Below are 72089 nucleotides of genomic sequence, written 5' to 3'. Positions count from 1 at the left end.
TAAGTTTGCGGAAAGCTTCACAAAGCTCTGGTTGGTAAGGCTTGATAATTAGACTATTGCAGTAAGCCTTCCTGCTCAATGCGTCAGCAATTACATTGTCCTTGCCTGGAGTATATTCGATACTCGGATTATACTCTTGAATCATTTCGACCCAACGAGTCTACCTGAGGTTGAGGTCTGGCTGAGTGAAGATGTACTTGAGACTCTTATGATCATCGAAGATGTCCACTTTTCTTCCCAATAAGAGATGTCTCCATGTTAAAAGAGCATGGACAACTGCCGCCAACTCGAGGTCATGAGTGGGGTAGTTCTTTTCGTTGAGCTTCAACTGGTGAGAGGTATAGGCCACAACTTTCTTCTCTTGCATCAACACTGCACCGAGACCTAGAAGGGAAGCATCACAGAAGACCTCGAACGGTTTGGATTTGTCAGGAGGAGTCAGAACTAGAGCAATGACTAACTTCTCTTTGAGGGTGTTGAAAGCGATGTCACATTCAGGCGACCAGACATACTTCACATGCTTCTGGAGAAGGTTGGAAGGAGGCTTCATGATCTTTGAGAAGTTCTCAACGAATCTTCGACAATAGCTTGCGAGCCCAAGGAAGCTACGGAGTTGCTTCACGTTCAGAGGTGGTTTCCAATTCACAATTGCAGACACCTTCTCAGGATTAACAGCTATGCCCTTGGCGGAGATGATATGCCCAAGGTAGAGAACCTCATCGAGCCAAAACTCGCACTTTGAAAACTTCGCATAGAACTGATGTTCTCTGAGTTTATCCAGCACCAATCTCAAATGCTTGGCATGATCCTCCTTGTTCTTGGGAAAGACCAAAATGTCATCGAGGTAGACCAAGACGAAGTCATTTGTGTAGGCATTGAAGATGAAGTTCATCATGCGAGAGAATGTTGGAGGAGCATTGACGAGGCCGAAAGACATGATAGTGTATTCATATGAACCATAGCTTGTTCTGGATGTTGTCTTGGGGATGTCTTCTTCACGAATGCGAATCTGATGATAACCCATACGGAGATCAAGCTTGGAGAATACTTGAGCACCTTTGAGTTGTTCGAAAAGCTCATTGATGTTGGGAAGTGGGTACTTGTTCTTTATGGTCTTCTTGTTCCATGGACGGTAGTCACCACAAAGTCGGTCCGTTCCATCCTTCTTCTTGACAAAAATAATGCCACAACCCCAAGGAGAAGAACTTGGTCGGATGAGACCCATACGCTCTTGAATATCGAGTTGCTTCTTCAGCTCCTTCAACTCTTCAGGTCCAAGCTTGTAAGGACGTTTGCAAACAGGTTCCGTGCCAGACTCAAGATCGATGACGAATTCAACTGGCCGGTGCGGAGGCATTCCTAGAAGCTCTTCTGGAAAGATGTCTTGATATTCACAAATGACTGGAATTTGAGAAATGGCATCCAGCTCGCCCTTCTCATTGAGAGAAAACAGTCAAATGATATCATCATGAGCGGCAAAGACGATTACATCCTCAGACGAATGTGTCAATTGAATCTGCCTGGCAGCACAATCAAGGTGAGCCTTGTGCTTAGAAAGCCAATCCATTCCGAGAATAAGATCAATATCCGAGTTACCAAGGACCACTGGAGAGGACAGAAATTTATAGTCGCCCAACATGATAGAAACATCTGGAGCAACCAAACTAGAAGTCATAAGCTTTCCGGGAGAATCAACTTGCATGACTTTAGGCAAAACCTCAGTGTCAACATTGTGCTTAGATGCAAATGGGAATGACAAGAAAAAATGTGATGCACCAGTGTCCAAAAAGTACTTTTGCAGGAACATCGTTAATAGGAAGGTTACCCATAATCACATCTGACGAGTCCTCTGCCTGAGCTGCGTTCATCAAGTTGACCTTGGCGTGCTTGGGATTATGCTTGACCACTGCGGTGCTTGCAGATCTCACAGGAGGAGGAGGAAGACGCCTTTGATTGAAGCATTTGTTGGCATAGTGACCCTTCTGCTGACACTTGTTGCACGTGACCTCTGAAAGCGGACGGTGATACGGAGCACTTGATCTTGGAGCATGAGACGAAGTCTTGTTCTGAAAGCTTGGGTTGGGAGTGTGGGAAGATCCATTGCCACCTTTGCTCTTCTGCTGATAAGGCTGGCGGAATGGAGGAGGAGGAGGCAACCAATACTTTTGCTGCTTAGTTGCCACTTGAGTTGAGGAAGAAGGAGTTGCATCCCTGACTCGTTTCTTGGAAGCATCGCACTTGAGTTGAGCAGTCTCTTGTTTCAGTGCCATGTTGTAGAACTCATCGTACTTCTGCGGCTCAAAAAGGACGAGAGCTAGTTGGAGATCTTCTCTGAGGCCACCTCTGAACTAATAAATCATGCTCTTCTCGTCAGGGATGTCCTTCTTAGCAAAACGAGCGAGCTTCTGGAACATGATGTTATATTGGTAAACAAACAAGCTGCCTTACTTTAGATTGCGGAACTCCTCACGCTTGTTCTCAACAACACTCTGAGGAATGTGGTGAGCTCTGAAGTCTTGACGGAATTCATCCCAGGTAATCACACGACCTCCTCTAGAATCTTTGTATTGCTGAAACCATTCTGCAGCTTAGTCTTTGAGTTGGAACGAGGCAAACTTGACAAAGTCCTCAGGCATGACGTTGCTGCACTCGAAATGCTTGCAGAAATCCACGATCCAATCATCAGCGCCTGTTTCCTCAACACAGTTGTTGAAGGTCTTTGGCTGGTTAGCGAGAAACTGGTTGAGTGAAGCAAACTGATTCTGATTGTTGCCATGGCCTTGATTCCCTTGGTTCCGCTCTTGCAAAAGTTGCATGATCAGCTGCGTGTTGGCATTGGTAGCGGCCATCACAGCTTGTCATGCCTCCGGATGTGGAGGTGGTGGTGGCAGTTCAGGATTCGAACGCGTAGGAGGAGCCATCCTGAAGAGGGTGACATCCGTTAGAATCTTGACAGACATATATTCAAGCTGAAACAAATGGATCTAAATTGCAACATATAATCTTACATCCGAACAAAATGAATGAATGCATTCCGATTGAAATGGTCACACTTCCATCAATTGAGAAGCCACTTAGATAGAGGTGGAAGAATAAAACAACAAGGTACGGACAAGAACAAATACTTGGTGAGGATTACCCAATCATAAACCAAATATTCGCGGAAGAAATACTAGAGCTACATGAATTTCCACCTATGAAACTCCCGAAATTTCCCCGGTTATGCAATCAGGTGTTGGGGATACAGGAGAAGCATAATATCTCACCCAAAGCTAGCAATTCCTACATCCAGCTGTATCCATCCTTCAACACATAACCAAGAAACCTTCGGAAATCATTTACCTCAACCTTTGAAAAGCATCCGTTATACGAGTTATGGCAATACTCCCGAACTCCCGCCCCAGTACTGGGTGGTGTCGAGGTTATCTCACCAACAACTGCATAAAGGAGATTTTTGATGTCGTCCAAAACTCAGGTAATCCAGAATTGCAACGATAAAATTGTGATGACACACCTTGGAACTCAACTCCCCGGGACACTGCCACAACCCCTAAATGTCAGGAGGCACCAAGAACAATGTTCTCGTCACAAAACCATTGGAACGATTCCAAGATACCCGCGTGATCCTAATTTTTTTTTGAAATTTGAGAAGAGAAGAGTCAAAACTCTACGTCAGGATGCCTCACCAGAGCGACGAAGGGACTGAGGAGTAAAAAGAATCCTACTCTCCGATAGATATAATCCTAAATGACTCAAAACATTTTTCTAGACTCAACAACGCCAGCGATTTGATCAAGCAGGGGGCTCCTAAGGTCGGGGATGGCTCTGATTACCAACTTGTAACGCCCACGATGCGGCTATATCTCCCACGTGTCGAAGCATGACTTAGAGGCATAACCGCATTGTAAGCAATGTTGCAAGTGAGGTAATCTTCACAACAACCCATGTAATGAATAAGGAAATGAGATACATAGTTGGCTTACACTCGCCACATCACACAATAGCATAAATAACATTACATTCATCCAGATACAATCAAGGTCCGACTACGGAACCAAAATCAAGAACAACCCCAAATGCGACAAAGTCCCCGATCGCCCCAACTGGGCACCACTACTGATCGTCTGGAAAGGAAACGTAGTATCGTCCTGAGTCCTCATCGAACTCCCACTTGAGCTCAGTCAAATCTCCTCGAGCGGTATCATCGGTCCTTGCATCTCGTTTTGGAAGGAATCTGTGAGTCACGGGGACTCAGCAATCTCACACCCTCGCGATCAAGACTATTTAAGCTTATAGGAAGGGTAAAAGGTATGAGGTGGAGCTGTAGCAAGCGACTAGCATATATGGTGGCTAACATATGCAAAAGAGAGCGAGAAGAGAAGGCAAAGGCACGGTCGAGAAACTATGATCAAGAAGTGATCCTAGAACAACCTACGTTCAAACATAACTCAAGACCGTGTTCTCTTCCCGGACTCCGCCGAAAAGAGACCATCACGGCCACACACTCTGTTGATTCATTTTAATTAAGATAAGTTTAAGGCTATCTACAACCGGACATTAACAAATTCCCATCTACCCATAACCGCAGGCACGGCTTTCGAAAGTTCAAATCCCTGCAGGGGAGTCCCAACTTAGCCCATCACAAGCTCTCATGGTCAACTAAGGATATTCCTTCTCCCAAGACAATCCGATCAGACTCGAAATCCCGGTTACAAGACATCTCGACAATCTAAAACTAAACCAGCAAAGCCGCCCGAATGTGCCGACAAATCCCGATAGGAGGTGCACATATCTCGTTCTCAGGGCACACTCAGATGAGACATCCTACGAGTAAAACCAACTCTCAAGTTGCCCCGAGGTGGCCCGCAGTCTACTCGGTTTGGACCAACACTCAGAGGAGCACTGGCCCGGGGGGGGGGGGTTAAATAAAGATGACCCTCGGGCTCCAGAAACCCAAGGGAAAAAGAGGCTAGGTGGCAAATAGTAAAACCAAGGTTGGGCATTGCTGGAGGAGTTTTATTCAAGGCGAACTGTCAAGGGGTTCCCATTATAACCCAACCGTGTAAGGAACGCAAAATCAAGGAACATAATACCGGTATGACAGAAACTAGGGCGGCAAGAGTGGAACAAAACACCAGGCATAAGGCCGAGCCTTCCACCCTTTACCAAGTGTATAGATGCATTAAAGTAGACAAGATATAATAATGATATCCCAACAATAAACATGTTGCAACAAGGAACAACCTCCAATCTTCACCTGCAACTAGCAACGCTATAAGAGGGGCTGAGCAAAGCGGTAACATAGCCAATACAACGGTTTGCTAGGACAAGGTGGGTTAGTGGTTTGACATGGCAATGTGGGAGGCATGATAAGCAAGTGGTAGGTATCGTAGCATAGGCATAGCAAAAGAGCGAGCATCTAGCAAGCAAAGATAGAAGTGATTTCGAGGGTATGGTCATCTTGCCTGCAAAGTTCTCCGAGTTGATGTTAGCTTGATCCTCGTAAGCGTACTCAATGGGCTCCTCGATCACGTACTCGTCTCCTGGCTCTACCCAAAGCAAGAACACAAGCAAAGGGAGACACAATCAACCACGTGCAATGCACAAACAACATGATGCGAAACATGTCATGATATGCGGGATGTGATATGCGATGCATATGCATGCTTCCGAAAGGAAAGATTGAACCCGGCCTCAACTTGGAAAACCAAGAGTGCCACTGAAAAGAGGAGTTGATTTCGGTCGAAATTGATATAAAGATCACCGGAACCGGATGCACGGTTTGCAAATGGCAAGCAAAACAAATATGGCACCGATCTGCGATTAACAGCACAAGGCCATCTAAATGCATAAAGAACAACATGCTACAGCACTCTAACATAGCAACAAAATACATGGCAGGGATCCACGCAGGATGCTTGACAAAAGATGAACACTAAGCTATGGCTAATTCACTCAATAGCAGGTTCTAACAAGCATGGCAAAAGTGCAAAAGATATCAAGTTACAGACTTGGTGAAAATAACATGTCAGGAATTTAACATTAGGAAGCAATGTTTAGAGCAAGATAACAACATGCTACAGGAACATATCATGGCAAAGCAAGGCATGGCATGAAGCTACTCAAAGCATACAACAAAAGTCCCTTACTGACCATAAGCCAAAAGGGATCAGAAAATACAATGGCAACCATGTGAACATAGCAATTATCGTTAACAGATTCAGACTTAGCAGAAAACTGGAGCATGGCAAAACAGATATTAAGTAGGCATGTTTACGAGCCCGATGCCCTCACCACAAGGCATGGCATGACAAACTAAGCATACACCAAGCAAGTAGACATGGCATAGAAGCTAAACATGGCAAGAACAACAACATAGCATGCATGGACCAACTACAACAACCTCGGCAAAAATGCTTAACACGTAAACAAGCTGCCAGGAACATTTTATAGCAAAAGTAGATCTCGATTGAGTCAAGCTAGGGTGCTCCATAATTGCAAACAAAGACATGGATGGATAGAGCACCAAAATATCTACAAAACATCCTTACTGATCATGCTCAAAAAAGGCATGGATCACTCTGTAGCAACATGGATACATGGCATAAAAATATAATTAGGGCAAAGGCTTAGAATATTTCTAAGTCCCTGAAATCAGCAACATTATAAGAGCTACTTTGCATGCTTGTGCTAGTCACCACAGAGATCACAAAAATACATGGCATACACCCCTGTAAAGATGGCATGGCATACATCAAAACACATGTAGGGTTCAAGTTCGTAGGAGGCACACATCAATCATGGCAAAAATGACAAATGAGCAATTGCTGATAAGAATCTGAAACTAACAGAAACTAGCACTCTTGCAACAGCATTTATGGCATCAAGATGAGCTCAAATGAACATGATGCAATGAGATGAAATGAAGTACTCGTCGAGATGAACAATTCGATATGCTACACGCCCGAAACGGAGCCACAGATGCAGAGTTATGATGCGATGAAAAATGCACAAAATTATTGAGAGTAAGAAATATCTCGGGGTCAACCTCGAAAACGGATCTGGATCTGGAACTCGCAGAGTTCGTGGTTCGCCGGAGTTGTACCCGAGGTCGCCGGAGATGGAGGGATCCGAGGGAGGAGAGGCCGGGGACGCCGGATCCGGGTCGGAGGAGGACGGGAGCGGCGCCGGCGGTGGTGGAGCGGGGCGGAGCGGCGTGGTGCGGGCGGTGGTCACCGGCGCGGTGCGGGCACCGGTCGCCGGCAAGCTTGTGGCGAGGCAGGGGCGGGCGGTGAGGGCGAAGCAGCGGCGCGGCGGTAGAGGGAGGCTCGGGCGGCGCGGGGCGCGATGGGCCGCGGGGGCCGGCTATGGGCTTCACGGGCCCGCGGTCGGCGGCGAAGTGGGGCTGCGCGGCAACAAATCAGACGACGCCATGTGGCGCTGGCGGGCGGACCAGACACGTCCGTCTGGCGAACTTTCATCCGGCGGTGCGATGGGATGGGGAGGTTAGGGTTTCGTCCGGATTTCGGGGGAGAGGGGCCTTTTTATAGGTAGGAGGAGCTAGGAGGCTCCAAATTGAGCACGGTTTTCGGCCATGCGACCATGATCGAATGATATAGAAGATGGAGGAGGTTTAGGTGGGTTTTGGTCCACTTTGGAGTGGTGTTGGGCTGCAACACACACAAGGCCTTCTCGGCTCCTCGGTTAACCGTTGGAGTATCAAACGAAGTCCAAATGGCACGAAACTTGACAGGCGGTCTACCGGTAGTAAACCAAGGCTGCTTGGCAAGTCTCGGTCCAATCCGAGAACATTTAATACCCGCACACGAAAAGAGGTAGAAAGGGGCACCGGAGGACATAGGAGCCCCGGAATGCAAAACGGGCAACGGGGAAAATGCTCAGATGCATGAGACGAACACGTATGCAAATGTGATGCACATGATGACATGATATGAGATGCATGACAAAGACAAAATAACACGAAGACAAAAACCCGACAACGAGGAAATAACATAACTTAGTGCCGGAAATGGCAAGAGTGCATGCTACGGGAATCACAAACTTCAACACAAGTATTTCTCAGATTCACAACTACTCAACTAGCGTGACTCTAATATCACCATCTCCATATCTCAAAACAATTATCAAGTATCAAACTTCTCATAGTATTCAATGCACTTCTATGAAAGTTTTTATATTAAAGCAAATTTCCATGTTGTTCTAAAGGACTCTCAAAATAATATAAGTGAAGCATGAGAGATCAATTATTTCTATAAAATAAAACCACCGCCGTGCTCTAAAAGATATAAGTGAAGCACTAGAGCAAAAACTATATAGCTCAAAAGATATAAGTGAAGCACATAGAGTATTCTAATAAATTTCAAATCATGTGAGTCTCTCTCAAAAGGTGTGTACAGCAAGGATGATTGTGGTAAACTAAAAATAAAATAATCAAATCATACAAGACGCTCCAAGCAAAACACATACCATGAATTTTACCTTGGGGTGCCATGGGCATCCCCAAGCTTAGGCTGTTGCCACTCTTTGTTCCATATCTTTACCCAAAACTTGAAAACTTCACAACACAAAACTCAAAATAGAAAATCTCGTGAGCTCCGTTAGCGAAAGAAAACAAAAACACCACTTCAAGGTGCTATAATGAATTCATTATTTATTTATATTGGTGTTAAACCTACTGTATTCCAACTTATCTACGGTTTATAAACTCTTTTACTAGCCATAGATTCATCAAAATAAGCAAACAACACACGAAAAACAGAATCTGTCAAAAACAGAACAGTCTGTAGTAATCTGTAGCTAACGCAAACTCTGGAACCCCAAAAATTCTAAAATAAATTTCTGGACGTGAGGAATTTATCTATTAATCATCTGCAAAAAGAATTGACTAAATAGAACCTTCCAAAAAAATGGCAGCAATTCTCGTGAGCGCTAAAGTTTCTGTTTTTTACAGCAAGATCAAAAAGACTTTTCCCAAGTCTTCCCAACGGTTCTACTTGGCACAAACACTAATTAAACACAAAAAACACAACCAAAACAGAGGCTAGATAAATTATTTATTACTAAACAGGAGCAAAAAGCAAGAAATAAAAATAAAATTGGGTTGCCTCCCAACAAGCGCTATCGTTTAACGCCCCTAGCTAGGCATAAAAGCGAAGATAGATCTAGGTATTGCCATCTTTGGTTTTAGGGAAGAAAAGAGCAAGCTTATTATCTATGGAATTAATATTTCTATTTTGATAAAGCACATGGTTGTTAATGGTAGAATAAATATTAAGCATTTTACAAAAAATTGCATCTAAGCTAGCTTTCATCTCTTTGATAGATTCGTTTTGGAAGGAGAGCAAAAGAGATGTGGATTCAACCTTCTCATTCATGGGATGCCCAAATATGGTCTTCATCTTTTCATAAGTATCTACGGCATCCCCTTCAAGAAAACCTTCTTCAAAAATTGAATCTAGGACATGCTTAAACGAAGAAGGTAGGGCAACATAAAAGCTCTTTAAGTAAATTTCAATTTGGTATTGGGGAACATAGCCGGCCCGGATCCTTAATAGTCTATACCAAGCATCTTTCAAAGATTCATTGAGTAAATAATGAAAAATTCCGGAATCATCTTCATCAAAATTGTTAAGATTCTCATTGATAACTTCAATAGGTCTTTCCATAGCATCGTTTTTTATGAGTTTAGAGAGAATAGAAGGATTGTCAAAAGTACTAAAACTCGGGAGAGAAACCCCAACCCTTTTTGATTCCGACATGGTGAAATAAAGGAGAGCGGAAAAGAGATGGTGAATAAATCGGCAAGGGTGAAGTGGGGGAGAGGAAAACGAGAGGCAAATGGCAAATAATGTAATGCGAGGGATAAGGGTTTATGATGGGTACTTGGTATGTCTTGACTTAGCAACGGTACCTGAAATGACTCGTTGTTGGGAGTCAAATCTTGACTTGACTTGGCGCGAATCTCCCCAGCAACGGCGCTAGAAATCCTTCTTGCTACCTCTTGAGCACTGCGTTGGTTTTCCCTTGAAGAGTAAAGGGTGATGCAGCAAAGTAGCGTAAATATTTCCCTCAGTTTTTGAGAACCAAGGTATCAATCCAGTAGGAGGTCACGCTCAAGTCCCACACACTGATGACCCACAAGTATCGGGGATCCATCGTAGTCCTTTCGATAAGTAAGAGTGTCGAACCCAACGAGGAGTAGAAGGAAATGATAAGCGGTTTTCAGCAAGGTATTCTCTGCCAGCACTGAAATTATAGGTAACAGATAGTTTTGTGATAAGATAATTTGTAACGAGCAACACGTAACAAAAGTAAATAAAGTGCAGCAAGGTGGCCCAATCCTTTTTGTAGCAAAGGACAAGCCTGGACAAACTCTTATATAGAAGAAAGCGCTCCCGAGGACACATGGGAATTATCGTCAAGCTAGTTTTCATCACGTTCATATGATTCGCGTTCGGTACTTTGATAATTTGATATGTGGGTGGATCAGTGCTTGGGTGTTGTCCTTACTTGGACAAGCATCCCACTTATGATTAACCCCCATTGCAAGCATCCGCAACTACAACATAAGTATTAAGGTAAACCTAACTATAGCATGAAACATATGGATCCAAATCAGCCCCTTATGAAGCAACGCATAAACTAGGGTTTAAGCTTCTGTCACTCTAGCAACCCATCATCTACTTATTACTTCCCAATGCCTTCCTCTAGGCCCAAATAATGGTGAAGTGTCATGTAGTCGACGTTCACATAACACAACTAGAGGAGAGACAACATACATCTCATCAAAATATCGAACGAATACCAAATTCACATGACTACTAATAGCAAGACTTCTCCCATGTCCTCGGGAACAAATGTAACTACTCACAAAGCATATTCATGTTCATAATCAGAGGGGTATTAATATGCATATAGGATCTGAACATATGATCTTCCACAAAATAAACCGGCTAGCATCAACTACAAGGAGTAATCAACACTACTAGCAACCTTCAGGTACCAATCCCAGACTTAGAGACAAGAATTGGATACAAGAGATGAACTAGGGTTTTGAGAGCAGATGGTGCTGGTGAAGATGTTGATGGAGATTGGCCCCCTCCCGATGAGAGGAGCATTGGTGATGACGATGGCGATGATTTCCCCCTCTCGGAGGGAAGTGTCCCCAGCAGAACAGCTCCGCCGGAGCCCTAGATTGGTTCCACCAAGGTTCCGCCTTGTGGCGGTGGAGTCTCGTCCCGAAAGCTTTCTTATGATTTTTTCCTCAACAAAAGACTCCATATAGCAGAAGATGGGCATCGGAGGGCCACCAGGGGGCCCATGAGGCAGGGGGCGCGCCCAGGGGGTAGGGCACGCCCCCACCCTCATGGCTAGTGAGTGGCCCAACTCTGGTACTTCTTGCGCTCAGTATTTTTTATATATTCTGAAAATAACTTCCGTGAAGTTTCAGGACTTTTGGAGCTATGCAGAATAGGTCTCTAATATTTGCTCCTTTTCTAGCCCAGAATCCGAGCTGCCGGCATTCTCCCTCTTTATGTAAACCTTGTAAAATAAGATAGAATAGGCATAAGTATTGTGACATAATGTGTAATAACAGCCCATAATGCAATAAATATCGATATAAAAGCATTATGCAAAACGGACGTATCAACTCCCCCAAGCATAGACCTCGCTTGTCCTCAAGCGAAAGCCGAAATTGAAAAATATGTCCACATGTTTAGAGATAGAGGTGTCGATAAAAATAAAATACGGACATGAGGGCATCATGATCATTCTTAGAACAGCAGGTTATATAATTATTGGCATATGATCTCTTATGCTAGAGTAACAATTCAATCACTATAAATCATAAACTTCATTGAAAACTAACAAACTATCATCTCAGTCATTGAAGCAATTGCAATTTATCATAACATAGGAAAGAGTCAATATAAGAGCTTTTCAGCAAGTCCACATACTCAACTATCAGATAGTCTTTCACAATTGCTAACACTCACGTGATACTTATGGGTATGGAGTTCTAATCGGACACAGAGAAAGATAGGGGCTTATAGTTTTGCCTCCCAATGTTTTACCTCAAGGGTAATGTCAACAATAATAGTTCATGAAAACTCACATCCCATTAGCCATATATACCAGGATCTTTCCAACATATTGTGCTTTCGAAAAGATAAAATGTAAAAAGGAAAGGTGAAGATCACCATGACTTTTGCATAAGGTAGGAGATAAAAGTAAAAGATAGGCCCTTCGTAGAGGGAAGCAGAGGTTGTCATGCGCTTTTAGGGTTGGATGCACAAAATCTTAATGCGAAAGAACGTCACTTTATATTGCCACTCGTGATATGGACCTTTATTATGCAGCCCGTCGCTTTTATTTCTTCCACATCACAAGATCCTATAAAGCTTATTTTCTCCCCACTAATAAGTCATACATATTTAGAGAGCAATTTTTATTGCTTGCACCGATGACAACTTACTTGAAGGATCTTACTCAATCCATAGGTAGATATGGTGGACTCTCATGGCAAAATTGGGTTTAGGGATATTTGGGAGCACAAGTAGTATCTCTACTTGGTGCAAATAATTTGTCTAGCATGAGGGGGAAAGGCAAGCTCAATCATTTTGGATGATCCATGACAATATAATTTATCTCAGATGTAAGAAAACATAACCCATTACGTTGTCTTCCTTGTCCAACGTCAACTCTTTAGCATTTCATATTTTAATGAGTGCTCAAAATCATAAAAGATGTCCAAGATAGTGTATTTATATGTGAAGACCTCTCTTTCTTTATTACTTCCTATTAATTGCAATGATGACCAAAGCTACGTTTGTCAACTCTCAACAACTTTTAATCATCATACTCTTTCTATGTGAAGTCATTACTCTCCATAAGATCCATATGATCTCTTTTATTACTTTTTATTCTTTATCTTTTTATTTTATTCCCTCAAGATCATAGCAAAATAATCAAGCCCTTGACTCAACACTAATCTTTATTATATAGCTCACGGACTCGATTACATAAAGGGATCATAAAGCAAAACTCAAAACTAGATCATACTAAAGCTTTATTCCACTAGATCAAGATTATCAAAAGGATTGAACTAAGAAAAATGGTAAAGATAAAAGAGATGGTGATACAATACCGGGGCACCTTCCCCAAGCTTGGCAGTTGCCAAGGGGAGTGTCCATACCCATATGATTATGTCTCCTTTGTTGGTGAAGAAGATGGTGGTGATGATGAAGTAGGCTTCTCGTCCATCTTCCAAGGCATAGGCTCACCATCATAGAAGGATGAACGAGTCTCCGGGATCCTCAAATCTGTAGCCAAACTCATCCTCTTGAATCTATATTCATACTCACAGTTTTGGTTTTGCAGGTCGTAGATTTGGTCTTGGAGGTGCTCGATCTTCTCGTGAAGCTTGAAGATGGTCTCCCCAATGTTCTTGGCATCCAGCTTGTGGTTGTTGGTGAACTCCGCGATCATCATATGGTTGACGTCGAGTCTGCGTTCCACCATCTCCTGGCACTTGAAAACTTGTTGCTCCATTGCCTTGAGCCTTATCTCCATGCTTCCGGTCCTCCTTGGTCCCTCAGCATCGCGGATGTGCAGCACCCCCTCATGCATCTTAATGGTTTGAGGGTGTTGCGGCACTTCCGCGAGGTAGGGGTTGATGACCTTCTCAAAAACTTGTCCTTGGGGGCACTTGGAGACGTCATGATGATCTAGATCTGCTAGAAAAACAGCTCGAAACAAGAACAGAGGACAATTGCGTGATACAGGAGTCAAAACCTTCGGGAGATTATATAATGAATTTTTACCGGCCAAAATACGTAACATGCAAGAAAACGGAGTCCAGAGAGCGTACGAGGTGCCCACGAGGCAGGGGGCGCGCCCTCCACCCTTGTGGAGCCCTCGTGTCCTTCCCGGACTGCTTCTTATTTTCTATTTTTCTAAATATTCCAAAACAGAGAAAAATTGTCATTAGAACTGTTTTGGAGCCGGTTTACTTACCGTACCACATACCTATTCCTTTTCGGAGTCCGAAACGTTCCGGAAAGTATCCATTATGTATTCCTCCGGGGTTACGGTTTCAATAACATTGGTTTCAACATTTATAGGATTACCTGAGATATAATGTTTGATTCTTTGACCGTTCACCACCTTCGGATTTGTTCCTTCGAAGTTGTTGATTTTTATGGCACCGGAATGATAGACCTCCTTGATAACATAAGGACCTTCCCTTTTAGAGAGAAGTTTTCCTGCAAAAAAATCTTAAACGAGAGTTGTATAGAAATACATAATCACCTACATTAAACTCACACTTTTGTATCCTTTTGTCATGCTATCTTTTAACTTCTTCTTTAAACAATTTGGCATTCTCATAGGCTTGGATTCTCCATTCATCAAGTGAGATAATGTCAAATAACCTTTTCTCACCGGCAAGTTTGAAATCATAATTGAGCTCTTTAATAGCCCAATAAGCCTTATGTTCTAGTTTGAGAGGTAAGTGACATGCTTTTACATAAACCATTTTATACGGAGACATACCCATAGGATTTTTATATGCAATTCTATAGGCCCATAATGCATCATCAAGTATCTTGGACCAATTCTTTCTAGATCTAATAATAGTCTTTTGCAAAATTAATTTGAGTTCTCTATTACTCAATTCTACTTGACCACTAGATTGTGGGTGATAAGAAGATGCAATTCTATGATTAACATCATACTTAGCAAGCATTTTACGAAAAGAACCATGAATAAAATGTGAACCACCATCAGTCATTAAATACCTAGGGACCCCAAACCTCGGAAAAATAACTTCTTTAAGCATCTTAATAGAGGTATTATGATCAGCACTACTAGTTGGAATAGCTTCTACCCACTTAGTAACGTAATCAACAACAACTAAAATATTTGTATATCCATTAGAGGCAGGAAATGGTCCCATATAATCAAAACCCCAAACATCAAATGGTTCAATAACAAGTGAATAATTCATAGGCATTTCTTGACGTCTACTAATATTACCAATTCTTTGGCATCCATCACAAGATAAGACAAACTTATGGGCATCCTTGAAGAGAGTAGGCCAATAAAAACCGGATTGCAATACCTTATGTGTAGTTCTATCTCCAGCGTGGTGTCCTCCATAAGCTTCGGAGTGACACTTGCGTAGGATCTGTTCCTGTTCATGCTCAGGTACACAATGCCTAATAACACCATCTACTCCTTCTTTATAAAGATGTGGGTCATCCCAAAAGTAATGTCATAAATCATAGAAAAACTTTTTCTTTTGCTGGTATGTGAAACTAGGTGGTATAAATTTAGCAACAATGTAATTAGCATAATCAGCATACCATGGAGTAGTATGAGAAGCATTTATGATATTTAATTGTTCATCAGGAAAGCTATCATCAATAGGTAGTGGGTCATCAAGAACATTTTCTAACCTAGACAAGTTATCTGCAACGGGGTTCTCAGCTCCCTTTCTATCAATAATATGCAAATCAAATTCTTGTAGCAAGAGAACCCATCTAATAAGTCTAGGTTTAGCATCTTTCTTTTCCATAAGATATTTAATAGCAACATGATCCGTGTGAATAGTTACTTTAGAATCAACAATATAAGGTCTGAACTTATCACAAGCAAATACAACTGCTAAGAATTCTTTTTCAGTAGTAGCATAATTTCTCTGGGCATTGTCTAGAGTTTTACTAGCATATTGAATAACATTTAATTTCTTATCAACTCTTTGCCCTTGAACAGCACCTACAGCATAATCACTAGCATCACACATAATTTCAAAAGGTAAATTCCAATCAGGTGGCTGAACAATCGGTGCAGAGATCAATGCTTTCTTAAGTATTTCAAATGCTTCTACACAATCATCATCAAAGACGAATGGTATATCTTTTTGTAATAAATTAGTCAGAGGCCGAGAAATTTTTGAGAAGTCCTTAATGAACCTCCTATAAAAGCTGGCATGACCAAGGAAACTTCTTATACCTTTGATGTCCTTGGGACACGACATCTTTTCAATAGCATCAACTTTAGCATTATCAACTTCAATGCCCCTTTTTGAAATTTTATGCCCCAAGACAATACCTTCATTAACCATAAAGTGGAACTTCTCCCAATTCAAGACAAGGTTAGTTTCTTCACATCTCTACAAAACTCGATCAAGGTTTCTTAAGCAATCATCAAAAGAGGATCCATAAACAGAGAAATCGTCCATGAAAACCTCATGAATATTTTCACAAAAGTCAGAGAATATAGCCATCATGCATCTTTGAAAGGTAGCAGGTGCATTACATAAACCAAAAGGCATACGTCTATAAGCAAAAGTACCGAAAGGGCAAGTAAAAGTGGTCTTTGATTGATCATCAGCTGACACGGGTATTTGAGAGAAACCAGAATAACCATCTAGAAAGCAAAAATGTGTATGTTTGGATAATCTTTGTAGCATTTGATCAATGAAAGGTAAGGGGTAATGATCTTTTTTAGTAGCCTTATTTAATTTGTGGAAATCAATTACCATCCTATAACCTATAATAATTCTTTGCGGAATCAATTCATCTTTATCATTAGGAACGACAGTAATACCTCCCTTCTTAGGAACACAATGGACAGGACTTACCCACTGACTATCAGCAATGGGATAAATTATACCTACCTCAAAGAGCTTTAGTATTTCTTTTCTTACCACTTCTTTCATCTTAGGATTCAGCCGTCGTGTGGTGATCAATAACTAGTTTGGCATCTTTCTCCAAATTTATTTTGGGTTGACATAGAGGGGGACTCATGCCCTTAAGATCATCAAGAGTATATCCAATAGCAGCACGGTGCTTCTTCAGTGTTTTCAATAATTTTTCTTCCCCCTTCTCTGAAAGGTTAGCACTAATAATAATAGGATATATCTTATTTTCATTAAGATAAGCATATTTAAGAGTATCAGGCAATGGTTTAAGCTCAAACACGGGATCACCCTTGGGTGGAGGAGGATCCCGTAGGATTTCAACATGCAAGTTGTGTTTCAGAATAGGTCCCTGTTTAAAGAACACTTCATCTATTTCCCTTCTTTCATTCATAAACATATCATTTTCATGGTCTAGCAAATATTGTTCTAAAGGATCACTAGGAGGTACAGCAATAGAAGCAAGACCAATAATTTCATCTTTACTAGGCAATTCCTCTTCACGGTGTTGTCTACGAAATTTAGAAAAGTTGAACTCATGAGACATATCACCTAAACCAATAGTAACAACATCCTTTTAGCAGTCTAACCTAGCATTAACAGTGTTTAAGAAAGGTCTACAAAATATAATGGGACAAAAGCTATATTGTGGGGAACCAAGAACAAGAAAATCAGTAGGATATTTAGTTTTCCCACACAAGACTTCAACATCTCTAACAATCCCAATTGCTGAAATAGTATCTCTATTGGCAAGTTTAATTGTGACATCAATATCTTCTAACTCAGCAGGTGCAATATCATATTTGTATAAGTCAATAGGCATTGCACTAGCACTAGCACCCATATCGCACAAGCCATGATAACAATGATCTCCTATTTTAACAGAAATAACAGACATGCCTACCACAGGTCTATGTTTATCTTTAGCACAAGTTTTAGCAATTCTAGCAGTTTCATCACAGAAATAAATAACATGCCCATCAATATTATCAGCCAAGATATCCTAAACAAAAGCAATATTAGGTTCAACTTTAACTTGCTCAGGAGGTGTATAGGTTCTAATATTGCTTTTACGAACCACAGTTGAAGCTTTAGCATGATCTTTATAAGTGATAGTGTTTTCTTCAACTTTAATAGGTGTAGCTACTTTTACTTCTATGGGAGGATGATATTTAAACCACTTCTCCTTAGGGAGATCAACATGAGTAGCAAAAGATTCACAGAAAGAAGCTACTATCTCAGAGTCAAGTCCATATTTAGTGCTAAATTTACGGAAAACATCGGTATCCATAAAAGATTTAACACAATCAAACTTAGGTGTCACACCTGACTCCTTACCTTCGTTGAGATCCCAATCTTCAGAGTTGCGTTTAATTCTTTCCAATAAATCCCATTTGAATTCAATAGTCTTCATCATAAAAGAGCCAGCACAAGAAGTATCGAGCATGGTGCGATTGTTGTCAGAAAACCGAGCATAAATTTTTTGAATAATTGTTTCTCTTGAGAGCTCATGATTGGGGCATGAATATAACATTGATTTAAGACTCCCCCAAGCTTGAGCGATGCTTTCTCCTTCGCTAGGCAAGAAATTATATATATAATTGCAATCACGATGAACAAGATGCATAGGATAAAACTTCCGATGAAATTCCAATTTCAATCGTTTGTAGTTCCATGATCCCATATCATCACATAGCATATACCATGTCAATGCATCTCCCTTCAAATATAAAGGGAAGACCTTCTTCTTGATAACATCATTGAGCATACCTGCAAGCTTAAATAATCCACAAACATCATCCACATATATTAGGTGCTCATCAGGATGTAATGTTCCATCTCCTGCAAAAGGATTAGCTAGCAGTTTTTCTATCATACCCGAAGGAATTTCAATGTAGACATTTTCATTTTCAGTAGGTTCAGTAGGTTGAGTAGGTTGAGGAGCAACTCTTTGCTCTACTGGTCGAGGTGAAGATACCCCGAACAAGCCCCTCAAAGGATTACTTTCCATAGTAACAAGTGACAGTAAATTTCAGCACACTATATAAATTGTTCCTTACCAAATTCCACCTACCAAAGGCGCTTCACTCCCCGGAAACGGCACCAGAAAAGAGTCTTGATGACCCACAAGTATAGGGGATCTATCATAGTCCTTTCGATAAGTAAGAGTGTCGAACCCAACGAGGAGCAGGAGGAAATGATAAGCGGTTTTCAGCAAGGTATTCTCTGCCAGCACTGAAATTATAGGCAGATAGTTTTGTGATCAGATAATTTGTAACGAGCAACAAGTAACAAAAGTAAATAAAGTGCAGCAAGGTGGCCCAATCCTTTCTGTAGCAAAGGACAAGCCTGGACAAACTCTTATATAGAAGAAAGCGCTCCCGAGGACACATGGGAATTATCGTCAAGCTAGTTTTCATCACGTTCATATGATTCGCATTCAGTACTTTGATAATTTGATATGTGGGTGGACCAGTGCTTGGGTGCTGTCCTTACTTGGACAAGCATCCCACTTATGATTAACCCCCATTGCAAGCATCCGCAACTACAGCAGAAGTATTAAGGTAAACCTAACCATAGCATGAAACATATGGATCCAAATCAGCACCTTACGAAGCAACGCATAAACTAGGGTTTAAGCTTCTGTCACTCTAGCAACCCATCATCTACTTATTACTTCCCAATGCCTTCCTCTAGGCCCAAATAATGGTGAAGTGTCATGTAGTCGACGTTCACATAACACCACTAGAGGAGAGACAACATACATCTCATCAAAATATCGAACGAATACCAAATTTACATCACTACTAATAGCAAGACTTCTCCCATGTCCTCAGGAACAAACGTAACTACTAAGCATATTCATGTTCATAATCAGAGGGGTATTATTATGCATATAGAATCTGAACATATGGTCTTCCACCAAAGAAACCGGCTAGCATCAACTACAAGGAGTAATCAACACTACTAGCAACCTACAGGAACCAATCCCAGACTTAGAGACAAGAATTGGATACAAGAGATGAACCAGGGTTTTGAGAGGAGATGGTGCTGGTGAAGATATTGATGGAGATTGGCCCCCTCCCGAGAGGAGCGTTGGTGATGACAATGGCGATGATTTCCCCCTCCTAGAGAGAAGTGTCCCCGGAAGAACAACTCCGCCGGAGTCCTAGATTGGTCCCGCCAAGGTTCCGCCTCGTGGCGGCGGAGTCTCGTCCTGAAAGCTTGCTTATGATTTTTTACTCAACGAAAGATTCCATATAGCAGCAGATGGGCATCGAAGGGCCACCGGGGGGCCCACGAGGTAGGGGGCGCGCCCCCCACCCTCGTGGCTGGTGAGTGACCCCCTCTGGTACTTCTTGCGCTCGGTATTTTTTATATATTCTGAAAATAACTTCCGTGAAGTTTCAGGACTTTTGGAGCTGTGTAGAATAGGTCTCTAATATTTGCTCCTTTTCCATCCCAGAATCCCAGCTACCGGCATTCTCCCTCTTTATGTAAACCTTGTAAAATAAGAGAGAATAGGCATAAGTATTGTGACATAATGTGTAATAACAGCCCATAATGCAATAAATATCGATATAAAGGCATGATGCAAAATGGACGTATCACGCACCTACACAAACAAATAAGAACCTCGCAACCAACGCGATAAAGGGGCTGTCAATCCCTTCACGGTCACTTACGAGAGTGAGATCTGATAGATATGATAAGATAATATTTTTGGTATTTTTATGATAAATATGCAAAGTAAAATAAAAGGCAAAAGAAATAAATAAGTATTGGAAGATTAATATGATGGAAGATAGACCCGGGGGGCATAGGTTTCACTAGTGGCTTCTCTCAAGAGCATAAGTATTACGATGGGTAAACGAATTACTGTCGAGCAATTGATAGAATTGAGCATATTTATGAGAATATCTAGGTATGATCATGTATATAGGCATCACATCCGTGACAAGTAGACCGAAATGATTCTGCATCTACTACTATTACTCCACACATCGACCGCTATCCAACATGCATCTAGAGTATTAAGTACATAAGAACAGAGTAATGCTTTGAGGAAGATGACATGATGTAGAGGGATAAACTCATGCAATATGATATAAACCCCATATTTTTATCCTCGATGGCAACAATACAATACGTGCCTTGTTGCCCCTGCTGTCACTGGGAAAGGACACCGCAAGATTGAACCCAAAGCTAAGCACTTCTCCCATTGGAAGAAAGATCAATCTAGTAGGCCAAACCAAACTGATAATTTGAAGAGACTTGCAAAGATAAACCAATCATACATAAAAGAATTCAAAGGAGAATCAAATATTGTTCATAGATAAACTGGATCATAAACCCACAATTCATCGGATCTCGACAAACACACCGCAAAAGAAGATTACATCGAATAGATCTCCAAGAAGATCGAGGAGAACTTTGTATTGAGATCCAAAGAGAGAGAAGAAGCCATCTAGCTAATAACTATGGACCCGTTGGTCTGAAATAAACTACTCACACATCACCGGAGAGGCCATGGAGTTCATGTAGAGGCCCTTCGTGATCAATGCCCCCTCCGGCGGAGCTCCGGAAAAGGCCCAAGATGGGATCTCTCGGGTACAGAAGGTTGCGGCGGTGGAATTAGGTTTTTGTGGTGCTCCTGGATGTTTGGGGGGTACATTATATAGGAGGAAGAAGTACGTCGGTGGAGCAACAAGGGGCCCTCGAGGGTGGAGGGCGTGCCCAGGAGGTAGGCGCGCCCCCTTGCCTCGTGCCCTCCTTGATCGTTTCTTGATGCACACTCCAAGTCTCTTGGATCACGTTTGTTGAGAAAATCACGTTCCCGAAGGTTTCATTTCGTTTGGACTCCGTTTGATATTCCTTTCTTCGAAACCCTAAAATAGGCAATAAAAACATCAATTTGGGCTGGGCCTCCGGTTAGTAGGTTAGTCCCAAAAATGATATAGAAGTGTAAAATAAAGCCCATTAACATCCAAAATAGATAATATAATAGCATGGAGCAATCAAAAATTATAGATACGTTGGAGACGTATCACACCCATCACTTCTTGGGCGCAAATGAAGGATGTCATGAGAGCACATTTTGTCCCAACCTACTACAATCGTGACCTCTTCAAGAAACTTCAACTCCTCAAGCAAGGAACAAAGAGGGTTGAAGAATACTACAAAGAAATGGAGATTGCCATGATAAGAGAGAATGTCACGGAAGATGATGAGAAAACTATGGCACGTTTCTTAAATGGACTCAATCATCCTATCAAGAAGATCGCCGACTTCTAACCATACTCGAACCTCATCGAGCAAGTGCATCAAGCTACCAAGGCAGAATGTCAAGTGCAAGATGACTTCAAATATGCCAAGTTCTCATCCAAGTCCTATGGTTTCTCCAACCCTCAAGCTTCAACGACTCCGACATCTTCTACCTCAACCAAGCCATCTACTAGCAACCGCAACAAGTCAAGTTACAAGAAAACTTCAACAACCTCAAGTCATCCTCCTACTCCAAGCAACTTTAAGCCGAGAGCTTCGTCATCCTCTACCCCAAACGATGAGACCATCAAGACAAGTTCCTTCAAATGCTTTACATGCGGCGGCCGAGGCCACAAGTCCTTTGAGTGTACCAACAAGCGAACCATGATCCTCAATGACGATGGTACAAACGACTCCATGAGTGAAGGAGAAATGGAAGCACTTGAGCAAGTGGCCATGCACCTGCAAGTGAACGAAGATGAAGAGGAACAAGTCTTTTGTGACGAAGATTCAAGCCCCGCTCTCGTTGTCTCCAAGGTCTTGACTCTTCAACATCAACAAGAAGAAGACCAAAGGTGCCATATCTTTCATACCAAGGCCGGCATCAATGGAAGGTCCGTCAAGGTCATCATCGATGGAGGGAGCTGTCATAACTTGGCAAGTGAAGAACTATGCTCCAAGCTCCAATTGGTCAAGATGAAGCACCCACATCCCTACAAATTTCAATGTCTTAGCGACTCCGGCACTATCCAAGTCGAGCATAGAGTGCAAGTCCCCTTCAAAATCGGAGCTTACGAAGACACTTTGGAGTGTGATGTCGCTCGAATGACCGGTTGCCACCTTCTTCTTAGGTGACCATGGCAATTTGATCGAGCTGTCATCCACAACGGTCGTACGAATCACTATATCTTCAAGATGAAAGGAAAGGAGTACGTACTTCGACCTATGTCTCCAAGCCAAGTGATTGCCGACAAGCAAGTCACCCATTGTGGAGAGAATAGTGAGAGAGCGAACCACCAAAAAGAAAGTGAGCGCCACAAGCCCAAATCGAGTGCCTCCACGATGAGCAACAAAAAGAACTTAGTTCTATTTGCCACCAAAAGTGAGATAAGAGAAGTGTGTGAGAACCCATCAAGTGTCATGCACTATGTCCTTTTGTGCAAGGACGAGACACCAAAAGCTAACACCTCTCACAATCTACCTTTAGTATTATCTTCTCTATTGCAGGAATTCCAAGATGTTTTCCCCGACGAGCTACATCCGGGTCTACCTCCTCAACGAGGCATCGAGCACCAAATCGACCTCATCCCCGGAGCTCCCCTTCCTAACAAGGCTCCCTACCGCATCATCCCCGAGGAAACTAAGGAGATCCAACGGCAAGTACAACAACTCATCAACAACGGCCATGTATGAGAAAGTTTGAGCCCTTGTGCAGTCCCGGTAATCCTTGTTCCCAAGAAAGATGGTACATATCGCATGTGTTCCGATTGTCGTCCTATCAATGCTATTATCGTGCGTTATCGTTACCCTATTCCACGCCTAGATGATATGCTTGATGAGCTTAGTGGAGCCACCATTTTCTCTAAGATGGACCTTAAAAGTGGTTACTATCAAATACGCATCCAAGAAGGTGATGAATAGAAAACCGCATTTAAGACCAAATTTGGCTTATATGAATGGCTTGTTATGCCAATGGGTTTATCCGAAGCACCCGGTACTTTCATACAACTAATGCATTTTGTTTTTCAACCTTATATTGGTGTATTTGTTGTGGTATATTTTGATGATATTCTTGTCTTTAGCAAATCTCTAAAAGACCGTGTCACCCACCTTGGTACCGTGCTACAAACTCTTAGAAAAGAGCACCTTTATGCTAATATGGACAAATGCATTTTCGGTGTTGACAAGCTTGTTTTCTTGGGTTTCGTTGTGTCTTCTAAGGGTGTTCATGTAGATGAATCTAAGATCAATGTATTAAAACTTGGCCTCAACCAACCAACTTGCAACAAGTGCGTAGTTTCCTTGGTTTAGCTGGTTTCTATCGTCGATTTGTGAAGGATTTTAGCACCATTGCTTCACCTTTGCATGCTTTGAGTAAGAAAAATGCACCTTTTGTTTGGGGACCATCCCAAGACACCGCTTTCAATGAACTTAAGAATTTGCTTACTCATGCTCCCGTGCTTGCATGACCCAATTTTGACAAAACTTTTGAAGTTCATTGTGATGCTAGTGGTAATGGCATAGGAGGTGTGTTAATGCAAGAGAAGCGCCCTATTGCTTACTTTAGTGAGAAACTTTCCGGAGCACAACTCAATTACCCCATCTATGACAAATAGCTATATGCTTTAGTGCGAGTTTTGCATGAGTGGGAACATTATCTTCTACCTCATGAATTTGTCATCCATACCGATCATGAAACGCTCAAGTATCTTAAGGGACAAACTAAGTTGAACAAGAGTCATGCTAAATGGAGTGAATTCATTGAGTCATTTCCTTATGTCATAAAGTATATCAAAGGCAATCAAAATGTTGTGGCGGATGCACTTTCCCGTATATGCATGCTTGTTACTCAACTTGAATTGAATGTCACAGGCTTTGAGCACATAAAAGACTTGTATGCGCATGATCCAACTTTTGCTATTCCTTATGCCAAATGTTTTACGCATACATCTTGGGAACGCTATTACATCAAGGATGATTATCTTATGAGAGCTAACAAACTTTGCATCCCCGAGTCTTCTCTTTGCTTGTTACTTTTGCAAGAATCACATGGAGGAGGACTAATGGGACACTTTTGATGCGACAAGACAATTGCTACGCTCTCCAAGAACTATTTTTGGCCCAAGATGTTCTGCGACGTCAACCGCTTCACCAACCGATGCTCTACATGTCGCAAAGGTAAGTCTAAAGCTCAGTCCCATGGTCTATATACACACCTTCCAATTCCATACCACCCATGGGAAGATATTAGCATGGATTTTGTGCTTGGTTTGCCTATGACTAAAAATGGAAAGGATTCGGTGTTTGTTGTTGTGGACCAATTCTCTAAAATGGTTCATTTCATTCCTTGCAACAAGATAGACGATGCTTCACATGTTGCCAATCTTTTTTGTAGGGAAATCTTGCGTCTACATGGAGTGCCAAAGACGATTGTCTCAGACCACGACGTCATGTTATTGAGTTACTTTTGGAAGACCTTATGCGCCAAGCTCGGAATCAAGCTACTTTTCCCCACGGCATACCATCCACAAACCAACGGCCAAACAGAAGTGACGAACCGGACACTCTCCACTCTACTACGTGTGTTGATCAAGAAGAACATCAAGGAGTGGGAGGAGTGTCTACCCATCGCCGAGTACGCCTACAACCGCGCAAGACATTCGACTACCGGCAAGTCCCCCTTCGTGGTCGTCTACGGCTTCAACCCGTTGTCCCCATTGGACATTCTTCCTCTACCACTACAAGAGCGCACCAATATGGACGCGACTGCACGAGTGAACTATCTCAAAAAGATCCATGAAGATACAAGGCACACCATCGATCGCCAAGTACAACTACTCGCGACCAAGCTCAACGTCAACAAGCAACCCATGATATTCAACATTGGAGATCTTGTGTGGCTACACCTTCGAAAGGAACACTTCCCCAACGAACGCAAGTCCAAACTTCTACCATGAGCCGATGGACCCTTCAAGGTGCTTGAACGCTGCAACAACAACGCCTACAAGATCAACATCCCACGCGACAAGTACTCCGTGAGTGACATCTTCAATGTCAAACATCTCTCCCCGTACCATTGTGATGAGGATTTTGATCCGAGGTCGGATCTTTCCCAAGGGAGGGGAGATGATGCGGAGCATCCCAAGGTCATCCCCATGGACCTACCTACATCTCCCGCGACACCACTTGGACCAATGAAAAGAGCTCGTGCAAGAGCTATCGCGAATGAGGTACCAAGGAAGCAACCAAGGAGAAGTTACGGCGCAAGATGGACATCAAGAGCATGAAGAGAATCTGCCTAGCCTAGAAGTACCGGTACAACCGCTCAACCACCGCCCAACTACCGGCCAAACTTCTGTGATCGAGCGGTGCAAGGCCGGTACAGCACCGGTTTATCCCCATAACAGCCTCTGGACCGGTACAACGGCCCCAAGCACCGGTACAACCGCTGAGCACATCCGGAAACACCTCCAAGAACCAGTACCTGAGCGCCCAACGGTACAACCGCCCCCATGACCTGTACAACCGCCCTTCCTATGCACAGTGAGAGGGCTTTCACCTCATGTATCCCCAACTTACCCCTTGGACTATATATACTTGTCCCTTAGCTCCGTACTAGGGTTAGCATTGTGTTAGCTCATATGTGAGATAGAGCTTCGCTCATCCATCTAGATCTACTCCATCGTGAGGGACCGACACCTCTTCGGAGAAGATCCACTTGGATTCAAGACCCCTAACGGGAAGACATCAAGACCTCCTCACGGAGAAGAACCGGTTATCCTATGTATCGTCCTTTGTTGGATTCGGATCTTGTATCTCTTTGTGTTTCGAGGATCTAGCATATGTGTGATCGTTCTTGTTGGTTTGAGTGATTCTCTCGTGTTTCCCCTCATGTTCTTCGTATTCTTCACGGGATCCGCTCCTTTCGTGAAAGATCAGCCGTACAGGGTTCCACCCTACATCACATAGGTTTCACTAGAGGCTTCTCTCAAGATAGAAAATATTACGGTGGGTGAACAAATTATTGCCGAGCAATTGATAGAAAAGCGCAAAGTTATGATGGTATCTAAGGCAATGATCATGAATATAGGCATCACATTCATGTCAAGTAGACCGGAACGATTCTGCATCTACTACTATTACTCCACACATCGACCGACTCCCGCCTGCATCTAGAGTATTAAGTTCATAAGAACGGAGTAACGCATTAAGTAAGCTGACATGATGTAGCGGGATAAACTCAAGCAATATGATGAAAACCCCATCTTGTTATCCACGATGGCAACAATACAATGCGTGTCGGTTCCCCTTCTGTCACTAGGATCGAGCACCGCAAGATTGAACCCAAAGCAAAGCACTTCTCCCATTGCAAGAAAACCCAATCTAGCTGGCCAAATCAAATCGATAGTTCAAAGAGACTTGCAAAGATATCAAATCATGCATAAAAGAATTCAGAGGAGATTTAAATAATATTCATAGATAAGCTGATCATAAATCCACAATTCATCGGATCTCGGCAAACACACCACAAAAAGTATTACAGCGAATAGATCTCCAAGAACATCGAGGCGAGCATGGTATTGAGAATCAAAGAGAGAGAAGAAGCCATCTAGCTACTAGCTATGGACCTGTAGGTCTGTGGTAAACTACTCACTCTTCATCAGAGAGGCGATGGTGTTGATGTAGAAGCCCTGTATGATCGAATCCCCCTCTATCAGGACACGGGAAAAGGCCCCTAGATGGGATCTCATGGGTACAGAAGGTTGCGGTGGTGGAAAAGTGGTTTTGTGGCTCCCTTGGAAGGTTTTGGGGTATTTGAGAATATATAGGCAAAAGAAATAGGTCGTTGGAGTCAAGAGGGGCCCACAAGGGTGGGGGGCATGCCCTCTATCCTTGTGGGTTCCTCGTGGCTTCCCTGACATGTACTCCAAGTCCTCTGGATGTCTTCTGATCCAAGAAAAATCATCGCGAAAGTTTCATTCCGGTTGGACTCCGTTTGGTATTCCTTTCTTTTGAAACTCTGAAACAAGGAAAAAACAGGAACTGGCACTGGGCTCTCGGTTAATAGGTTAGTCCCAAAAATCATAATAGCATACTAATGCATATAAAACATCCAAAAGAGATAATATAATAGCATGAAATAATCAAAAATTATAGATACATTGGAGACGTATCACTATGCCATTCATAATTTCTTGGTATAAGGTAAAAGGAATAGCACTCACACTAGCACCCAAATCACATAAACCATGATAACAATGATCTTCTATTTTAACTGAGACAACAGGCATGCCAACAATGGGTCTATGTTTATCTTTTTCATCGAGTTTGGCAATTCTAGCGGCTTTATCACAGAAGTAAATAGCATGCCCATCAATGTTTTCTACCAGGAGATCTTTAACCATAGCAATACTAGGTTCTACTTTGATTTGTTCAGTAGGTTTAGGTACTCTAATATTAATTTTGCGAACCACATTTGAAACCTTAGCATTTTCCTTTATCCTAACAGGGAAATGTGGTTTTTCAATATAAGCAGTAGGAACAACTGGGTCAACATTGTAAATAATAGTTTCATCCTTAGCTATGACCGGTTCTTTAGTTTCTTATATAATAGGGGGGGTCATATCTGAACCACTTCTCCTTAGGGAGGTCAACGTGAGTAGAAAATGATTCACAAAAAGAGGCTACTATCTCAGAGTCAAGTCCATATTTAGTGCTAAACTTTTGAAATGCATCGGTATTCATAAAAAAATTAACACAATCAAACTCAAGATTAATACCTGACTCTTTACCTTTGTCGAGTTCCCAACCTTCAGAGTTGTGTTTAATTCTTTCCAAAATATCCCACCTGAATTCAATAGTCTTCTTCATAAAAGAACCAGTACAAGAAGTATCGGGCATGGGTTGATCATCACGAGAAAGCCGAGCATAAAAGTTTTGAATAATAATTTCTCTCGAGAGCCCATGATTGGGGCATGAATATAACATTGACTTAAGCCTCCCCCAAGGTAGAGCGATACTTTCTCCTTCACGAGGCCAAAAATTATATATGTAATTCTGATCACGATGAACTAGATGCATAGGATAAATTTTGGTGAAATTCCAGTTTCAATCGATTCCAATTCCAGGATCCAATATCATCGCATAGCCTATGCCATGCCAGTGCTTTTCCCTTCAAAGATAAAGGGAAAACCTTCTTCTTAGCTTCATCTCTGGATAAACCTGCAAGCTTAAATAATCCAAAAATTTAATCCACATATATCAAGTGCATATCAGGATGTTCCCTTCCATCTCCTGCATAAGGATTAGCTAGGAGTAGTTCTATCATACCCAAAGGAATTTCGTAACCAATATTTTTAGTAGGTGCAGTAGGTTGAGGAGCAACAAATTGTGGTTCCGGTCGAGGTGAAGATACCCCCGAACAAACCCCTCAAAGGATGATTCTCCATAGTAACAAGTGACAATAAATTTCAACACATGGTAATAATTTTTCCTTACCAAAAGCGCTTCACTCCCCGGCAATGGTGACAGAAAAGAGCCTTGATGACCCACAAGTATATGGGATCAATCATAGTCCTTTTGATAAGTAAGAGTGTCGAACCCAACGAGGAGCAAAAGGAAATGACAAGTGGTTTTCAGCAAGGTAATCTCTGCAAGCACTGAAATTATAAGTAACGAGTAGTTTGATAACAAGATAGTTTGTAACGAGCAAATAATGGTAACATTAAATAAAGTGCAGCAAGGTAGCCCAATCCTTTGGAGGCAAAGGACAGGCCAAAAATGGTCTCTTATAATAAGCAAAGCGGTCTTGAGGGTACACTGGAATTTCATCTAGTCACTTTCATTATGTTGGTTTGATTCGTATTCGCTACTTTGTGTTGGGAATCGTTGCATGAAAACAAAAAACAATCTATGCACACGCAATGATCTATCCATGGAGATGCATAGCAATGAGGGGGGGAGTGTGTCTACATACCCTCGTAGACCGTAAGCGGAAGCATTTAACACGTAGTTGATGTAGTCAAACATCTTCTAGCTCCGACCGATCAAGTACCGAACGTACAGCACCTCCGATTTCTGCACATGTTTAGCTCGGTGACGTCCCTCGCCTTCTTGATCCAGCAAGATATCGAGGTAGTAGATGAGTTCCATCAGCATGATGGCGCGGTGACGGTGATGGTGAAGTGATCCTCGTAGGGCTTCACCTAAGCACTACGAAAATATGACAGGGGAAGTAAATGGTGGAGCGGGGCGCCGCACACGGCTAAAAAATTGTCTGGTGTGTGTTAGGGCGCCCCCCCCCCACATATATTTATATATATAGGTGCGAGGGAGAGGGGAGGTAGCTAGGAGGCGTCCAAGTAGGCCGAATCCTACTTGGGGTCTCCCCATGGCTGGCGCCCCCTGCCTTATTTGCCGGAGGGGGAAGGAAAGAGGAGGGACGAGGGAAGGAAGGGGGAGGTCGAATCCCCCCTTTCTTTCTCCCTTCCCCTATTTCCTTCTCCTTTGATTTGGCCCATATGGGGGCGCACCAGCCCCTTGTGGCTAGTGTGTTTTCCCTCTTGGCCCATAAGGCCCATATCATTTGACGGGGGTGCCCGGAACCCCTTTCGGTGACCCGATATGTACCCGTTACCCTCCAGAACACTTCCGGTGTCCGAATACCATCGTCCTATATATCAATCTCTACCTCTCGACCATTTCAAGACTCCTCCTCATGTTCGTGATCTCATCCGGGACTACAAACAGCATTATGTCACCAAATCACATAACTCATGTAATACTATATTGGCATCAAACGTTAAGCGTGCGGACCCTATGTAATGCCCTCGATGCGGCTATATCTCCAACGTGTCGAAGCACGACTTAGAGGCATAACCGCATTGAAAGCAATGTCGCAAGTAAGGTAATCTTCACAACAACCCATGTAAATAAATAAAAGGGGGAAAGGTACATAGCTGGCTTACACTCGCCACGTCACACAAATAAATGAATAACATTACATTCATCCAATACACTCATGGTTCGACTATGGTACCAAAATAAAGATCAACCCCCACATGCGACACGGTCCTTGATCGCCCCAACTGGGCACCACTACTGATCATCTGGGAAAGACACGTAGTAACGGCGAGAGTCTTCATCGAACTCCCACTTGAGCTCCGTCATGTCATCTGGAACGGTATCATCGGTCCCTCCATCTGGTTTGGAAGTAATCTGTGAGTCACGGGGACTCAGCAATCTCGCACCCACGCGATCAAGACTATTTAAGCTTATAGGTAAGGCAAGGTATGATGTGGAGCTGCAGCAAGCGACTAGCATATATGGTGGCTAACCTATTTGCAAAAGAGAGCGAGAAGAGAAGGCAAAGCACGGACGAACAACTATGATCAAGAAGTGATCCTAGAACAACCTACGTCAAGCATTACTCCAACACCGTGTTCACTACCCGGACTCCGCCGAGAAGAGACCATCACGGTTACACACGCGGTTGGTTCATTTTAATTAAGTTAAGTTTCAGGTTATCTACAACCGGACATTAACAAATTCCCATCTGCCCATAACCGCGGGCACGGCTTTCGAAAGTTCAAATCCCTGCAGGGGAGTCCCAACTTAGCCCATCACAAGCTCTCACGGTCAACGAAGGATATTCCTTCTCCCAAGACAATCCGATCAGACTCAGCATCCCGGTTACAAGACATCCTCGACAATGGTAAAACAAGTCCAGCAACACCGCCTGAATGTGCCGACAAATCCCGATAGGAGCTGCACATATCTCGTTCTCATGGCACACTCAGATGAGCCAAACGTCGGGTAGGCCAGCCCAGAGTTGCCCCTGGTAGCCCCGGATATCGATCAGTTGGACCAACACTTAGAGAAGCACTAGCCCGGGGGGGTTAAAATAAAGATGACCCTTGAGTCCGCGAAACCCAAGGGAAAAAGGCTAGGTGGCGAATGGTAAAACCAATGTTGGGCATTGCTGGAAGAGTTTTATTCAAGGCGAACTGTCAAGGGGTTCCCGTTATGACCCAACCGTGTAAGGAACGCAAAATCCAGGAACATAACACCGATATGACGGAAACTATGGCGGCAAGAGTGGAACAAAATACCAGGCATAAGGCCGAGCCTTCCACCCTTTACCAAGTATATAGATGCATTAAGATAAACAAGATAATATTGTGATATCCCAACAATAAAACATGTTCCAACAAGGAACGAATCTCCAATCTTCACCTGCAACTAGCAACGCTATAAGAGGGGTAGAGCAAAGCGGTAACATAGCCAAACAACGGTTTGCTAGGAAATGGTGGGTTAGAGGTTTGACATGGAAATTATGGGAGGCATGATAAGCAAGTGGTAGGCACCGTAGCATAGGCATAGCAAAAGAGCGAGCATCTAGCAAGCAAAGATAGAAGTGATTTCGAGTGTATGGTCATCTTGCCTGCAAAGTTGTCAGAGTTGACTTGATCCTCGTAAGCGAACTCAACGGGCTCCTCATTCACGAACTCGTCTCCCGGCTCTACCCAAACAAGAACAACAAGCAAAAGGGAGCACAATCAACCACGTGCAATGCTCAAGCAACATGATGCAAACATGGTATGATATGCGGGAGGTGGTATGTGATGCATATGCGAGATTTGAAAAGGAATGAATGAACCTGGCCTCAACTTGGAAATCCAAGAGTGCCACTGGAAAGGTGAGTTGATTTCGGTTGAAATCGATATAAAGATCATCAGAATCGGATGCACGGTTTGGAAATGGCAACAAAACAAATATGGCACCGGTCTGCGATAATCAGCAAGTGACCAACTAAATGCATCAAGATAGATATGCTACGGCACTCAAACATGACAACAAAATACATGGCAGGGATCCACTAATGATGCTTAACAAAATATGAACACTGATCTACGGCTAATTCATCCATTAACAGGTTCAAACAAGCATGGCAAAAAAGCAAATGATAACAGGTTTCAGACTTAGTGAAATTAACACAAGTCTGGAATTTATCATCAGGAATCACACTTTAGAGCATGATAACTACACGCTACAGGAACTTAACATGGCAAAGAAAGGCATGGCATGAAGCTACTCAAAGCACTTAACAAAAGTCCCTTAGTGACCTTGAGCCAAAAGGGATCAGAAAATACAATTGTAAGCATGTGAACATGGCAAAATCATAAACAGATTCAGACTTAGTGAAAAACTGGAGCATGCAAAACAAGTAACGAGTAGGCATGTTTACGAGCTCGATGCACTCACTACAGAGCATGGCATGAAAAACTAAGCATACACTCATCAAGAAGACATGGCATAGGAGCTATACATGGCAAGAACAACATCATAGCATGCACGGATCAATAGCAACATCCTCGGCAAAATCGCTAAACATGTCAACAATCTGCCAGGATCATTTTATAGCAAAAGTAGAGCTCGATTGACTCAAGCTAGGGTGCTCCATAAATGCAAACAAAGACATGGATGGATAGAGAACCACAATGTTAACAGAACATCCTTACTGGTCATCCTCAAAAGAGGCACGGATCACTAGGAAACAACATGAACATAAGGCATAACAACAAAATCAGGACAAGGACTTAGAGAAATTCTAAGTCCCTGAAATCTGCATTACCGATTACGCTACTTTGCAAGCTTGTGCTAGTTGCCAAAAAGATCACAAAAATACATGACAAGCACCTCTGTAAAGATGGCATGGCATATAACAAAACATATGTAGAGCTCAGGATCATATCATGCACACATTAATCATGGCAAAATTGACAAAAGGCTATTTGCTGAAACAGATCTGACAAATTCATCACATAGCCCTATTCCAACAGCATTTCGGGCATCAAGATGAGCTCAAATGAAAATGATGCAATGAGATGAAATTATGTACTCATCGAGATGAACATTTCGATATGCTACACGCACGACTCGGAGTTACGGATGCAGAGTTATGACAGGTCAAAGTTTGCAAAAAAATACTAAGAGGGGGAGAAATCAACTGAAACCTAGGGTTCTTCGGCACGCGAACCGATGCGGTGGCGGATCTCGCCGGAGTTTGACCCGGAGATCGCCGGAGTGGGCGGAGGTGGTAGATCCGGCCGGATCCCGTCGGATCCGGACCGATCAGGGCGTGGGGCGGCGTAGGGAGGACGGCGGCGACCTTCTCCACGGGGACCGGCGACCCCAGGCGACGGCAGCGGCTCTCCGGCATCGAGGGGCGCGGCGGTGGCGGACGCCGGCCCCGGCGAGAGGCTCGGGCGGCGCGGAGAAGAAACCAGGCGGCGGCAGCTCGGGCCCTCGGGGGCTCTACGCGGGCCGGGCGGGCCGCGCGTAGTGGAGGCCGGCGGGCGACAGGTGGCGGGTCGCGGTTGGCGGCGGCGGTAGTGTCCGGCCGGGCCGGACGTTGTCCGGCGGCGGCGACAGCAAATTTTAGGGTTTGGGAAAAAGGAGATCCGGGAATTTCGGGAGGGGTTCTATATATAGAGGTAGAGGGGGCTAGGAAGCTCCAAATGAGGTGCGGTTTGCGGCCATGCGATCGTGATCGAACGCTCTAGATGAAGGGAGAGGTTTAAGTGGGTTTGGGGCCAAATTGGAAGGGTGTTGGGCTGCAACACACACGAGGCCTTTTCGGTCCCTCGGTTAACCGTTGGAGTATCAAAAGAAGTCCAAATGGTACAAAACTTGACAGGCGGTCTACCGGTAGTAAACCAAGGCCGCATGACAAGTCTCGGTCCAATCCGGAAATGTTTAACCCCCACACGTGAAAAGAGGTAGAAAGGACCACCGGAGGACATAGGAGCGCTGGAATGCAAAACAGACAACGGGAAAAATGCTCGGATGCATGAGACGAACACGTATGCAAATGCAATGCACATGATGACATGATATGAGATGCATGACAAAGACAACAACACACGGAGACAAAAACCCGACAACGGAGAAATAAAATTACTTAGCGCCGGAAACGGCAAGAGTTGGAGTACATATAAGGTAAATTACATCCGGGGTGTTACACCCTACGGGTTCAAGAACTCTGTAGACATGACCGAGACACCTCTTCGGTCAATAACCAATAGCGTAACCTGGATGGCCATATTGGTTCCTACATATTCTATGAATATGTTTATCGGTCGAACCATTATGAAAACATACGTAATTCCCTTTATCCATCCATATTTTACTTGCCATAGATTCAATCGTTGGTATCTTCATACCTAGTTCAATCTCGTTACCGGCAAGTGTCTTTACTTGTTCCATAATACATCACCTCGTGACTAACTCCTTGGTCGTTTGCTTGCAAGCTTATGATGTGTATTACCGAGAGGGCCCAGAGATACCTCTCCGATACTCGGAGTGACAAATCCTAATCTCGATCTATGCCAACTCAACAAATACCTTCGGAGATACCTTGTAGAGCATCTTTGTAATCACGCAGTTACATTGTGACGTTTGATATCACACAAGGCATTCCTCCAGTATCCGGGAGTTCCATAATCTCATAGTCGAAGGAATATATATTTGACATGAAGAAAGCAATAGCAATAAAACTGAACGATCATAATACTAAGCTACCGGATGGGTATTTTCCATCACATCATTCTCCTAATGATGTGATCCCATTATCAAAATACAACTCATGTCCATGGTTAGGAAACTTTAACCATCTTTGATCAGCGAGCTAGTCTAGTAGAGGCTCACTAGGGACACGGTGTTTGTTTATGTATTCACACATGTATAAAGGTTTCCAATTAATACAATTCTAGCATGAATAATAAATCGTTATCATGAATAAGTAAATATAAAATAACAACTTTATTATTGCCTCTAGGGCATATTTCCTTTAGTCTCCCACTTGCACTAGAGTCAATAATTTAGATTACATTGTAATAAATCTAACACCCATGGAGTTTTGGTGCTGATCATGTGAAAGGATCGATATGGTTGACTAGAGGGGGGGTGAATAGGCAACTAACAATTTTTAGCTTTTCTTTAACAATTTAAACTTTGCATCAAAGTAGGTTGTCTAGATATGCAACTAGGTTAGCAACCTATATGATGCAATAAAGATAGGAACACAAGCAAGCAAGAGATATATCACAAATAAGCTTGCACAAGTAAAGGCATGAGATAACCAAGAGTGGAGCCGGTGGAGACGAGGATGTGTTACCGGAGTTCCTTCCCTTTGAGGGGAAGTACGTCTCTGTTGGAGCGGTGTGCAGGCACAATGCTCCCCAAGAAGCCACTAGGGCCACCGTATTCTCCTCACGCCCTCACACAATGCGAGATGCCATGATTCCACTATTGGTGCCCTTGGAGGCGGCGACCGAACCTTTACAAACAAGGTTGGGGCAATCTCCACAACTCAATTGGAGGCTCCCAACGACACCACGAAGCTTCACCACAATGGACTATGGCTCCGCGGTGACCTCAACCGTCTAGGGTGCTCAAACACCCAAGAGTAACAAGATCCGCAAGGGATTAGTGGGGGGAATCAAATTTCTCTTGGTGGAAGTGTAGATCGGGGCCTTCTCAACCACACTCGAGCAAATCAACAAGTTTGATTGTCTAGGGAGTGAGATCGGGCGAAAATGGAGCTTGGAGCAACAATGGAGCTTAGGGTTGGAAGAGGTAGTCAACTAGAGAAAGAAGACACCCCTTTTATAGCTTAGGACAAAAATCCAACCGTTATCCGCCTACCAGCCCGCGACCAGCGGTACTACCGCCCCAGACCAGCGGTACTACTGCAGGGCCACGCGGTACTTCCGCTTGCTGACAAGCGGTACTACCGCAAGGCCACGTGGTACTACCGTGAGGACCCGCGGTACTACCGCAGCAGCAGCAGCTAGGGCAGACCTGTAGCACAAGGGCTGAGGGAGGTACTGCCGCGGGCACGGTACTACCGCTCCCCCTTGCGGTACTATCACAAGGCAGGAAACCCCTAGCCTGGGAAGAGCGCGGATAAAGATACATCCGTGCCTACTTCTGCCGGTAAACGAAAGAAGCAAAAATCCGACACAGTACTACCGCAGAGGAGCGGTACTACCGCCAGGTAGCTGAGCCAGGCCGCGCACGGTACTATCGTGCAAGGGATGTGGTAGTACCGCAGTGGCGCGGATGTAAAAAATTACATCCGCCCCTACTACCGTGAAGGAGTGGTACTTGGCCTGGGGGCCACGGTACTGCGGCTCCAGAGGAGCGGTACTACCGTGGGCACCTGCGGTACTACCGCGCTGAAGTGCGGTACTACTGCTCAACAAGGAGCAATACTACCTCAAGCCCACCAACAGCAGCCAGGACAAGGAAAAGAGGATCAACGAAGGATGCTCCAAAGTGCAGGGGAAAGGAGGGGACAAGGAAGAAAACGTGTATGTGATGATTCCACCCAAACCTTTCCGACGCGGTCCCCCTCTTGATAGTACGGCTTTCCTACGACTCAAATCCACCAAAAAGAAACATAGAAAAGACACCGTCTTCAACAGTCTTCGAGGGGCACCAAAACGTCTTGTGCTTAGCGATGAAACGTCTGGGAAACTCAAGGCACACGATTAGTCCGCAAAAGCATTGTCATCAATCACCAAAACACCTTAGGGATAAATATGCCCTTACAATCTCCCCCTTTTTGGTGGATTGATGACGATACGATATTTGCACAGAGGAAATAAGGTTAAGCAAATGCAAACCCCTCCTCTCTAGAATATAGACGGGCTCCCCCTAGATGTGTGCTAACTAGATGGGTGCTTTGGACTGCACGGCACACATACTAAGATCAAAGCTCCCCCTATATTATAGAGACAAGGCATATCTTGCAAAAGTAAGGCTAACACTTGACAAGATAGTAAATACGAGCATAACAAGTAGCACAATTATAAGCTCAGTAGGATAGAATAGAGTGCATATGTCTTACACCATATGAAGGATAAGTCTCAAAGGCGCAAACAAAACCAAAGCAAACAAGGTCCAAACGACAAAGCAAACACCAAAGACGACACGACTCGCAATCACACAAATCCCTACACTATCTCCCCCTTTGGCATCGAGACGCTAAAAAGGCAGAGAGGACACCTACACACAAGGGGTGGCTCAGGCAGAGAAATCATCCCAATGCTCCTCGTGCTCCTCGTCAGACTCGACGGCGGGGACGGTCTCCTCGATGTCCTCCTCAGAACTAGTCCACTTGAAACCTTGCTTCGCCATCCATGCAGGCTCTGGCGTGATGTCTTCCTCAGAACCGCCAGAGACATCCTCTCCAAAGAGCCTCATGACCTTCTTGTCGCGACGGCGACTCTCCTTGGATGCCACGTGAGTCCTGTACTGCCCCTTCGCCTGCATGCAGAAGAGAGTCTTCATCTTGTCATTCAACTTCTTGGCCCACGACGGCTCAGAGGAAGGTTGGGAAGACCTAGCAGCACGGTCCTCAGCAACATCCTCTGCACCAGCCTCCTCCTCACCAACAGCCCTCCTAGCAGCAGACGCCTCAGCACGAGTAGTAGTGTTGGCCCAGTTGGGCTTGACACGGAGACTGATGGACTCATGCCGAATCCAGTCTAGAGCAAGGAACTCATTACCAGGGTACATCTTCTCCCAAGTCATGGAGATCAACAGAAACAGGTATGGTCCATAGATAGGTACCTTGCGGGTGTACACCGCAAACCAAAGCTCACACCACATGATGTGTGAGACATCAAGTGGCTGAGTCTGAGACGTACGTGCCTCCGCGCACAAGAGCATCATGTCCACCAGATAGGAATGAACCTTGTCCTTGTCGCCAATGCGAGGGAACAGAGTGTTGCAGAAGAAGCGATGCATGATATCCAGAAAAGAGTTCAGCACCCAAGTCAACTTGCCACTAGGAAGCACCTTCTCAACATAGTACGGCTGAAGCTTGTTCTTGTTAGCAGACTCAGAATTGGCGTGGGGGCGAACACCAACTGGTGTGTGAAGCCCGTCATCAGGAACGTGGAGCAGACCCATGAACTCCTTCCAGGTAGCAGACAACTGACGGCCATTGGTCATCCAGGTCATCCTCCGCTCATCCCCGGGGTGAAAGTGAATTGAGGCAAAGAACTAACAGATAAGCTCAGGATCATAGTCAAGGTGGAAAGAGATCACATGTTCAATACCGAACTGCTCCACCAAATCCAAAGCTTCTCCAAAGTAGTCACGAAACTTGTCCTTCCTCATGTGATTCATGTCTATCCACTTGACATCCACGTAGGTGTTCTGCTTGTTCTTGATTACATCCAGATAAATGGCAGCCTGCTGCTTGGTCCAAAACAACTCAGTGCCTCTGAGAATAGCACGAGCATTCACATAAGGGTTGATCTTCCGGCGTTCGATGTACTCATAGAGGGGAATCTCGTCCATGCCCTTAGCAGGTTCCTTTTGCTTACTGGCAGTGGTCTTGACATTGCGCTTGGGGGCATTGTAGCCCTCTGGTGCTTCATCTTGAGGGTTGCGCAGCCGCTTGGAGCCAGTGTCACGACTGGGATTGGAACGGCGAGAGCCACCACCTAAGACACAAGAGAAAGCACACACAAAGAGCGAGAAGAATCAATGCAAAGACCACGGCAAAGCAAGGGAAACAAGTAGAAAGCATACGGGATAACTGCCACGAGGAAGATGGGACAACAACGGTAGTGCCGCCTGGTCGTGCGGTACTAAAATTTTACTACCGCTCCTAGTCGCGGTAGTACCGTGTGAGGATACGGTAGTACCGTGGCTTGGAGCGGTAGTAAGACCTTAGTTCCACGGAACATGCGGTAGTACCGCACCGAACGGGCAGTAGTACCGGACAAGCGGTAGTACCACACTAGTAGCACGGTAGTACCACACCGCGTTAGATCCTAACCTACTTTTGAATCTGAGAAGACGCACGAAACCATGGCGGAACTACGGTTGATCAAATCTACCACGGGACAATATATCAAGTATAATTTCTATGCAACACTACTCTCCTACAACCTTCTCTTGCAAAGACTTGGCCTAAAATCTCAAGAACACAAGCATCTCCCCAAAAACCTAGAGACAAGAGAACCAACAAGAAAGAGAGGGATTTGGGGAAAAACCTTGGTCCATGGCAAGAGGAAGTGGTGGGGAACGATCCCACCAGTCAGAATCCAAGGAGAGCAACCGAAGACGGAGATCCGGCGAGGGACTCCGGCCCCGTTCTTGAGCGAGAGAGAGAGAGAGAGAGAGAGAGAGAGAGAGACGAAGTGGGGAAAACTGACGAATGGGTATGGGGGAGTTAGAACCCCCTGTTCCCATCCTTATCCCCACGCGCCTCCGACAGCGCGGTAGTACCGCTTGGGCGGAAGAACCGCACCAAAGAGGTAGTACCGCCCTCCCAGGCGGTAGTACCGCGCTGGGCCGGTAGTACCGTACTTTCCACGCACGGTAGAACCGTGGCATGCCGCGGTAGTACCGTGAGCTCAAGAAGAAGCCATTTCCAAACACAGGAAAAGAGAGGTCTTCGCAAGGAAACTTCAAATGAACAAAACACCTCACAACAAACTCAAACACGAAGGGAAGAAGGGGCAAAATGACAACAAGAGATGACCACGAGACACAACCTCTCCAAAGAGAGGGCGGTGGCCGGAGCCACCTATGTTTGAGTCAATTGGTATGGCACCGTGAAGAATTATCCTTGGGCCCATGACTAAAACTCGTCTTTGAAGCACAAGTACCATCAAAAAATGGCTAATGTGAAAGATTTGATCAATTTATGCATAATGGGGGGAGGGAGAGTTCATTGAGAGAACAACACTCCCCCTATGTCCATGCCTACATCTAAACAAGACAACAAGTTGAGTGTGGTGGGGTGTGCAAGGGTTCAAGAAATATTGCTCGAATCAATGATATTTAGCTCATGCCTTAACTCGCGAAATCTTGCTTCATCCAACGGCTTCGTGAAAATATCTGCAAGGTTATCATGAGTGTTGACGTAGTTGAGCTCGATATCCCCTCGCCTAATGTGATCCCGGATGAAGTGATACCGAATCTCAATATGCTTCGTCTTGAAGTGTTGCACCGGGTTGAGAGAAATCTTGATGGCACTTTCATTGTCACACCAGAGAGGCACTTTGCCACAAATGACACTGTAATCCTTTAAAGTTTGCCTCATCCATAAGAGTTGTGCACAACAACTACCGGCCGCTACATACTCCGCTTCAGTGGACGAGAGAGACACACAACTTTGCTTTTTGGAAGACCAACTCACCAAAGAGCAACCAAGGAATTGGCACCCTCCGGAAGTGGACTTCCTATCCACTTTATCTACCGCCCAATCGGAATCCGAATACCCTACAAGCTTGAAGTTTGCTCCTCTTGGGTACCATAAGCCAAAGTTTGGGTGCAGCTTGACCGCCACATAGTGACTTTCCTTAGGTGCAGCTTGAAACCGTGCACAAATTCCCACACTCAACATGATATCTGGTCTAGATGCACAAAGGTAAAGCAAGGATCTAATCATGGAGCGATATACCTTTTGATCCACCGCTTTACCATTGGGATCTATGTCAAGTTGGCACTTGGTGGGCATTGGAGTGGAAGCCGGCTTGACATCACTTAGCTTGAATCTCTTGAGCATGTCTTGAGTGTATTTGGCTTGGTTGATGAAGGTTCCTTCTCTTCTTTGCTTCACTTCGAACCCTAGAAAGAACTTCAACTCTCCCATGGAAGACATCTTGAACTTAGAGGTCATGAGAGCGGCGAATTCCTCATTGAAAGCTTTGTTAGGGGAACCAAAGATAATGTCATCAACATATAGTTGGCATTCTTCTCAATCTTAGGGTGGGATAGCTTCTTGAATGATGAAGAGAGCATTCTCATTGAATTGATTATCCACGGCTTCTATAGGAGTGAAGTTGCTTCGGTCATGCGGATAGAAACCTTCTTCAATGATTCTCCAAAGGTTAGTGTTCACATGATTTAAATGACGCTTAAAATGATAGACCCAAGAGTCAAATTCAACATTCTTCTCAATCTTAGGGGCCGGCCCGGCATGATTCAAATGAGTGCAAGGGAGAGGTCCACCATAGACAAGTGGAGGTTCCACATGGGCAAAGATGCCGATGCCACTCTTACCACTAGTAGGAAGGGCTTTCTCGCTAGTAGCTTCCCCCTTGTCGGAGGTAGCATCCGTCACCTTGTTGGCGGGATCACCCACTTTCAACGGTGCGGTGGAAATTTTAAGCTCTTCTAAGAAATCTTTAAACATGCTTTTGACCTCGGTCGTCATGGAGGTCTTCAATGTGTCCAATGCCACATTGAACTCCTCACGAGAGACCGCGGTTCCCCCATCTCCCGTAGAAGATACCGGATTTGCACTGGAGTGCTCCTCCTCACCTTCTACGATGTCAACCATACTCTTCGGACGGTAAAGTCCTTAATAAAGACTCGAGGCTCTGATACCAATTGAAAGGATCGATATGGTTGACTAGGGGGGGTGAATAGGCAACTAACAATTTTTAGCTTTTCTTTAACAATTTAAACTTTGCATCAAAGTAGGTTGTCTAGATATGCAACTAGGTGAGCAACCTATATGATGCAACAAAGATAGGAACACAAGCAAGCAAGAGATATATCACAAATAAGCTTGCACAAGTAAAGGCATGAGATAACCAAGAGTTGAGCCGGTGGAGACGAGGATGTGTTACTGAAGTTCCTTCCATTTGAGGGGAAGTACGTCTCCGTTGGAGCAGTGTGGAGGCACAATGCTCCCCAAGAAGCCACTAGGGCCACCGTATTCTCCTCACGCCCTCACACAATGCGAGATGCCGTGATTCCACTATTGGTGCCCTTAGAGGCGGCGACCGAACCCTTACAAACAAGGTTGGGGCAATCTCCACAACTCAATTGGAGGCTCCCAACGACACCACGAAGCTTCACCACAATGGACTATGGCTCCGCGGTGACCTCAACCGTCTAGGGTGCTCAAACACCCAAAAGTAACAAGATCCGCAAGGGATTAGTGGGGGGAATCAAATTTCTTGACCGCCACATAGTGACTTTCCTTAGGTGCAGCTTGAAACCATGCACAAATTCCCACACTCAACATGATATCCGGTCTAGATGCACAAAGGTAAAGCAAGGATCCAATCATGGAGCGATATACCTTTTGATCCACCGCTTTACCATTGGGATCTATGTCAAGTTGGCACTTGGTGGGCATTGGAGTGGAAGCCGGCTTGACATCACTTAGCTTGAATCTCTTGAGCATGTCTTGAGTGTATTTGGCTTGGTTGATGAAGGTTCCTTCTCTTCTTTGCTTCACTTCGAACCCTAGAAAGAACTTCAACTCTCCCATGGAAGACATCTTGAACGTACAAGTCATGAGAGCGGCGAATTCCTCATTGAAAGCTTTGTTAGGGGAGCCAAAGATAATGTCATCAACATATAGTTGGCATACAAACAACTCCCCTTTGACCTTCTTAGTAAAAAGAGTGGGGTCGATTAGCCCAACTTCAAACCCACGATCTTGTAACAACTCGGTAAGGTGGTCATACCACGCACGTGGGGCTTGTTTAAGCCCATAGAGTGCCTTATCGAGTTGATACACATGATCGGGAAAGTAGGGATCCTCGAACCCGGGGGGTTGCTTGACATAGACCAACTCATTAATAGGACCATTAAGAAAAGCACTCTTCACATCCATTTGTTGCAAATTAAAGTTGTGATGAGAAGCATAAGCAATCAACAAACGAATGGATTCCAGGCGAGCAACGGGAGCAAAGGTTTCATCGTAGTCGATACCCTCGACTTGGGAGTAGCCTTGTGCCACCAATATTGCCTTGTTGCGAATGATGGTCCCATGAGCATCTTGCTTGTTCTTAAATATCCACTTGGTTCCAATGACATTCTGGTTCCCCGATGGCCTTGGCGCCAATCTCCACACCTTGTTGTACTCGAAGTTGTTGAGTTCTTCATGCATGGCATTAAGCCAATCCAGATCTTCGAGTGCTTCATATACCTTTTGGGGTTCAACACAAGAGACAAACGCGTGATGTTCACAATAGTTTGCCAATTGTCTACGAGTGCTTACCCCCTTTTGAATGCTTCCAAGTACATTCTTCATGAGATGACCCTTGGTGGAGAGCTTGGAAGCAATCTTGGCGGCACGACGCTCCAATTCCTCCTCGGTGGTGAGTTGAGGAGCGGTCACTTGATCATCTTGAGCGACGTCTTGAGCTTGTTCTTGATATTGAACTTGCTCGAAGGAGAGAACCTGACCTTGGTCATCACTTGGTGTGTCAACACCGTCTTGAGCATGATCTTGCCCTTGGTCTTGTTCACGAGGATGAGGGCCTTCACTTTGTTCTTCAGAAGCATGTGGGCCTTGGGTTGGTGATGGCTCCACTTGAGTGGAGCATTGTCCTTCTCCTTCGGCCACAAGGGGTTCCTCAATGGGTAGGATAAAACCAACACCCATTCTTCTTATGGCTTGGGGAGGAATTTCATCACCTACATCACAAGTGCCACTTTGCTCCACTTGGGAGCCGTTATTCTCATCAAACTCCACGTTACACGTCTCCTCAATAAGTCCCGTGGATTTATTGAGGACACGGTAAGCATGAGAGTTTGTAGCATAACCAACAAATATGCCCTCATAAGCTCTAGCCTCAAATTTAGACAACCGAACACCTTTCTTGAGAATGAAACACTTACACCCGAACACCCGAAAGTACTTAAGGTTGGGCTTGTTACCGGTGAGTATCTCATATGGAGTCTTGTTCAAGCCCTTGTGGAGGTAGAGCCGATTGGATGCATGACACACGGTGTTGATGGCTTCGGCCCAAAAGTTGTATGGAGACTTGAACTCCGCCATCATGGTTCTTGTCGCATCCATCAACGTCCGGTTCTTCCTCTCCGCAACACCATTTTGTTGAGGGGTGTAAGGTGCGGAATATTGATGCTTGATCCCCTCATCACTAAGAAACTCATCCAAGGTGTAGTTCTCGAACTCGGTGCCGTTGTCACTTCTTATTGTCAAGATCTTTGCATTGTGTTGACGTTGTGCTTCATTTGCAAAGTCAATGACGGTTTGTTGGGTCTCTCTCTTCCTTTTGAAGAAATACACCCAAGTATATCTTGACTAGTCATCCACAATCACCAAGCAATACTTCCTACCCCCAAGACTATCAAAGGATGGAGGCCCAAAGAGATCCAAGTGAAGGAGCTCCAAAGGCCTCTTTGAGTAAATGATAGTCGTGGGAGGGTGAGCCTTCTCATGAAGCTTTCCTTCGATACAAGCAATGCAGGCACGATCTTTAGCAAAACTAACATTCGTTAGTCCATGGACATGGCCCCCCTTGAGAAGACTTTGCAAAGATCTTTGCTAAGTGATGTCAAGCCGGCTTCCACTGCAATGCCCACCAAGTGCCAACTTGACATAGATCCCAATGGTAAAGCGGTGGATCAAAAGGTATATCGCTCCATGATTGGATCCTTGCTTTACCTTTGTGCATCTAGACCAGATATCATGTTGAGTGTGGGAATTTGTGCACGGTTTCAAGCTGCAGCCGATCCAGGCCGCGCACGGTACTACCGCGCAAGGGATGCGGTACTAACGCAGTGGCGTGGATGTAAAAAATTACATCCACCCCTACTACCGCGAAGGAGCGGTACTTGGCCTGGGGGCCATGGTACTGCGGCTCCAGAGGAGGGGTACTACCGTGGGAACCTATGGTACTACCGCGCTGAAGTGCGGTCCCGCGGTACTACCGCTCAACAAGGAGCAGTACTACCGCAAGCCCACCAACAGCAGCCAGGACAAGGAAAACAGGATCAACGGAGGATGCTCCAAAGTGCAGGGGAAAGGAGGGGACAATGAAGAAAACGTGTACGTGATGATTCCACCCAAACCTTTCTGATGTGGACCCCATCTTGATAGTACGGCTTTCCTACGACTCAAATCCACCAAAAAGAAACGTAGAAAAGACGTCGTCTTCAATAGTCTTCGAGGGGCACCAAAACGTCTTGTGCCTAGCGATGAAAGTCTGGGAAACTCAAGGCACACGATTAGTCCGCAAAAGCATTGTCATCAATCACCAAAACATCTTAGGGATAAATATGCCCTTACATCATGTTTTGCTCGTGGAAGAGCCTTAGTCAATGGGTCTACTACATTCAGATTCGTATGTATCTTGCAAATTTCTATGTCCTCCTTGACTTGATCACGAATGGAGATGAAGCGTCTCTTGATGTGTTTGGTTCTTTTGTGAAATATGGATTCGTTTGCCAAGGCAATTGCTCTAGTATTGTCACAAAAGATTTTCATTGGACCCAATGCACTAGGTATTACACCTAGATCGGATATGAAATCCTTCATCCAGACTCCTTCATTTGCTGCTTCCGAAGCAGCTATGTACTCCGCTTCACACGTAGATCCCGCCACGATGCATTGCTTGGAACTGCACCAACTGACGGCTCCACCATTCAATATAAATATGTATCAGGTTTGTGACTTAGAGTCATCCGGATCAGTGTCAAAGCTAGCATCGATGTAACCATTTATAAAGAGCTCTTTGTCACCTCCATAAACGAGAAACATATCCTTGGTCCTTTTTGAAAGTGTGTTATATCGACTAGAGGGGGGGTGAATAGGCGATTTTTATGAAAGTCTTCAAAACGTGGGAGTTATGAAGACAAACGGCGAAGATATGCCTATTACTATGCAGCGGAAGTTAGATTACACTAGGCAAGCCATGGTCAAGTATTCAATAGAGTGAAAGCACAATGACAAATAGCTGCAGTGTAATAAGGATCAGGTAGGAAGAAGTTATGAAGCCAAACAGATCATACATTCACGTTGTGAAGACAAAAGATAGAGCAAGCATGCAATGGCTTCACAATGAGTAACAGTAAGAAAAAGGAAGTGAAGATGAAACCAGTGACTCGTGGAAGACAATGATGTGTTGGACCAGTTCCAGTTGCTGTGACAACTGCACGTCTGGTTGGAGCGGCTAGGTTTTTAAACCTTAGGACACACAGTCCCGGACACCCAGTCCTGAACACGCAGCTCAGGACACCAAGTCCTCACCGTATTCTCCTTGAGCTAAGGTCACATAGTCCTCGCCCAATCACTCTGGTAAGTCTTCAAGGTAGACTCCCAAACCTTCACAGACTTCGTTCACTGGCAATCCACAATGTCTCTTGGATGCTCTGAACGCGACGCCTAACCGTCTGGGGATGCACAGTCCTCAAGTGTAATAAGTCTTCAGATCACACAGACAAGAAGACTTAAGTGATGCCCAATTCTCTCTGGCTTTGGGTGGTTAGGGCTTTTCTCCTCGCTAGGAATTTTCTCTCAAAGGCTTCAAGGTGGGTTGCTCTCAAACAACAAAAGCCGTGCACTGAAATCTGAGCAGCCAACCGTTTATGGTTGTAGGGGGTGGGCTATTTATAGCCACTTGGCAACCCGACATGATTTGTCCAAAATGACCCTAGGTCACTAAGGAACTGACACGTGTCTCCACGGTCAGATTTCAAACTCTCATGGCAACTTTACTTGGGCTACAAGCAAAGCTGACTTGTCCGGCTCTGGACAAGATTCGCTCTCATTGTCTTCACTCGAAGACATAGGTTTTTGGTTTAGGCATCACTTCAGTCATTCTGACTGGTTCTCCTGGACCCCACTTAACAGTATGGTGGTTCCTATGACGCAACACAAAAGAAAAAGAACTACGAAAGATCTACGTCTTCGAGCTCCATAGGCTTCATAACGTGTCTTCTTTTGTCATAGTCTTCAATATGAATATCTTCATATACCACCTTTGACTTCAATGTCTTCATACATTTTTAGGGGTCATCTCTGGTAGTAAAACCGAATCAATGAGGGACTTCTACCTGTGTTATCCTGCAATTCTCACAAACACATTAGTCCCTCAACTAGGTTTGTCGTCAATACTCCAAAACCAACTAGGGGTGGCACTAGATGCACTTACAATCTCCCCCTTTTTGGTGATTGATGACAAACTAGTTGAAGTTTTCAACGGGGAATATAATCTGTGAAATTTTTAAAGGATAGGGAATTGTCTTCATAAGTTGCAAGGGCTCCCCCTGAAGATGTGCATATAAGTAATTTGCCTTTGGAATGCAAATGCACATGGCAGGTTGTACTTGTGGAGATCCACTTCAACTTATGATGACAATCCACTATGCATGTGAGGGTATATGAAGATAATGACATGCATAATGGAAAATGGACGTCTGCAGAATGAGATAAGTGCGGAATTTATCGTCGCACATGCGGAATTTATCTTCACAAAACAGGGTGGCAAACAAGTAGCAGACGACCATCTGGTTTAAGTGTTACAACTCATAAGAACCAAATGTAGCAAAAACGAGAGTTGTAAGCACGAAGCAAAACATACGGCACCCGCCCATATGAACCCGCTTGAAGACTATCAATCTCATATGCTTCTCCCCCTTTTGTAAGTAATGACCAAAAAGGTTTGAAGACATAGAGCCTCTACTCGTTCCCATGAGGAGTAGATGAAGTAGCAGGGTTGTTGGCGTTGTTTGGCGGTGCAGAAGAGCTTGGAGGTGCTGAAGCAGGTGGCGTTGAGGTAGCATCGTCTTCTTCATCAATGATCCTGGCAGTGACTGTGGCAGCAGATGAAGAAAACTCAGAGTCTTCAAGTGATGGTGTGCTTCGCATCACAGCCCTTCTAGGAGGTGTGGTGTCAAACTTGAATCGCTCAGTGAAGCCATCCTCTTCAAGTTCAGCTTCAGTACACATCATTGATAGCCCTTTCCATGTACGACGACAGGTTTCATGGGTAACGAAAGCATTCTTGGTGGCAAGATTTCGAGGACGATTAACATCCACCAAGAGGCTTTTCATCTGATGCTTTAGCCAGTCATGATGCCTATCTTGTTTTTGATGAAGGGCCACAAGAAGCTCTCGGTCATTGAGAACACGAGCGCGCTTCTTGGGTCTTGAAGCAGTTGCACTGTCAGTGGCTTCAGTTGAAGCAGGGTGTGGTGCACGTGTAGTGCCAGCCAAAGGATACACCCTGGAGATGGCTTCAACACCTTCAACGTTCTGAGTGAAGCTCTGGTGTTCTGCATTCTGAAGACTCAAAGGTTGCTTGGCAAGCTCAGGATATATAGCTTCAGCAGAGGTATCCACATCTGGCAAGAAGATACGATGGTTGCGGGCTGAGGGCTGATATGAGATCGCAGAGTGAAGCTTGATCAGTCTCATTACCCAAGGAGCATAGAACTTCAAACCAAGTAAATCTGAGCCTGATGCAGCAAGTTGGCGTATGAAGAAGTCCTGTGCGTTGAAGCATTTGCCATGAAGGATACAAAATGTCAGAGTCTTCATTGCACCCTCGATCTTAGCATTTGGAGAGTGCCCTTTGATAGGCCAGAGAGTCCGCCGGATAATGTGATAGATGGTTCTGGGAAGGTACTCAAAGTCTTCAACGAAGAATTCTGTTGGATAAGGAGCATCGGGGGGCATTGGCTTCATCATGGAAAGCATCTGACTCATATTCGGTTTAGGCCTCTAGAATATGCTATCAAGAGCTTCAGTGTGTAGTGGACAGCCTTCCTCGAAGAGTTCGCCAGGAGTGGGCAGGCCGGTGAGCTCAATGATATCAAATGCATTGGCTTCGTGATGGACATTGCCAGTCATCCACTCCAGGGCCCAAGTCTTCGGATCTCTGTTGTATCCTTTGATGTGGAGGGTGGCATAGAATTGCAGCAGAAGCTCTTCATTCCAGTGCTCTTCATCAGTTACAAGCTGCAGCAGACCCACTTTCTTGAAGCAATCCAACGCTTCCTCAAGACAGGGCAGACCAGCAATAGCTTCAACATCAAGGCGCTTGTGCGGGAAGATGCGACCTTGGTTGTATAGGATGCATGAATAGTAGCTGCACTGAGGATAGCTCCAGAACCTATCTGATGAAATCCTTTCCCTTGAATAGGGGTTCTTGGAGCTGTTGAAGAACGTATTATCTGCCTTGAAGCTATTGATGTTAAAGGAGCCAGGTGCTGATGCAGGACCTGGGAACCTCGGCAGCCTTGGGACTGGCTTCTGGACATGAGGCCTGTGCTCAACATGGTAATCAAATTGAGGACCTACAGCAGACTCAGGAACAGAAGTGTCTGGATCAGTAGCTTCGCGCCTTCTAAAGCTTTTGGTGGGGAGGGCTCCACATTGGCTTCAGTGTTGGTTGTGGCAGCCTCAATATTTTCAGCCTCCTCTTGACTAGCTGGAGGGTCGGTCACAAGCATGTTCTCCTGGAGAACTGCTTCTTGGTGGAGCATAGGAGTGGGCTCTTGTGGTGCTTCTTCTGCGGCTGATGCAGCCGGAATGTCTTCAGCATAGACTTGAGGCCTTGGACCTTTGCGAAGCCTGCGGGATGCAGACGACGCCTGTGGGGTTGGAGTGAGATGGGCCTCATTGTCTTCTTCCTCTTGTGGGCGATCCGCCCATGACGCATCTTGTGCAATTGGCGTCAGAGGACGACCAATGCTGATGAGTTCGCTGTTGACATACTGAGGAAGGGCTGCATCATCTTGTACATTGTCCTGATGACCAATGTCTTCAGCAGCGATGGGGTCGGCTGCTGGTATGTCTTCAGCTTCAGGAGCCTCTGTGGAAGCAGGCTCATGAACTGTCAGTTGTCATTCTGCGTCAGGATAGACGACAGAAAGGGGTTCAACCATCAAGGGCTCCGTGGGAGCAGCCCGAGCTTTCTTGATCTTTTGCTTCTTCTGAGTGGGGGCAGAAGGAGAGGCTTCAGAGTGTTTCCGCTTCCTGGCTTCAGCCTCTGCAGTTCGCGTCTTCTTGAGCTCTGAAGCGGTTGACCGGCTCTTTGGCTTCGAGCCAGTCGTTGCAGTTGGGAAGACAATTGGAACTGCTTCTTGCCTTGGTGCCTCTGGTTCAGCCATAGCAGGCTTCTTCTTTTTCTTTGCGGCCATCTTGGGGTCGATGCCAGGACGCCCAAGTGCCTTGCTCTTCTCAGCCTCATTGTAGGCTTGCACACATCTTTCAGCCAGAGACTTCATCCGCTCACGTGAACCCTGAGCTTCTGCACGCTTCTTCAGAAAGTTTTCCTTAAGCTCATGCAACATGATCTTGAAGCTCTTCACTTCTTGCACGCTGAGCTTGGCCATATTCTTCTTGAACTGAGCCTTTTCATGATCAATTTTCTGCTTCAGTTCAACAATGCGCTGGGCAATTGCAAGTTCTGAAGCAATGGCGCCTTGGAAGGCGACGCTGAGGCCAAGGGGCAGCTGCAGATCTTCGAAGCTGATGTTTGGTGTGGCAACCATTCGTCGATGAAGTTGTGGATGATGACGACATCAAAGAGAGGCAAATTGTTGAAGATTTCAGCTTCTTCTTTGCTCTTGATGAGCTGCTCGAGAGCGCCATCTCCAAGATCTTCATCACTTGACAGATCAATGGCTTCGCTGCGCAGAATGGCAGCAGTTGTGAGCTCTTTGCTGGTGTGTGGCTGGGGCATCTTGGCCTTCTGGGGCTTGGAGACGCAGGATATGTCTTCAGACTGCACACTGTCTTCAGGAGGTGCAGTTGCCAATGGCTTCGCCCTTGAGATTTTTGGTGAAGGGGCCGGTTTTGAAGCTTTTGGCTTCTTCGACTGCTTTGGCTTCGGTACAGTAGGAGCTTCATCAGACTCAGAGTCAGCTGGAGGGTCATTCACGGCAGTCCCTTGGACTAAGATGCGGGTGATGAGGCCCTCAAGGTTGGCATACGGACCGATGATATTGGGTTATGCGTCGCGTGTGCCATCTGCCCTTGGTGCTGAGGGACCAGGGTTGAAGTCTAACCCAAATTTCTTCTTGTTCTGCTTCGCTGAGTTTTGGGCAAACTGGAAGTTGCGCTTGAACAGATTGTCGTCACGACACCAGAGTAGTGATGACGGATGTGCATCATCAGGCTGTGGCCCACGAACCATGCATGGATAGAAGCTTTGGGCAATAGCTTCATCTCTAGACCTGGGTACAAGGTTCTTGTATAAGATGTCTTCCCACGGTCTTTTGATGGCACTTTTCTCAGCATACTCTTGGGTTGTGAAGCGGTATTTGAACCATTGCTCTGCCCAATAGCGTCGAATCCATTGGATTCGGGTCTTGCGCTGACCATAATTCTCTTCAGGATCTGTTTTATACATTTCTGCCAGTTCATCAGGCAGATCTTTGGATGTTCCTCCACGTCTCTGTCTGCCCCCCTTCCTTGCTGCTGCTTTTGAAGCCATAAACTTTAACTTGAAAGGCTTCAAAACTTTCAAAGGCTTCAAAGGCTTTCTTTTGCTGGACCAACAGGAACTGGCTTCAGGAGAATTTATGTGATGTTGTAGGAATTCTGCAAATGAATGCAGACTATGAGAACCAAAGGATTCTCCCACGGACATGTACCTGTGATAGCATTAAGGTGCGAGGGAAGGGGAAGAGGTCATATGCATTCTCAGAAGATTTTGAAGATAAATCAGTTTAGAAGACATTGACCTCATCGTGCGAAGACATTCACTCATAGATAAGAAGTTGGTTCTAGATTTGTACGAACCCAAAGATCAGTACAAGTGAGGAATCTAACTACTTCATGAAGCACAAGTGAATATACTAGGCATGTTATGAGATGCAGATTGAGAGATCTAACTTGTTTGAAGAGAAACTTCTTATGGTAGAAAGCGACAGAACCATGAGATCAAAAGGGGCTGTAAAAAGAAGTTTTATTTACCACACTTGGAACTGCTAGACGGAGTGGGAAATGATGCCGAGCAGTTCACTCGTCCGTGCCCTAACTTGGCGACGGAGGAGACCTACGGCGACGGCGGAGAGGACGATGTCCGCGGTCGGCGTGAAGACGGCGTCGGAGAGGTTGTGGCAGCGAAGCGCTTCCTCGCCGGCGTCGTCGAGAGCTAGCAGTGGCGCTAGGGTTTGTGCGAGGGTGGAAGAAGGAGACAATGACCGCGGTAAGTGTGAATTTATAGGCGCAGGGGCGGCATTGTGCTATTACACAGGTGCCCCTGGCGATTCGCATCTAAGGAAAGTGTGGCCAGTTTGCGGAAGTTTGGGGTCTGTTCCACGTCCCACGCATGCCTGGATTGTCGGGCGGTCGTTCCTGCTTCTCCGAATTTTATGTGGAGGAATGAGCATTGAAAACGGACTTTACGGTTGTCTCTATGTCTTCTTCTGACAAGGACGTAGTGAAGACATTCGACAGTTTCAATAGAATTCATATGACTTAGAGAGATAGAGTTTGAGATAGAAAGCATAGAGAAGTTTGGGGTCTGATCACATTACTTAGTTCAAAAGATTCAACACGAAGACATAGCTATAAGTGAATGTTGTAGAGGACAGAACACTAGCATATATATATAGTCAACATAGTGAAGATAATCATGAAAATATGTTGAGTTCGAAGCCAAATCAAATGTGAAGACATTGCAAGGTAACGCCATGAGTGAAAAACTTCAAAATGGAACGTTTGGTGGTGGCGTTACCCACCGTATAGGAAGTATTAGACCCAGACACGGCGCACAATTATCGTGGCGCTCCGAAGTCAAATTCCACATTAATGTATTCACACTTAGAATGTATGTCTTCATTGATTAAAGATATACTTCACTTCGTGTGTTGCACATCTAAGTCATCAATATGCATAAGGGTTAGGATGTGTGCCTGATCATAGGACATTTGAGGATTCCAGGATATTTAGCTCACGCCGTAACTTGCAAAACCTCTTCTCATCCAAGGGCTTGGTGAAGATATCTGCCAATTGCTCTTCAGTGTTGACGTGTATGATATCAATGTCTTCCTTCACAACATGATCTCTGAGAAAGTGACGACGAATTTCAATGTGCTTTGTCTTCGAGTGCTGAACTGGGTTGTTGGCAATCTTGATGGCGCTTTCGTTGTCGCAGTAAAGTGGCACTTGCTTCAGATGAATGCCATAGTCCTTGAGTGTTTGCTTCATCCACAGAAGCTGAGCGCAGCAAGATCCAGCAACAATGTATTCAGATTCAGCAGTGGAGAGAGATACACAGTTCTGCTTCTTTGAAGACCAACATACAAGTGATCGTCCCAGAATATGACATGTGCCTGATGTAGACTTGCGATCAACTTTGTCACCAGCATAATCAGCATCCGAGAATCCAACCAAATCAAACTCTGAGCCCTTTGGATACCACAATCCTAGAGTTGGGGTGTGAGCCAAATATCAGAGAATTCGCTTCACAGCTAAGTGATGCGACTCCTTTGGTGCCGCTTGAAATCGAGCACACATGCAAACACTAAGCATAATATCTGGCCTAGATGCACATAAATAAAGCAAAGAACCAATCATGGAGCGGTATACCTTTTGATCGAACTCTTTACCATTGTCGTCAGGACCTAGATGATGTTTGGCTGGCATTGGTGTTGTGAAGCCTTTGCAGTCTTGCATACCGAACTTCTTCAGGCAATCTTTGAGATACTTCTCTTGAGATATGAAGATGCCATTGTGTTGTTGTCGTATTTGAAGACCAAGGAAGAACTTCAGCTCCCCCATCATGGACATCTGATATTGCTCTTGCATCATATATCCAAACTCTTCACTGTACTTCTGATTGGTGCAGCCGAAGATAATGTCATCCACATATATTTGGCACACAAATAGTTCACCATCATATGTCTTCGTGAAGAGAGTGGGATCTAGGGAACCAGGTATGAAGCCTTTGCTCTTCAGGAAATATTTGAGTGTGTCATACCAGGCCCTAGGGGCTTGTTTGAGGCCATACAGTGCCTTGTTGAGCTTGTATACCATGTCAGGATGTTTTGGATTTTCAAAGCCAGGCGGTTGTGCAACATACACTTCTTCTTCAATCTTGCCATTGAGAAAGGCACTTTTCACATCCATTTGATATAGAAGTATGTTATGATGATTTGCATAGGCCAGCAGTATGCGTATGGCTTCAAGCCTAGCCACAGGAGCAAATGTTTCATCAAAGTCAATGCCTTCCACTTGAGTATATCCTTGAGCAACGAGACGAGCTTTGTTTCTGACAACTTGACCATGCTCATCTTGCTTGTTGCGGTATATCCATTTGGTGCCTATTATGTTGTGCTTCCGTGGATCAGGACGCTTAACCAGTTCCCATACATTATTCAGCTCAAACTGTTGAAGCTCTTCTTGCATAGCTTGAATCCATTCAGGTTCCATGAAGGCTTCTTCAACTTTCTTGGGTTCTGATATTGAGACGAATGCGAAGTGCCCACAGAAATTTGCCAGCTGAGTTGCCCTTGAACGAGTGAGTGGACCAGGTGCATTGATGCTATCAATTATTCTTCCAATCTGCACTTCATTGGCAATGCGAGGATGTACAGGGCGAAGACTTTGCTCTTGCTGATCTGTGTTGTTGTTGGGGGGAATGTCTTCAGGCTGAGCATTGTCTTCATGTTGATCAGGTGCTGAGATGATAAGTTCTTCTTCAGGATGAGCTTCAGAAGGTATAATCTCCCCAGTTCCCATTAGCTTGATTGATTCACTAGCTGGAATCTCATCTAGCACATTTGGCAGTTGCTCTCTTTGTGAACCATTTGTCTCATCAAACCGCACATCCACTGTTTCAACCACTTTGTAATGAAAGAGATTGAAGACTCTGTAGGAGTGCGAATCCTTTCCATATCCAATCATAAAACCTTCATGCGCTTTTGGTGCAAATTTTGAGGTGTGATGTGGGTCCTTGATCCAGCACCTTGCGCCAAATACTCTGAAGTAACTGACATTTGGCTTTTTGCCAGTAAGGAGCTCATAAGATGCCTTGTTCAGAAGCTTGTGAAGATAAACACGATTGATTGTATGGCATGCAGTGTCAATGGCTTCAGTCCAGAATTTTCTTGGAGTCTTGTATTCATCTAGCATCGTTCTGGCCATCTCAATGAGTGTTCTGTTCTTGCATTCGACGACGCCATTCTGCTGTGGCGTGTACGGAGCTGAGAATTCATGAGTGATGCCCAAGGTATCAAGATATGTATCAAGGCCAGTGTTCTTGAATTTAGTGCCATTGTCACTTCTGATGTGCTTTATCTTGGCGCCAAAATTGTTCATAGCACGATTGGCGAAGCGTCTGAAGACATCCTGCACTTCAGTCTTGTAAAGGATTATGTGCACCCAAGTATATCTAGAGTAATCATCAACAATGACGAAGCCATAGAGGCAAGAAGTAGTAGTAAAAGTTGAGTAGTGAGTGGGACCGAAAAGATCCATGTGGAGCAGTTCGAAGGATTGAGTAGTAGTCATGATTGTCTTCGAAGGATGTTTTGCCCTCGTCATCTTCCCTGCTTCACAGGCACCGCACAAGTGATCTTTCTTGAACTTGATGCCCTCGATGCCTATGACATGCTTCTTCTTTGCAAGGGTGTGGAGGTTCCTCATGCCAGCATGCCCAAGCCTCCGATGCCAAAGCCAGCATTCTGAAGCTTTTGCAAGAAGACGTACTGCAAGTTGTGGCCCTGCTGAGAAATCTACCACGTACAGATCATCTTTTCGATACCCTTCAAACACTAGAGACTTGTCAGATTCCATTAGTACTAGGCAACGATATTTTCCAAACATTACGATCATGTTCAAATCACAAAGCATTGAGACAGACATTAAAGCCAAGGGATTCAACAAGCATGACTTTATCCATGTGTTGATCCTTTGAGATTGCAACTCTACCTAGACCCAATACCTTACTTTTACCAGTGTCAGCAAATGTGATGTGGCTCTTGTCAGATGGACGTAAGGTTGAGTCCATAAGAAGGCTTCTTTTGCCAGTCATGTGATTTGTACACCCACTGTCAATAATCCATTCTGAAGACTTTGAAGACGCTGGTGTCATACCCTACAGTGCAGTTAGGGGGATAGGCTTCACGAAGAGAATTGTGAAGCAAAAACATTTGACGAACCAGTGGGTTATGAAAACTTAGATCCAGATTAGGACTAATAGGGAGAGTAGCATGCGATTCAGGAACGAAGTACATAATGATGCCATTCAGGCATTTTATCTTGCGCCCTACAAGATTTTTAAGGTCCCCAGCAATAGCGTCAGAAGATTTTGGTTTTCTGCTGGAGACCTTTCCCTGCAAAAGAGAGTTAAGCTTCTTCAACCACCCACATCTTCAAGGGTGGCTTAGAAGCAATAAGTCTAAGTGCAGCATCTGAGAAGTTTGGCTTTGGAGCCCTAGCAAACAGTCTAGCAGGCGGACAATAGTACTCATAAGAATAGGCAGAATAGTTCTTGGTCATATGAACTTGACGGTTTGATGAACCGCTCTCATATTCATATGCCTGAGTATGGTTCCCCTGCAAAACATTTGCATTAGTGCGACTCAGGTGAGTCCTTTGTCTGTATGAAGCCTTTGGATCGTATGATGCCTTTGGTCTGAGGTTTGTCTTCTTCATGTGAGGTGTCATGAAGACATTCACAGGAAGATTTTCCAGACACGTTTTCGGAACCCAGATCTTCTTCATAGGCGGTCCATTCCTGTAGTTAGTACCAATGTACCTGGCAAACACTTCACCATTCTGATTCTTAAACAGTTTATAGTTTGCATCAAAGGATTCATCAATGATAATGGGGTTAGCACAAGTGAAGCCAGATAAATTGGATGGATCTGCTGAAGGTTCCTTTGCAGCAACCCATGTGGTTTTGGGGTACTGCTCAGGTTTCCAGTAAGAGCCATCTGCATTTATTTTCCTTACGAACCCAACACCCTCTTTCCTAGGGTTTCGGTTCAGAATCTGCTTCTTGAGGACATCACATAATGTCTGATGTCCTTTAAGACTTTTGTACACCCCTGTTTCAAGCAATGTCTTCAACCTAGCATTCTCATCAGCAATAGCAGTGGTATCCTCAGTAAAGGGGTTAGTTACCACATCAACAGTTGAAGATATTGCAACAGCAGTAGCAGTGGAACATTCAGCAACAGAAGTAGCATTATCACGCTCAATGCATTTAAGACATGGTGGTTCAAATCCTTCCTGAGCGGAACTGATCTGTTCGGCGCGAAGTGACTCGTTTTCCTTTTGAAGATCTTCATGAGCCGCTCTCAATTTCTCAAGTTCTTGCTTCCTTTGAAGATAATCATAGGGAAGCTTTTCATGAGTTGTTGAGAGAGTATCAAGACGATCTTCAAGTTCCTGATACTTAACGTGAAGATTTTTTATGTCTTCAATTAAGGATTCAGATCGAGTCATTTCAGCACCCAACAGATCATCGCTTCTGTCTAACAGTTTTTGAATATGTTCCATGGCCTTTTGTTGTTTAGTTGCAATTTTAGCAAGTGTTTTGTAACTGGGTTTTGGATCACAATCAGAGTCATCGTCACTGGAGGTTTGATAGCGAGTAGTGCGTGTGTTTACCTTGGCACCGCGAGCCATGAAGCAGTAGGTAGGAGTGGAGTCGTCCTTGTCATTTGCATCGGTGTCGGTGATGAAGTCATTGTCTTCAGTGTTGAAGATGGACTTGGCGACGTATGCTGTAGCCAGACTTGCAATGCCAGAATCAGACTCCTCCTCGGACTCCACCTCTACCTCCTCAGAAGCGGACTCCTCCTCGGAATCCATTTCCTTGCCAACAAACGCACGTGCCTTGCCAGATGAGCTCTTCTTGTGTGATGAAGACTTTGAGGAAGACTTGGAAGAAGACTTTGAGTATTTCTTCTTCTTCTTGTCGTCGGAGTCATATTCCTTGCTCTTCTTCTTCCTTCTGTTCTCATTGTCCCACTGTGGACACTCAGAGATGAAGTGTCCAGTTTTCTTGCACTTGTGGCATGTTTTCTTCTTGTAGTCATGAGCAGAAGCTTCATCATTCCTTGAGCTTGATCATGAAGACTTTCTGAAGCCTTTCTTCTTGGTGAATTTTTGGAACTTCTTCACTAGCATTGCAAGTTCCCTTCCAATGTCTTCAGGATCATCAGAACTGCTGTCAGATTCTTCTTCAGATGAGGAAACAGCTTTTGCCTTCAAGGCACGAGTTCGCCCATAGTTTGGACCGTAGATATCTCTTTTCTCAGAAAGCTGAAACTCATGTGTGTTGAGCCTCTCAAGTATGTCAGATGGATCGAGTGTCTTGAAATCAAGACGTTCTTGAATCATCAGGGCTAGGATGTCAAACGAACTATCAAGTGATCTCAACAGCGTCTTGACGACTTCATGTTTGGTGATCTCAGTAGCGCCGAGGGCTTGAAGCTCATTTGTGATGTCAGTGAGTCTGTCAAATGTGTGCTGGACATTCTCATTGTCATTTCGCTTGAAGCGGTTGAAGATATTGCGAAGGACACTGATTCTTTGATCTCTCTGGGTTGAGATGCCTTCATTGACCTTGGAGAGCCAGTCCTAGACCAGCTTGGATGTCTTCAAAGCACTCACACGGCCATACTGTCCTTCGGTCAGATGACCACAGATGATGTTCTTGGCAGTAGAGTCCAGTTGAACGAATTTCTTAACATCAGCAGCAGTGACACCTTCTCCAGCCTTGGGAACGCCGTTCTCGACGACATACCATAGGTCGACGTCAATGGCTTCAAGATGCATATGCATCTTATTCTTCCAGTAGGGATATTCAGTTCCATCAAAGACGGGGCACGCAGCGGAGACTTTAATTATCCCTGCAGTCGACATAGCTAAAACTCCAGGTGGTTAAACCGAATCACACAGAACAAGGGAGCACCTTGCTCTGATACCAATTGAAAGTGCGTTATATCGACTAGAGGGGGGTGAATAGGCGATTTTTATGAAAGTCTTCAAAACGTGGGAGTTATGAAGACAAACGGCGAAGATATGCCTATTACTATGCAGCGGAAGTTAGATTACACTAGGCAAGCCATGGTCAAGTATTCAATAGAGTGAAAGCACAATGACAAATAGCTGCAGTGTAATAAGGATCAGGTAGGAAGAAGTTATGAAGCCAAACAGATCATACATTCACGTTGTGAAGACAAAAGATAGAGCAAGCATGCAATGGCTTCACAATGAGTAACAGTAAGAAAAAGGAAGTGAAGATGAAACCAGTGACTCGTTGAAGACAATGATGTGTTGGACCAGTTCCAGTTGCTGTGACAACTGCACGTCTGGTTGGAGCGGCTAGGTATTTAAACCTTAGGACACACAGTCCCGGACACCCAGTCCTGAACACGCAGCTCAGGACACCAAGTCCTCACCGTATTCTCCTTGAGCTAAGGTCACATAGTCCTCGCCCAATCACTCTGGTAAGTCTTCAAGGTAGACTCCCAAATCTTCACAGACTTCGTTCACTGGCAATCCACAATGTCTCTTGGATGCTCTGAACGCGATGCCTAACCGTCTGGGGATGCACAGTCCTCAAGTGTAATAAGTCTTCAGATCACACAGACAAGAAGACTTAAGTGATGCCCAATTCTCTCTGGCTTTGGGTGGTTAGGGCTTTTCTCCTCGCTAGGAATTTTCTCTCAAAGGCTTCGAGGTGGGTTGCTCTCAAACGAAAAAAGTTGTGCACTGAAATCTGAGCAGCCAACCATTTATGGTTGTAGGGGGTGGGCTATTTATAGCCACTTGGCAACCCGACCTGATTTGTCCGAAATAACCCTGGGTCACTAAGGAACTGACACGTGTCTCAACGGTCAGATTTCAAACTCTCATGGCAACTTTACTTGGGCTACAAGCAAAGCTGACTTGTCCAACTCTGGACAAGATTTGCTCTCATTGTCTTCACTCGAAGACATAGGTTTTTGGTTTAGGCATCACTTCAGTCATTCTGACTGGTTCTCCTGGACCCCACTTAACAATACGGTGGTTCCTATGACTCAACACAAAAGAAAAAGAACTACGAAAGATCTACGTCTTCGAGCTCCATAGGCTTCATAACGTCTCTTCTTTTGTCATAGTCTTCAATATGAATATCTTCATATACCACCTTTGACTTCAATGTCTTCATACATTTTTAGGGGTCATCTCTGGTAGTAAAACCGAATCAATGAGGGACTTCTACCTGTGTTATCCTGCAATTCTCACAAACACATTAGTCCCTCAACTAGGTTTGTCGTCAATACTCCAAAACCAACTAGGGGTGGCACTAGATGCACTTACACTTTTCAGGCACTTTAGGATGCTCTTGACCGCTCTCCAATGATCCACTCCTGGATTACTTTGGTACCTCCCTACCAGACTTATGGCAAGGCACACATCAGGTCTGGTACATAGCATAGCATACATGATAGAACCTATGGCTGAGGCATAGGGAATGACTTTCATTTTCTCTCTATCTTCTCCAGCGATCAGGCTTTGATTCTGACTCAACTTCACACCTTGCAACACAGGCAAGAACCCTTTCTTTGACTGATCCATTTTGAACTTATTCAAAACTTTGTCAAGGTATGTGCTTTGTGAAAGTCCTATTAAGCGTCCTGATCTATCTCTATAGATCTTGATGCCTAATATATAAGCAGCTTGACGGAGGTCTTTCATTGAAAAACTCTTATTCAAGTATCCTTTTATGCTATCCAGAAATTCTATATCATTTCCAATCAACAATATGTCATCTACATATAATATCATAAATGCTATAGAGTTCCCACTCACTTTCTTGTAAATACATGCTTCACCGAAAGTCTGTATAAAACCATATGCTTTGATCACCTCATCAAAGCGTAAATTCCAACTCCGAGATGCTTGCACCAGTCCATAGATGGATTGTTGGAGCTTGAACACTTTGTTAGCACCTTTAGGATCGACAAAACCTTCTGGTTCCATCATATACAACTCTTCTTTAAGAAATCCATTAAGGAATGCAGTTTTTACGTCCATCTGCCGAATTTCATAATCATAAAATGCAGCAATTGCTAACATGATTCGGACTGACTTAAGCATCGCTATGGGTGAGAAGGTCTCATCATAGTCAACCCCTTGAACTTGTCGAAAACCTTTTGCGACAAGTCGAGCTTTGTAGACGGTGACATTATCATCAGCTTCAATCTTCCTCTTGAAGATCCATTTATTCTCAATGGCTTGCCGATCATTGGGCAAGTCCACCAAAGTCCATACTTTGTTCTCATACATGGATCCTATCTCATATTTCATGGCCTCAAGCCATTTATCGGAATCTGGGCTCATCATAGCTTCTTCATAGTTCGTAGGTTCTCCATGGTCTAGTAACATGACCTCCAGAACAGGATTACCGTACCAATCTAGTGCAGAACGTGCTCTGTTCGACCTACAAGGTCCAGTAGTAACTTGATCTGAAGTTTCATGATCATCATCATTAGCTTCCTCTCTAGTTGGTGTAGACATCATGGGAACGGATTTCTCTGATGTGCTACTTTCCAAATTGAGAGAAGGTACAGTTACCTCATCAAGTTCTACTTTCCACCCACTCACTTCTTTCGAGAGAAACTCCTTCTCTAGAAATGTTCCATTATTAGCAATAAAGATCTTGCCTTCGGATCTGTGGTAGAAGGTGTACCCAATTGTTTCCTTAGGGTATCCTATGAAGACGCACCATATCTAATAAAGTACGGTTACGACGTTCTGACACACCATTACATTGTGGTGTTCTAGGTGGCGTGAGTTGTGAAACTATTCCACATTATTTTAAATGAAGGACAAACTCGTAACTCAAATATTTGCCTTTGCAATTAGATCGTAGAAACTTTATTCTCTTATTATGATGATTCTCCACTTCACTCTGAAATTCTTTGAACTTTTCAAATGTTTCAGGCTTGTGTTTCATTAAGTAGATATACCCATATCTGCTCAAATCATCTGTGAAGGTCAGAAAATAATGATACCCCTCAACACTCATTGGACCGCATACATCGGTATGTATTATTTCCAATAAGTCATTAGCTCGCTCCATTGTTCCGGGGAACGGAGTTTTAGTCATCTTGCCATGAGGCATGGTTCGCAAGTATCAAATAATTCATAATCAAGTGATTCCAAAAGCCCATTTGCATGGAGTTTCTTCATGCACTTTTCACCAATATGACCTAAACAACAGTGCCACAAATATGTTACACTATCATTATCAACTTTGCATCTTTTGGCATCAATATTATGAATATGTGTATCACTATAATCGAGATTCAACAAAAATAGAACACTCTTCAAGGGTGCATGACCATAAAAGATATTATTCATATAAATAGAACAAACATTATTCTCTGATTTAAGTGAATAACTGTCCCGCACTAAACAAGATCCAGATATAATGTTCATGCTCAATGCTGGCACCAAATAACAATTCTTCAGGTCTAAAACTAATCTTGAAGGTCGATGTAGAGGTAGCGTGCCGCAGCAATCACATCGACCTTGGAACCATTCCCGATGCGCATCGTCACCTCGTCCTTAGCCAAGCTTCATTTAATCCGTAGCTCTTGTTTCGAGTTACAAATATGAGCAACCGAACCAGTATCAAATACCCAGGCGCTACTATGAGCATTGGTAATGTACACATCAATAACATGTATATCAAATATACATTTGTTCACTTTGCCATCCTTCTTATCCACCAAATACTTGGGGCAGTTTCGCTTCCAATGACCAATCCCTTTCTAGTAGAAGCACTCAATTTCAGGCTTGGGTCCAGCTTTGGGCTTCTTCCTGGGAGTGGCAACTTGTTTGCCATTCTTCTTGAAGTACCCTTTCTTTCCCTTGCCCTTTTTCTTGAAACTAGTGGTCTTGTTAACCATCAACACTTGATGCTCCTTCTTGATTTCTACCTCTGTAGCCTTGAGCATTGCGAAGAGCTCAGGAATTGTCTTCTCCGTCCCTTGCATATTATAGTTCATCATGAAGCCTTTGTAGCTTGGTGGCAGTGACTGAAGAACTCTGTCAATAACACTATCATCTGGAAGATTAACTCCCAGCTGAGTCAAGTGATTATGATACCTAGATATTTTGAGTATGTGTTCACTGACAGAACTGGTCTCCTCCATCTTGTAGCTATAGAACTTGTTGGAGACTTCATATCTCTCAACTCGGGCATTTGCTTGAAGTATTAACTTCAACTCCTAGAACATCTCATATGCTCCATGACGTTCAAAACGTCTTTGAACTCCCGATTCTAAGTTGTAAAGCATGGCACACTGAACTATCGAGTAGTCATTAGATTGAGCTTGCCAGATGTTCAAAACATCAACGTGTGCTCCTACAATAGACCTTTCACCTAGTGATGCATCAAGGACATAATTCTTCTGTGCAGCAATGAGGATAATCCTCAAGTTACGGACCCAGTCCGTGTAGTTGCTACCATCATCTTTCAACTTAGCTTTCTCTAGGAACGCACTAAAATTCAGGGGAACAGTAGCACGGGCCATTGATCTACAACATCGATAAGCAAATACTATCAGGACTAGGTTCATGATAAATTAAGTTCAATTAATCAAATTACTTAAGAACTCCCACTTAGATAGACAACCCTCCAGTCATCTAAATGATACGTGATCCAAATCAACTAATCCATGTCCGATCATCACATGAGACAGAGTAGTCATCAATGGTGAACATCTCTATGTTGATCATATCTACTATATGATTCACGTTCGACCTTACGGTCTCCAGTGTTCCTAGGCCATGTCTATACATGCTAGGCTCGTCAAGTTTAACCCAAGTATTCTGCATGCGCAAAACTTTCTTGCACCTGTTGTATGTGAACGTAGAGTCTATCACACCCGATCATCACGTGGTGTCTCAACACGATGAACTGTAGCAACGGTGCATACTTAGGGAGAACACTTTTACCTTGAAATTTAGCGAAGGGATCGTCATATAGTGCTACTGCTGTACTAAGCAAAATAAGATGCATAAAAAGATAAACATAACATGCAATCAAAATATGTGACATGATATGGCCATCGTCATCTTGTGCTTTTGATCTCCATCTCCAAAGCATCATCATGATCTCCATCGTCACCGACTCGACACCTTGATCTCCATCGTAGCGTCGTGGTCATCTCGCCAACTATTGCTTCGACAACTATCGCTAAAGCATAGTGGTAAAGTAAAGCAATTACATGGCGTTTGCATTTCATACAATAAAGAGACAACCATAAGGCTCCTACTAGTTGTTAGATATCTTAAAAACATGATCATCTCATACAATAATGTTTAGCACATCATGTATTGACCATATCACATCACAACATGCCATGCAAAAACAAGTTAGACGTCCTCTACTTTGTTGTTGCAAGTTTTATGTGGCTGCTACGGGCTTCTAGCAAGAACCGTTCTTACCTATGCATAAAACCACAATGGTGTTTCATCAAGTTTGTTGTTTTAACCTTTTTCAAGGACCATCCGCAGTCAAATTCAATTAAACTAAAGTAGGAGAAATAAACACCCGCCGGCCACCTTTATGCAAAACTAGTTGCATGTCTGTCGGTGGAACCGGTCTCATGTACGTGGACATGCAAGGTTGGTCTGGGCCGCTTCATCCCACAATGCCGTTGAACCAAAATAAGACATTGGTGGTAAGAATTATGACTATCACCACCCACAACTCTTTGAGTTCTACTCGTGCATATTATCTACGCATAGACTTGGCTCATGATGCCACTATTGGGAATCGTTGCATGAAAACAAAAAAAATTCTACGCACACGCAATGATCTACCATGGAGATGCATAGCAACGAGGGGAAGAGTGTGTCTACATACCCTCGTAGAACGTAAGCAGAAGCGTTTAATAACACGGTTGATGTAGCCGAACTTCTTCTAGCTCCGATCGATCAAGTACCGAACGTACGACACCTCCGAGTTCTGCACACATTCAGCTCGGTGATGCCCCTCGCCTTCTTGATCCAGCAAGATGTCGAGGTAGTAGATGAGTTCCGTCAGCACGATGGCATGGTGATGGTGATGGTGAAGTGATCCTCGCAGGGCTTCGCCTAAGCACTATGAAAATATGACCAGGGAAGTAAACGGTGGAGGGGGCGCCGCACACGGCTAAACAATTGTCTGGTGTGTGTTAGCCCCCCCCCCCATATATATATATATATATATATATATATATAGGTGTGAGGGAGAGGGGAGGCAGCCAGTAGGCACCCAAGTAGGCTGAATCCTACTTGGGGTCTCCCCATGGCCGGCTCCCCCTGCCTTATTTGCCAAAGGGGGAGGAAAGAGGAGGGAGGAGGGAAGGAAGGGGGAGGCCGAATCCCCCCTTTCCTTCTCCCTTCCCCTCTTTCCTTCTCCTCTGGTTCGACCCATATGGGGACGCACCAGCCCCTTGTGGCTGGCACGTTTTCCCTCTTAGCCCATAAGGCCCATATCTTTTGTCGAGGGTGCTCGGAACACCTTTCGGTGACTGGATATGTACCCGATACCCTCCGGAACACTTCCGGTGTCCAAATACCATCGTCCTATATATCAATCTTTACCTCTCGACCATTTCGAGACTCCTCGTCATGTCTGTGATCTCATCTGGGACTCCGAACAACATTCGGTCACCAAATCACATAACTCATATAATACTATATCATCATCGAACGTTAAGCGTGCGGACCCTACGGGTTTGAGAACTATGTAGACATGACCGAGACACTTCTCTGGTCAATAACCAATAGCGGAACCTGGATGCCCATATTGGCTCCTACATATTCTACGAATATATTTATCGGTCGAACTGTTATGACAACATACGTAATTCCCTTTGTCCATCGGTATGTTACTTGCCCGAGATTCGATCATCGATATCTTCATACCTAGTTCAATCTCGTTACAGGCAAGTCTCTTTACTCATTCCATAATACATCACCTCGTGACTAACTCCTTAGTCGTTTGCTTGCAAGCTTATGATGTGTATTACTGAGAGGGCCCAGAGATACCTCTCCGATACTCGGAGTGACATATCCTTGTCTTGATCTATACCAACTCAACAAACACCTTTGGAGATACCTATAGAGCATCTTTATAATCACCCAGTTACGTTGTAACGTTTAATAGCACACAAGGCATTCCTCCGGTATCCAGGAGTTGCATAATCTCATAGTCGAAGAAATATGTATTTGACATGAAGAAAGCAATAGCAATAAAACTGCACGATCATAACGCTAAGCTAACGGATGGGTCTTGTCCATCACATCATTCTCCTAATGATGTGATCCCGTTATCAAATGACAACTCATGTCCATGGTTAGGAAACCTTAACCATCTTTGATCAATGAGCTAGTCTAGTAGAGGCTCACTAGGGACACGGTGTGTGTTTATGTATTCACACATGTATTAAGGTTTCCGATTAATACAATTCTAGCATGAATAATATATATTTATCATGAATAAGGAAATATAAAATAACAACTTTATTATTTCCTTTAGGGCATATTTCCTTCACTTTGATAATTCGATATGTGGGTGGACCAGTGCTTAGGTGATGTTCTTACTTGAACAAACCTCCTACTTATGATTAACCCCCTTGCAAGCATCCGCAACTACAAGAAAAAGTATTAATATAAAATCTAACCATAGCATTAAACTTTTGGATCCAAATCGGTCCCTTACAAAGTAGCGCATAAACTAGGGTTTAAGCTTCTGTCACTCTAGCAACTCATTATATAATAACTACTCCACAATGCATCCCCTTAGGCCCAAATATGGTGAAGTGTCATGTAGTCGACGTTCACATGACACCACTAAGGGAATCACAACATACATATCATCAAAATATCGAACACATATCAAGTTCACATGATTACTTGCAAGAAGATTTCTCCCGTGACCTCAAGAACAAAAGTAACTACTCATAAACGATAATTATGCTCAAGATCAGAGGGGTATTAAATGGCATAATGGATCTGAACATAACCTTCCACGGAATAAACCATATAGTAATCAACTACAAGATGTAATCAACACTACTAGTCACCCACAAGCACCAATTTAAGGTTCCGGTACAAAGATTGAGCACAAACGATGAACTAGGGTTTGAGATGAGTTGGTGATGTTGAAGATGTTGATGGATATTTCCCTCCCCAAGACGGGAGAGTTGTTGGTGATGATGATGACGATGATTTCCCCCTCCGGGAGAGAAGTTCCCACGGCGGAATCGCTTTGTCGGAGGGCAAAAGTGCTCCTACTCAAGTTCCACCTCGAGACGGTGGCGCTTCGTCCCGAAAGTCCTCTCCTTATTGTTTTTCTAGGTCAAAATGACTTACATGCCAGAAGAGGGGCACCGGAGGTGGGCTGAGGAGGGCATAACCCACCAGGGCGCGCCTGGGGGGGCTGGCACACTCAGGTGGGTTGTGCCCACCTGGTGGGCCTCCTCTGGTAGTTGTTTGCTCCTGTGTTTTTTATATATTGCAAAATAATTCTTCGTAAATTTTCAGCTCATTTGGAGATGTGAAGAATAGGTAACTCTGACGTAGCTTTTCCAGGTCCAGAATTCCAGTTGTCGGCCCCTCTTTGTGTAAACCTTGCACATAATGAGAGAAAAAGGCATTAGAAATACTCCAAAAAGCATTATTATGCATAAAATATTATAAATAACAGCAGGAAAACATGATGCAAAATGGACGTATCACTACGCAAAGGGGGTGATCCCCCCTTGCGCCTCCCCTCTATTTATAGAGGTGTGGGAGGGGGTAGGCCAACCCTAGCCCCTCCTCCAAGAGAGGGGGTGAGGGAGTCCTGCATTAAGGGGTCCTCGGGCGTCCGGCCTGTTGACGCAGGCCGCACTAATGGGATGTGAAGGAACAAGACCGAAGACTCTCCTGTGTCCGGATGGGACTCTCCTTGGCGTGGAAGGCAAGTTTGGTGCCTGGATATGAAGATTCCTTTCTCTATAACCGACCTTGTATAACCCTAGTCCCCTCCGGTGTCTATATAAACCGGAGGGCTTAGTCCATAGGAAAATCAATCATAATCATATAGGCTAGACTTCTAGGGTTTTAGCGATTACGATCTTGTGGTAGAACAACTCTTGTAATACTCATATTCATCAAGATCAGTCAAGTAGTAAGTAGGGTATTACCTCCATAGAGAGGGCACGAACCTGGGTAAACATCGTGTCCCCTGTTTCCTGTTACCATCGACCCTAGATGCATAGTTCGGGACCCCCTACCCGAGATCCGCCGGTTTTGACACCGACATTGGTGCTTTCATTGAGAGTTCCACTATGACATCGAAGTCAGGGTTGATGACTCGCCTTGTGATCAAGGACAATATCACCGCCGGAGGAGCTTTGGCCTCAGGCCAAACCCTCCAGCTGGGTGGCTTTATCATGATCGCCCGTTCGGCCGGTGAGCCAACGATGACTTCTTGGGTCATCGAAAATCGCCTCCGAATTGACTCCGAATACTCTTCTTTCTAATATTTTAGATAGAAGAAACATGGATGGATCCAACGGAATTTTCATCCTTGAATGAACTCCTGGATCACATCGCCGCCTTGGGGGTCGCTACAGACTATGATTGGATTGGGCTTAAACCCGATCAGAGAAAAATCAAATCTCCATCGATCACCCATCAGACAACGGTAGTAGAGGAGCAAAACAACAACTCTCCCTCTATACTGAGGACGAACTATGTTCGGATCTCCGAGCTCAAAGAGCCGGATACCTGTCCGTGGAACAACAAGCCTTGTCATTCGAACCCGGAATCAGACGGCAGATCTGAAAAATTGGCCGATCTCCCGGAGCCCGAACTATTAAGCTCGGAAATTTCTCAAACTCCGGATCCCAAATTGGGTCAGGGTTCAGATTTAAATCCACCCACCCACCCAGATATACGCGATCTCACATACCTACGGTAGTAGTCTCAGGAAACAGTCCATCACTTTTGGGCCAGATTCCTCCATGTTAAGGACAAGATTAAAGATTGCCGCGACAAAGACGCGATCTCGATATTCTGCAGTAATTGTACGGATGAAGGAATCCTCAACGCCATCAACCGCCATCATGTATTACACTTAGCTGACTTGGCAACCATAGTATTGAAGTACTGCGCAATGGAAAGTGCCTAGAACCGTTTTGGGGGATGGCTCGATAGGCCATGCAAAATACACACAACACTGGATACCATACCTACCCACAGCTTTAGAGCATGTTGGATACTCCAACAAGTGGCCAAGAGTGGCGAGGATATCCTCACCAAATATACCTCAGAGCAACACCCCTCAGAAGATGACAACCTCAGGGTACTGACGGTTTTTGAGACTTTCGCTTCAAACAATCGGCGCAAAAGAGCCCTCCGCGACCTCGCCGAAGTCTACCAAGTCATAGCAATAAACCCCTGGAACAACATGGCCATAACTTTCAATGCCAATGACGAACCAAAATTCCGGACAGCCCGGGCACCAGCCGCCTTGGTCCTCAATCCAATTGTGGATGGCTTTCGGCTCACCAAAGTGCTCATGGACGGCGGCAACGGATTAAACCTCATCTACGAGGATACACTCAATAAAATGGAAATAGACAAGATCCGTATCGAGCAGAGTAGCACGACCTTCTGAGGAATCATTCCCAGTCGGGAGGCACGATGTGCGGGAAAAATTACACTTGATGTGGTATTCGGCACGCCGGAGAACTATCGGTTCGAAGAGATAACCTTCCAAGTGACCCCTTTCAACAGTGGATACCATGCCCTGTTGGGGCGAGATGCATTCACACGCTTTCAAGCCATACCTCATTACGGGTATATGAAGCTCAAGATGCCTGGGCCCAACGGTATTATCACTCTCGCTAGTGATCCGGATATAGCCCTCCGCCCTGAAAACAAAACGGCATCCCTGGCCCTCGAGGCACTATCTAAGGCCCTTGCGGCCGAAGAGTTAACTACGCTGCGCTCGATAGTGGATAGGGACGACGTAATCCTTGATAAGCGCTCCAAATCCACCTCCTTCAAACCAGCAGAGGAAATAGTTAAATTTCAAGTCCACACGACGGACCCAAAGAAGACAGCCTCCATCGGGGCATAGCTGGACCCAATGGTGGACGCTGCACTATGCGCGTTCCTACGCGAGAACTGGGACATATTCGCCTGGCACCCTTCTGATATGCCAGGAATCCCACGCAGGTTGGCCGAGCACAGCCTCAATATATTGAAGGGATATAAGCCAGTCAAGCAAACACTGCAGTGCTTTTCTGAACCCAAACGACAAGCTATGGGGGAGGAGCTAGCCAAGTTAATTGAGGCCGGATTCATCAGACAAATAAAACACCCGAACTGGCTAGCAAACCTGGTGATGGTGCCAAAGAAGGATAAATCATGGCGCCTGTGCGTCGATTTCAAAGACCTCAACAAAGCTTGCCCTAAGGATCCATTCCCCCTCCCTGCATCGATAAATTGTTGATGCCACTACAGGACACGACTCACTGTGCTTCCTCGACGCATATTCCGGATACCATCAAATTAAAATGAAGGAATCCGACCAAGACGCAACGGCATTTATTACCCCATACGGGCCTTTCTGCTTCAACACTATGCCCTTTGGGCTTAAAAATGCTGGTGCCACCTACCAACGCATGATTCAAACATGCCTGGAGAAACAAATCAGCAAGATAGTTGAACCATATGTGGAAAACATCGTCATCAAGACTAAGCATGTCGAGTCATTAATAGACGACTTACGCCTCACATTCGACAATCTCTGGACATATGACATTAAGCTCAATCCGAAAAAATGTGTTTTCGGCGTTCCCTCTGGAAAGTTGTTGGGCTTCATTGTTTCCAGTAGAGGAATCGAAGCAAATCCAGCCAAAATCTGAGCTTTATCACAACTGGCTACACCAAGAGACCTTAAACAGGTCCAAAAACTAGCCGGATGTGTGGCAGCTTTAAGCCGCTTTATCTCCAGACTAGGAGAAAAAACATTGCCACTTTATCAACTTCTCCGACGCACCGACCACTTCGAGTGGACGGATGCGACAACGGCCGGATTGGAAGAAATAAAGGCTCTTTTAGCGAGCAGCCCAATCCTGGCCGCGCCAAGCATCGACGAACCAATGTTATTATACATCTCTGCAACACACCAGGTGGTGAGCGCAGTACTCGTCGTCGAGCGAGAGGAGGACGGACACAAATTCCCGCTCCAGAAGCCGGTATACTACATATCCACTATCCTAACTCCATGCAAAACCCAGTACCCTCATTATCAAAAGATAGCATACGCGGTCTTCATGGCATCCCGAAAGCTACGACACTATTTCCAAGAGTGCTCGATCACGGTGGCTTCCGAAGTACCACTCAATGACATAATAAACAACCGCGATGCCATGGGATGGATTGCCAAGTGGGCCATTGAGCTCCTTCCATTCGACATAACATATAAGCCGCGCCTGGCCATCAAATCCCAAGTACTGGCAGACTTCATCGCCGAATGGACAGAGGCCGAACTCCCTAAAGAGTACGGCACATATTCCAACTGGGTCATGTACTTCGATGGTTCTAAAATACTGGTGGGCTTAGGGG

The sequence above is a fragment of the Triticum urartu genome, chromosome 7 (assembly GCF_003073215.2).
Source record: "Triticum urartu cultivar G1812 chromosome 7, Tu2.1, whole genome shotgun sequence".
NCBI classification, from domain to species: Eukaryota; Viridiplantae; Streptophyta; class Magnoliopsida; order Poales; family Poaceae; genus Triticum; species Triticum urartu.
Note: the sequence above shows the minus strand (reverse complement) of the source record.